At 59.2% G+C, this 68,174-nt stretch overlaps 2 protein-coding genes and 1 long non-coding RNA gene across 13 annotated transcripts; 2 read left to right on the forward strand and 1 right to left on the reverse strand.

Annotated features, from left to right (window-relative positions):
• The first annotated feature begins 12,086 nt into the window (after nt 1–12,086).
• On the forward strand, nt 12,087–36,275 carry TLE3 (TLE family member 3, transcriptional corepressor). 11 transcript variants are annotated; one of them, XM_083849666.1, is made up of 21 exons: nt 12,088–12,397; nt 12,848–12,966; nt 13,057–13,157; nt 13,297–13,360; nt 13,959–14,003; nt 20,917–20,979; nt 21,339–21,413; nt 26,838–27,039; nt 27,861–27,877; nt 29,918–30,037; nt 30,224–30,274; nt 30,365–30,520; nt 30,702–30,834; nt 31,015–31,196; nt 31,946–32,022; nt 32,213–32,462; nt 32,578–32,825; nt 33,042–33,189; nt 34,238–34,388; nt 34,790–34,866; nt 35,004–36,275. In XM_083849666.1, exons 2-21 carry the CDS (start codon nt 12,943–12,945, stop codon nt 35,109–35,111), a joined length of 2,292 nt encoding a protein of 763 aa, XP_083705792.1. In that variant the 5' UTR covers nt 12,088–12,397; nt 12,848–12,942; the 3' UTR covers nt 35,112–36,275. The 11 variants fall into 11 exon arrangements, with proteins under 11 accessions (XP_083705795.1, XP_083705793.1, XP_083705794.1 ...); XM_083849672.1 differs by having other exon boundaries at nt 12,089–12,397; nt 21,339–21,443; nt 26,835–27,039; XM_083849674.1 differs by having other exon boundaries at nt 12,089–12,397; nt 26,835–27,039.
• On the forward strand, nt 22,008–25,542 carry LOC310904630 (uncharacterized protein). The gene is made up of 2 exons (XM_083849675.1): nt 22,008–25,131; nt 25,196–25,542. Exon 1 carries the CDS (start codon nt 23,639–23,641, stop codon nt 24,599–24,601), a length of 963 nt encoding a protein of 320 aa, XP_083705801.1. The 5' UTR covers nt 22,008–23,638; the 3' UTR covers nt 24,602–25,131; nt 25,196–25,542.
• Nucleotides 36,276–37,206: 931 nt separating the features above from the next.
• LOC310904631 lies at nt 37,207–50,363 on the reverse strand. The gene is made up of 3 exons (XR_014588484.1): nt 45,570–50,363; nt 43,469–43,566; nt 37,207–39,799 (listed from the first exon to the last, which is right to left on the reverse strand). It is a non-coding gene; the product is annotated as an uncharacterized lncRNA (long non-coding RNA).
• Nucleotides 50,364–68,174: the final 17,811 nt, after the last annotated feature.

Consider the following 68,174-nt stretch of genomic DNA (forward strand, 5'->3'; position numbering starts at 1 on the left):
CACGGGCCTGCTGCAGGAGGCCGGGCAGCTCCCTGCGCCCAGGTCAGAGGCACCCAAAGGTGGGCGAGACCTGGGGGGGGGGGGTGCCGGGAACACCCCACAAGCTTGCCCAGCCCGTGACAGCGAGCACCGTGCTGGTGCAGCCTTGTGAAGCGGCCGTGTCCAGGCTCAGGGCTGCATTTGGCTCCGGGCTCGGCTGCGGCCTCGTCGTGCAAGGCGGGGAAGGCACGTAACCTCCCGCCGCGCTCATTTGACTGGAGGGAGCTGTTAAGTCTCCGAGTGGAAAAGCACCCCTAATGACCCGCGTTATTAATGGCTGCTCGGGGAGTAATAGCAGAGCTGGGCAGATCAGAGGAGCTTCGTGCAAACAGCTCCGTCACCCTGCCTCGCGGCTGCCCTGCACCACCCTTATCTCTCCCAGACTGGGGCAGCTCCCGAGCAGAAGCTGCCCATTGTGCCAAATTGCCCGGCGCAGCAGGCAAACACTCATTAGGGGCTGGGTGGAGCCAACCAAGCCCGTACTCAAGGGCCACCCCGACCACAGCAAAGCCGGGCTGCGGCACCAGCCTGAGCTGTCAGCGCCAAGCAGGACGAGCTTCGCCACCGCAGGTCGCAGCCGGAGCTTGGCCGTGCCTCGGAGAAAATCTCTTGCCGGGGGAAAAGCAAGGAGCTGCCCTCCGGCCGGGCGCGCAGCTCCCACCGTGCCGGTCGTGGTGCTCGGCGATGCTCGCCGGCGAGCCCCGTCTCCTTAAACCCTGCTCCAAAGCAAGCCAGGGAAAGGCAACTGCTGCCCTTTGAGAGCGGGGTGATTTACCGCACCGCCTGCAATGATTCATTCGGGGCTCTCCTGGTCTGTTTGGTCAGGGCCGTTTTGCAGGCTCGGGGCTTGGCTCCTGCTGCACCATCTCAGCGGGGTTTCTCCCGATACGCGTGCGTGGTCCGTGCGGATGGGACCTGCACAGCTCCCATGCCCAAGCCCCCGTGTCCCTGTGTCACCAGCAAGATCAAGGACAGGGCTGAACCCACGCGGTCTCCTGGCCTGCCTGGGTCCCCCTGGACAAGGGAGAGAGGTCAGGGGGAGCGGGAACGATCCCCAGCACAAATTGACCCTGTCCCAAGGCTCTGTCAGCACAGCAAAACCTCCTGGAAGAGATGCTGCAGTGAGCTTCCCCGGCTGGCAGGAAACCCCGAATCACTTTTACGGGCTGGAGAGCCTTTAAAAAACCCAAGCGAGGCCACTTGCATGTGTTTGTCTTCGCTGCCAGCTTGGGCTTTAGCGCAGGAAATGTGGCCAAGGAGATTTCTTTAAACAGAGGGAGACCCTGCCCGGGGGGTGCAAGCATCTGGGGCCAGATCCTGCTCGGTGCAGGCTGCCGATGGCTGGGGGCCCTGCCTGCGTCCCAGCGGCGATCCTGGCGGCGCCCCCCCGGGGGCCACGAGCAGCACCTGCCCTCCTCGCGCTGCTTTGCCGACGCGCCCGGCCCTGGCCGCATCCTGCGGCAGCTGTGGGGGCTCTGCCCAGCTCTGGGGGTTGGAAACGCCGGCAGCAGCCACAACAGCTCGGGGAGGCTGGGGGGGGGCGACCCACTGCTTGCTGAAACCGCTCCCCGGGGGCCTTCCTGGCCAGGCTGCTGCTCCCTCGGGACGCCGCAGCAATGCTGCTTGTTATTCACCGAGCCCACGCGGCTGCGTTTCTGCCTGGGCTCCAAGCAGTGCCCTGGCTGTCTCGAACGAGCGCGAAGCCTTTCTAAAACTTTCCGGCGAGCTGACAAAGTCCTCCGTGATGTAGCGGTCCCAAGTATTTGCTTGATCTGCTGTTGCCACACATTCTTCCGAGAACAAACACGCAGAGCGACGCGCGCACGTCATTCTCCTCCGGAGAGCTGGCTCCTTTTCTCTGGTTATAAACCAAAGCTGACAAGTGTCAGCCCTCCTGCCAAATTTGCACTGACTGGCATTCTCATGAGTGTTGGTCAAACAGTGAAATCCATTCATTTGTCTAAAAGCAAACCAACAGCATTCTCCTTGTCTCAGGCTGGAACAAAGCCTGTGCCTGTCTGCTCCCAGCGCCCTTCCCGCGCGTTGGGGCGCCGGGCGCTGCCCCCCCCGGCCCCGTGGGGCAGCACGGCCACAGCCCCGGCCCCTCCAGCGCTGCCCGGTGGGGAGCTTTAAGGGAGACCTTTGGGCAAAACCAGAAACCTGAAATTTCGGTGTATTTCAAGGTAGGGAGGTGGCAAGGCTGATGCTCTAGGTGGGCTCTGCGAGGTCACTGTGCCTGGCTGCTCCCCTCCAACCCTGGCGGAGCAGCCCCTCGGCAGCCCAGCACCACGTCCCCGTCCCCATGACCCACATCGGCCCCGGTGCACCCCAGGGATTCTCTCTGCAGCCGGTGGGGGCTCGGCGCTGCTCGCTGCGCTGTGGGGCTGCCCCGCTGTGCTCCCAGCTGAGAGCAGCATCAGCGCCTGCTGCTAGGGCTGCCGGCTGGGCGTGCATGCTTCGTGTTTGGTGAAGTGCTTCTGAGTGCGATGCTTCAGCTCCAGACCAGCAACAGATTGAGCAACAGAAGCATCTTTCTCTGTTGTGGAGCCTTCAGGAAGCTGTGGGTTGTTTTCTATTTTCTTTCTTTTTTTTTTTTTTCTGTTTTTAAAGACGTTGGAGATGTGCTGGGAGGAGAGCAGAAAGCAGGGTGAGCGCGGTGCGGGCCCGGCAGCTCCTGCGAGCAGCCTGGCGCTCAGCTGAGACAAGTGACAGCTCTGAAGGCCGGGCAGTGAGTGCTGCTGCTCCTGCAGCCCTTTGGAGCCGGGTCCTGGCTGCCGGGGCTGGGCAGTGCCCCCGCGGTGAGCGCTGCAGGAGGGGACACCCGGGCGGCATCGACCTCCAAACCAGCACCGATCCCGCCGGGGGAGGTGGTGGCGGTGGTGAGGACGGGAGGCGACGGGGGGGTCTCTCCGTCTTCCGTTTCCCTCTTGCTTTGATGCAAGTCCTCCCATTTTCTCGCAGGCAGCACGGAATTGTTTGTGGCTTCGCCGAGAGCCCAGCGCCGTGGGTTGCCGGGGCAAAGCAAACCCTTTGTCTCAGCCCCGCGCTCCAGCTGGCGTTCGCATGAGGCTGGCGAGCGTAACTCAGCCCAAACAATGCTGGAGCCCCGCCAGCGCGCCGGGGCATCCTGAACCCCCCCGGTGGCTCCTTGCACGCCCTGTGTGTGGTACGGGGCTGGGCAGGGGCGTGCTGGGGGGCTGGGGGTCCTGCTGACAGCTCCCCCCCCCCCCCGCCAGGGCTCTGCCCCCCTGCACGGAGCCCAGCATGCTGCAGGCTGGGGGGGAGCGGGTACCCGGCTGTGCGTGGCCCTTTGGAGAGCCACCCGTCAAGCTGTGCCCCGTGCTGGGCACTGCCTCCCGTTTTGGTGACGGAAATGTGGTTTTTTGGTTGCTGGAAAGCGGTGGCAGGGCCTGGGTTCGTGTGGGATAGGCAGAGCCCGGCCAGGGCCGGCCCTGAGCCTGCCCCTCACCTGGGCACGGGCTCGGGCTCCCTCTGCTCTGCTCAGGGGGGTGAAGAAGAAAACGGAAAATCTTTGTCACTGCTCAGCAGCCGCACGAGGCTGGCCCTGCGTGGAGATGGGCCGGGTGGTGTGAGGTCAGAGCTGTCCTCTTCTGCAGCTTTTCTGCAGCTTTTCTGCAGCCACCAGCCCGCCCTGCCCCACCGGGGCTCCGTGGGTGCTGCACCCGTGGGGAACCCAAAGCTGCCTCGTGCCTCTCGCAGCGGCTCCAGGCGTGCCGGGCAGCTCCGAGTGAGCGCCGAAAGCTCCCTGCTTTGCTCCTAAAGCACACGATTCAGGGTCGGGCTGGGAAGCGGGGGTTATTGAGCCGAGGACTGGGGTGTGCTGGGGCGGAGGGGGGCTGCCCACCCGCGGGGCAGCGACCCCGGCCCAGCCGTGGGAGCGGAGAGCCACGGCCCCGCGAGAGGCGGCAGCAGTGGCTCGGGGCGAGCGGTGGGATGGCTGCCGCGGCCTTCAATGGTCATTATTCCTCCGAAGGGAGACCACGGCACGGCCCCTGCCCGAGAGCTACTCGCTGCGACCGAAACCGGCGCTGAGCTGTCGCCGAAACCCGTCCCGGGCTTAGCCCCAGACGAACGCGCGCGGCTCTCGTGTATCGGTGGTAAAAGGCTTCCTGTTTCAAAGCTCCCCAAAGCACGGGGGCAGCTTGTTTTGACGTTTGATTAGCCACAGAGAGCGGCTCGAGAGGGCTCGACCGAGGGAGCGAGCACTCGGCGGCAGCCGCGGTGCTGAGCGCTGGGGGCGGCCGGGGCCGGGCGGGCAGCGCTGCGGGGCAGGGCACGGCACGGGCTCCCCCCGGCCCCTCTCGCCACCCCCCCCCCGGGCCCCTCTCCGCTCCCCCCGGCCCCTCCGGCCCTCCTGGCCCCACGCGGAGCCCCCCGGGGCTGCGGGAGGGGGGTCCGGGCACCGCCGGCTGCGGGGGTCGGCATCGCCCCAGTGCCGGGAGGGGGGCTCCGGGCACCGGGAGGGGGGCACCGGACACCGGACACCGGGCGGGGGGCTCCGGGCACCGGGTGGGGGGCTCCGGGCACCGGACACCGGGAGGGGGGCACCGGGCACCGGACACCGGGCGGGGGACAAGGGGCAGGGGGCACCGGGCATCGGGTGGGGGGCTCCGGGCATCGGGTGGGGGGCTCCGGGCACCGAGAGGGGGGCTCCGGGCACCGGACACCGGGAGGGGGGCACCGGGCACCGGACACCGGGCGGGGGACAAGGGGCAGGGGGCACCGGGCATCGGGTGGGGGGCTCCGGGCATCGGGTGGGGGGCTCCGGGCACCGAGAGGGGGGCTCCGGGCACCGGGAGGGGGGCACCGGGCACCGGGTGGGGGGCACGGGGCGGGGGGCAGCGGGGGCGGCAGCGCTGCCCGGAGCCGGCGGAGCCCAGCAGCGGCAGCCCCCCCGCAGCGGCAGCGGGGCCCGGGCCGTGCTGAACTCTCCGGGCTCTGCTTTGCTTTGCTTCGCTTCCTTTCTTTTTTTTTTTTTTTTTTTTTTTTTTTTTCCCTTTCCCCAGACCTAAAGCATGTTGTGTCAGGTCGGTCGTGACACTGCAGGGCTGTTTTCCTTTCTCTTGCTATCGCTGCTATCAAGTAGGAGTTAACAGCTCTTGTTTATACAATGACTATCTGGCCAGAGGCTGATTTAATACCTCCCACTTCTTTTAAGTGCAAATAGACTCTAATGTGTGTATTAGGCTACTTGAATGGCTGTTCTGGTGAAATACTCGCTTTCCAAATAACTTATCTGCAGTCAGCGCTGGGGAGAGGGGAGAGCAAACTTCTTTAGAGTTTAGCAATAATAAAAAGAAAACAATCCGCTTAATATTCCCCTATTTGCTTGGCTGAGCCTTCAGCCACGCCGAGCCTCGGAGGCTTCCAGCCGCCGGAGCCTTCTGACGGCTTTGCGGGCCCCCCCCCGCAGCCCCCCGCAGCCCCCCGGCCGGGCCGGGGCCGCAGCCGCCTGCAGCCGCTGCTGGCAGGAGGAGAGCAGCGGTAATCCCATCCCACCCCAATCCCATCCCAATCCCATCCCATCCCAATCCCGCCCCATCCCAATCCCATCGCATCCCGGAGCGAAACTGCCGGGTTTCTGCTGAGTCACAGCCACCGGGGAACGGGGAGAGCAATTACAGCCGAAAACTGGGAAGGCATCCCAAACAAATTGGTTATAATTAACAAGTAGAAGAATAACACCAGTAATACCATTAGCAGGCCCAAAAGCCATTTGCAATATAATATCTATAATTAGACAGCGCACAGCAAAGCCGGGGCTGAGCTGCTGCCCCGGCAGGGGAGGGCAGGTGGGCGCTGGGGAGCTGGGGGGCTCGGGAGGAGGTGAGCACCCCCCGCACCCTCCAGCACCCCCCGGCACCCTGCAGAACCCCCCAGCACCCACCAGCACCTCGTCCATCCCCTGCACGAGCCCTGGCTCCGTGCATCCAAGGGTCCCGGGGCTGGATGCGGTGGGCGCGGGGAGGCCGGCGGGGCCGGGGCACCACTGCCCTGCCTGCAGCGGGTCGCTGCTGCTGCATTTCCCCACCTGGGTTTGTTGCAGGGCAGCGTCTGATGGAGCTGCTGGGCTTGGGTCTGAGCTGTGGCTGAGCCCCGTTAGGGAGCCCCGGGCCTGAGTGAGCCCCGGGTCTCCTCCTCGTGTCAGTCCCGAGCTCGCGGCCAGATCGATGCAACGAGCGTGGGCCGGGGCTGTCCTGGCAGGGGGACCCGGCTCCGAGCCTGAGCTCAGCTCCCCTGAGCTGCCCCTGCTGCCACGGGGCTGTCCCGAGGCTTGCCCTGCTGTGGGCACCTGGGCACATCTGCGAGCTCAGAGGTTATGGGATTTTCTGTGGGAAACCTGCCTGGGACCTCGAGGGAAGTCCACGGCCCCTTCCCATGCCAAACCAACCTTGCCTCTGCTGCCGGCCGTACCCGTTACCCCTCTCACCCCTCCTGTCCCAAGTTCGGGGGGATGGAGGAGAAAGGCTTGGCTTTTGAGGCTCAGGCCCATGTTCCGTGCCAGCACGAGGTCGCGGCACATCCCCAGCAGCTTCCCACCCGCCGGGCGCCTCTGCCTGGGCAGCCCCCGGCCACGGCGGCGCAGCCCAGAGCCTGGGCTGGGCGGCACGGGTATTGCCCAAGCAGGTCCCGCGGACGAGGGTGAGGTCAACGGGAGCTTTGCTTGTGAAAGGACCGGGTAATCGGGGCCTGTCGTGACAGCACCGGCTCCCGACGCGCTCCTCCGGCCGCCGGGCGAGGCCGTGGCCCCTCGCAGGGCGCTGAGCGTCCGCCCCGAATTTAGGCGCAGGGGCTGCAGGGGGGTGCAGGGGGGGGGGAGGGATGCCCCTGGCTGCCAGGCACAGCCCTGCCCACGCTTGTACACACTCCTTGGAGGGTGTCCGTGTCCTGCCACCACTTCCCTTGGTTTTATTTTTGGTTCTTTTTCGGTTTTCGTTTCTGCGGGAAGGTCACAGCTCAAAAGTTCTGCTGAAGGATTTGGTAAAGAGCGCCGCATTTACAGGCTGGGGTGAGACGAAGTGTCTGAGTGCATCAGCAGCCAAAGCTCGCCCCAGCCACCGGGGCCGATGGGCCCGCGTGGTTTCGCAGGTTGCTGCGTGCGCATTTCCCTGCGAGGGGCCCCGATGCCTGCTCTGAAGAGGGCAGAAGAGAAAGTGGCCCAGCCCGGCAAGTGCTGGGGGGCCCGCAGGAGGCTGGCGGTGCCCCCGCTGGGTTCGAGGGTTCAAAACACCCCAAAGGGAAGGCCCCAAATGCCCCAGGCAGCTCCCGGTGCTCCCGGTGCCAGGAGCGGCCGCGGGACCCAGCCCGCTCGCGCTGGGGGGGGGCTGCGAAACCTCACTGCCAAGAGCAGATAAAACCCGCGGAGCTTCCCCACAAAGCCAAATAAACTTGCTGATAGCTCTCCTCGCTCTCCTTGCTCGGTCATTAGTATGCGTTTCAGTGCCTTTCCAGCTCTGAAATCCTTGTTTAGATAAACTTGAAAGCTAAAGGAAATTTGGCAGGCAGGGTCCTGCCCTGCGCGGAGGGCAGATAGTGTCACCTTAAATGTAAACACGCGCTATTGACTGGGGCCGGGACCGGCTTGTCAGCGATAAAGCCACCTCGCGGGGTGGCTGCCTTCACACAGCCGCGCACAATGAGCGCCGCTTTCATGTTTGGCGAGTTAATCTATTAATGTCGTCCAGGAAATGAGATGGGAACAGAAGCGACTCAGTTACCGGCGGGGCGTGCGTGTGTGTGTGTGTGTGCGCGCAGGTTTCTCCTCTTTTCCCCCCCGCCGCCTCCTCTGCATCCTAATGGCAAACCAACGTGGTCTGATGGAGCCGCAGTAAAGCCTCGCTCAGCCTCTCCCAGGATTAACGGGTACACGGGGAAGCACGAGGGGAAGGTTAAAAAAAAAATATGGGAGAAAAGCCCCGCGTTTTGGTTCAGGGCCCGTGTCCCGCAGGGAGGCACCGCGGCCCCGTGCGGGACCCTGAGCCCCGCAGCGGTGCCGGGGGCAGCCTGCGGGCGGCCGGGTGCTGGGGATTTGGGGCAGGGCGAGCAGCAGGCGCAGCGGGGACCGGCGTGGGATGGGGCACGGCGGCTCCTTCCCCGCGGAGGCCGATTGCACAGGGGAAGAGCGGCTCAGTTTCCCCGAAAGGGCGGCGGCGCGGCGGGTCTGCTCGGTGTCACAACACCCCGCGCTCAGGAGCCGTGCCCGAGCTTTCCCCCTGAGCCGGGCGGGTGAGGACATCTCCGCTTCCCTTCCCGCGGCCGCGAGACCTCGCGGGGTGCCGTGGCCTCAAGCGTGCAGCACGTCTCGGCCAAGCCGTGCGTGGGACCAGCGGCCTCCTTCAGGGGGACCTTGCATCGCCCCGGGGACCCCAAAGCCTCCTGCGCTTGGGCCCATCTCTGGCGTGCTCGGCCCTACAACCCTCGGGGCACGTGGAGGACGAGGGGCGGGAGTGGGCTGGGGCTCCCCTGCCGCCCCCAGGGGAGGGACGCGGCTCCTGGTGGCCCCGCGCCTCGAGCTCCAGCGCGGCCCGTCGGGCTGCGAGAGGAGGCAGCCACTTCTCCCGCCAAGGCTTTCCTCTGAGATCGTTACGACAAAATCTCAGGGAAAGAAAAAAAAAAAAAAAAAAACTTATGGGAAAAGATCATGGTTTCTAATTGGGATGTGCAAATATCAGTTTAAGTAGATTTTAAATCAATATGAACCAGAACATTTCCTTTCACCCCTAATTGTTCTTTCCTTTTTTTTTTTTTTTTTTCCTTTTCAACCAGGTGAGCTTTAATAACCTAAAATAAAACATCTGCTATTTCAGTGCAGTCCTAGCGTGAGGAATATCAATTAACGAGAGGCATTCTTGGTCGTCTGAGTTCACCACAACAGCGCTGGCTGGATGGAAATGTGAAGAAAATTACAACCTTTTCGGGGAAACCATTAAATAAAAATCAGAATTTGTCCGTAAATACCGCTGGGGGAGGGAAGCAGCTCGTCTAGTGCCTTCTATTTTCAGCAGCGGAACCGAATTTCCAGCGTCGAGCGCGGTCCCTTTCCTGTCCCCTTTGCCCACCGCCCCGTCGGGGCCCAGGAAGCCGGTGGCACGGGGCGTCCCAGCACCTGGTGACGCACGGTGTGGGGTGGCCGTGGGTCACCGCACCGGGATGGGGACCCTGCGGGTGGGTGCCCAGCACCCATGGGAGATCGGCCCTGGATGCTCCACCAGCTGCTCCTCTCCCCAGCCTGCAGGGGACGGGGCCGTCCCCAGCGTCTGGGGGCATTTTGGGGGGGCTTTTCTCCTCTTTGGGGGCCGGAGGCATGACAGCGAGAGCCACACTGTGCCCCCAGGACAGGGCCGGCCCCGTGGGAGCCCCGTAACGCCGCCGTGGTTTATCGCGATCTGTCCGGCACAGGGCAAGGAGCGACGGACGACCGAGCGCCCAGCAGGCAGCGTGGGCTCGCAGGGCTCAGCACCGCACAGCATCGGGCCCCCCGGTCCGCTCGGGCCTGCTGGGGGGCTCGGTTTGCCTTCCCCAGCCACGCCAAAGTAACCCCCACGTGCGAACCCACGGCAGGCACCGGGGCCAAAGGGGCAGCGCCGGGGCTCAGCCCTGCGCCCTCGGCCAGCCCGCGGGGAGCCCGGGCAGCCTGGGGATGGGGTGGCCACGGGGGCTGCCGGGGGGCTGAGGGGGGGCCGAGGGGGGGCTGCTGGGGCTTTCTCCTCCCCGGGGCCTTCCCCGCGGGGCGGACGTGGCCGTGGGACTGCCGGGGCTTCGCAGCCCCCTGGGAGCAGAGGGAGCGTGCGGCCCAGCTGAGCACCGGCCGCGTTCCCCAGCGAACGGCCGTGGCCTTGGGCGGACCTAGGGGCGCAGGCTGCCGGGGAGGGCCTTGCGGGGTGGGCACTGGGCTCACCGCCCGGGGCCCCCGAGGCCGCCAGCACCCCGAGGAGCAGCGCAGGACCGCGGGCGGGCGGCTCCAAGCAGCGCGGGCAGGGGGTGCGCCAAGGTTCGCCGCGGGTGCTGGGTGCTGGGGGAAGGCAGGGCTGAGTCCTGGCGCACCGAGCCCTGCCCGCATAGGCTGCCAGCCGCCTTCCGCTCCCGGCGGTGAAAAAATAGCAACGTTTAAAAATGAAATAAAATAAAATAAAACAAAATAAAATAAAACAAAATAAATCAAAAATAAAATAAAATAAAATAAATGAAAAATAAAATAAAATAAATTAAAAATAAAAAATAAAATAAAATAAAATAAATAAAAAATAAAAATGTTAAATTAGAATAACATAAAATTTAAAAAATAATAATTAAAAAATAAAATAAAAAATTAAAATTAGAATAAAATAAAATTAAATAAAATTTAAAAATAAATTAAATTAAATAAATAAATAAAATTAAAAAAATAAATTAATTTAAAAAAATAAAAGGGGGGGGACTATAAAGGTAGCAGGAAAGAGGAAGGCGAGGAGCCGCTGGCATCTGCACAGGGGAGGCCTCTGGGGGGGGGGTGCGGAGGGGGGGGGGCAGAGGCGCGGAGCCTCCGGCTCCGCTTTGTGAATCCGGCCCGGGTTTTGCGGCGCGCCCCCTGGCCCCACGTGGGGCACGGCGGCCCCGGGCGCGGCGGCCAATGGGAAGGGGGCGCGCGGGCAGCGCCCGGCCCCGCCACGGGGCGCGCAGCAACCGGCGGGGGGGGGGCAAGGGGCGGCCCCCGGCCCCCTGGGACCCCCTCGGGACCCCCCCGGGGACCCCCCCCGACCCCCCCGGGGCCGCACCGCCAGGGGGTCCCCGGCCCTCCGCAGCCCCCCGGTACCGGCCCGGGAGGGGGGGGGGCAGAGGAGCCGCTGGGTGCTGGCGGGGGGCAGGCCGGCGGTGGGCTTCGGCTGGGGGATTTTTCTTATTTATTTATTTTTTTTTTACTCGCCCCCCCCCCCGCCTTTTCTTATTTAAATCGCTCCGTTTCATTACGAGGGAGGAAAAAATAAAAAATAAAATAAAATATTCCTTTGATACACAAAATCAAATTGATATTTAGCCTCTGCTTACTTTTTTATGCATGGCTCCCTTCGCCGCGCGGTAGTGACAGATTGTTTGAGCTGGGAGGAAAAGCCATTCAGAGCTAATTAAGCAGCCATTCCGGGCACTATTTGCAAGCGGGAGGCTGAAAAGCAGAGGCATTTGTCAGCGCCGCGGCCCGCGTGGCTTTGATCGACAGCTCCGCCGCCCGAGTGGCAGCCGGGGCCGCGCCCGCCAATGGCGTCGCAGGAGCCGGCCGCGCGCCCTTCTGATTGGTCGGAGCGCGTTTTGACGGACGGCGGCCCCACGTGGGGCGGGGAGGCTCCGGGTGACGCGAGGCGCGGGAGCCATTTTGTGCCGCCGGGACGGGGCCGCGGGGCTCGGCCGGGGACGGGCAGCGGGACGGGGACGGGGACGGGACCGGGGCTTCCCGGGCACTGCGGGGCTGGGGCCGGCGGTGGAGCCCGGGGCCGGGCGGTGGGGGCTGGGGTCCCCCATAGCGGGCTGTGCGCGGCCTGGGGGAGCCGGGGGGGGGGGGGGGGCGCGGCGCGGGGCCGATCCTCGCCGGGCCGGCGGCGGGGCGGGCAGCCGTTCCCAGCCGTTCCCAGCCGTTCCCAGCCGTTCCCCGGCCGCAGCAGGGGCTCCTTCCCCGTCCCCCCTCCGCCTTTGTGCCGTTTTACCCCCGTTAAACCTTTGGGCAGCGTCAAAAACAATTAAAAAAATAAAAATTAAAAGGGGGGGAGGGGGGAACAACACAACGCAGCAGCCCCAGGGCCGCCCGCTCGGTGCCGTCCCGGTGCGGTGCCGGGGCCCGGCCCGCTGCCGCCTCCGCCCCCCGCGGCGGGGCTGCCCCGCGCCCAGCCCGCACCCCGCCGCCATTGTGACGTCCCCCCTCGGCGGCGCCCAATCGGCGGCCGCGCTCGCCGGCCCCACGTGGGCTCCCCGCGCCGCCATTGGCCGCCGCCGCCGAGGCCGCCCGGGTTCGGGTCCGTCCGTCCCGCCCCCTCTCCCCGGTTCCCCCCCCCCCCCCCCCCCCGCCCCTCGCGGAGCGCTCTGGCGGCGGCGCGGGCCGCGTGCTCCGGCGCTGCCCCAGTCCGCGCGCGGCGGCGGCACCGAGCACCGGGAGCCGGCACCGAGCACCCAGCAGCGGGACCCCAGCGCCCAGCAAAGCGGCGGCGGCGGCCCCCAGCCCGGCCCCGGACCCCCCCCCCGCCCAAGAAGCAGCAGCAGCAGCAGCATGGCCCGAGGAGTCCCGACGCTGCCGCCGGTCCGGAGCTGAGCCGAGGCGGAGCGGCCGGCGGAGGCACCGCTCGCCCGTCGCATGCCCGCGGCAGTCGGATGTGTACGGCCTTCTCCCCCCTCCTCCTCTCCTCCATGGCCGTCGTGCTCCGGCGTTAGTTCCTGGCTTTGCTTCCCCCCTTTTCTCGCACAGGAATACCTCGGGGATTCTCCTTCCTCACCGCTTTGTTTTGAATTTTTTTTTTATTATTATTATCGTTTTGGGCGATTTTTCCTTTTTTTTTTTTATTTTTTTTTTTTCCTGGTTTCGGTGTCTTGGGGGGGGGGGGAAGCCCGGCGGCTCGGGCGGCGGCGGCGGCAGCAAGCGGCGGTGCCGGCCGGGCTCCGCGGGTGCGCAGCGCCTTCCCCGGCCGAGCCGCGCGGTGCGGAGGCTGCGCGGGGGGCGAGCCGGGCGGCCGGGCCCCGCTGCTTCCCCCCCCCCCTTTACCCCTCCCGTCCCCCCCCCCCCTCCTCCGCCCCCCGCACGGACTTTCCTCTCGTCTCTTTGTTCCAGTTCTCGGCCTCTCCGGGAGCGCTCCGTGGCCGGCGGGCAGCAGCGCACGTCGCGATCGCCGCGGCTGGCTCCAGTGACCGCGCCCCAGCCCGGCCATGTACCCCCAGGGCCGGCACCCGGTGAGTCCCGGCTCCCCCCCCCCGCCCCTTCCCCTTCCCCTTACCCCCCCCCCCAGCCGCTGAGCGCCCCCCCCCCGCCGCTCCCCGCAGGCTCCGCACCAGCCGGGCCAGCCGGGCTTCAAATTCACCGTGGCCGAATCCTGCGACCGGATCAAGGACGAGTTCCAGTTCCTGCAAGCCCAGTACCACAGGTGAGCTGGGAGCGGGGGGAGGAGGAGGGGGGGGACACACGGGACCGGGGGGGGTTGTTCCGTGGCGAGCCGCTCCCCGCGGCGGCTGACGGCCCCCCCCCGGCCGCTGTGCTCTGCTCCCCCCCCCCCCCCCCGACAGCCTGAAAGTGGAGTACGACAAGCTGGCGAACGAGAAGACGGAGATGCAGCGCCATTACGTGATGGTGAGCGGCGGGCGGGCGGGGGGGGGCCGGGGGGGGGGGGGCGGCCCCGCCGAGGAGCCCCCGGCCGAGGGAGGGGGGAGAAATTAGAGGGGGGGGGGTCCGCCACCGCCCCCCCCCCCATCCCGCCCTGCGGCAGCCGAGGCTCGGGGCGGCAGCGCTGAGCCCCCCCCTCCCCGCCCCGGTCCCAACCGCGGGGGGGGGGGCGTGGGAACACCGGGGTCCCCCCCCCCTGCAGCACCCCCCTCGACCCCCGGTGCTGCCCCCGGGTCCAGCCCGGAGCGTGCCCCCCCCTCCACCCCGGCTGGGGGCTGCTATCCCCCCCCCACCCCAGGCCCTCCAGCCCCCGGCTCTGCGCCGCTTCGTGCCCGGGGGGGGACACACGGGGGGGCCTCGGGGTGTCGGGCAGAGCCTGCAACATCTGCTGGCTGCGAGGTGTCGTTTCCTCGGCTGCCCGCGCTCCGAGCGCGGCCCCGACCAGGATGCTTTCTGGTAATGACCTTATGCAAACGCCGGACGGTAAATTCATTCAAATTCACCTTGGCTCCTTTTTCTTTTTTTTTTTCTTTTTTTCCTCCTCTCCCTTCCTCCCCACCCCCAGTACTATGAGATGTCGTACGGTTTGAATATTGAAATGCACAAGCAGGTGAGTAACTGGAAGGGGGGGGAGGTGGGACGGAGGCTCTCCCGGCGCCCTTCTCCCAGCGCGGGGGGGACCAGGGCAAAGCCGGGGACATGGCTCCGGGGGAGGTCTCGGGGCCCGGCAGCTCCTGTTTTGAAGGGCGGGTTTCTGGCAGGCCGGCGGGATTGTGTGCGTGTACTCGGGAGAAACTCGGGTTTTTGCAAATCCGTTTTGTGCGGGGAGGTGGAAGCGGCCCCGGTGCCGGGCGGCGCGTACCTGGAGCCGTGCGTGCCGGGCGCCCGGGAAGTGCTGCCGTCGCCTGCGTTCGCCTCCGGTTTTATTGCCGGCACAAAGCGCCTCGCTCTGAGGCCGAACCCCGACCCTCGCAGCGCCGTGGCGTGAGGCTTGCAGGGAATTATCTTCGGGACACCGATAGCTAGTGGCGTGTTGCTCAATGGCACGGATTTGTCTTTGCATCTGGAAAATGAAGCAACGTTTGGTGCTTTTTTTTTTTTTCCTTGGGTCTCCTCTAATATGTAACTTGCCTGAAGGAAAAATATGGAAGGCCAGAGCGGAATGCGGTGTGCTGCCTTGATAAGATTATAGTTAAAGAGCCTAAAGGCTGGGCACATGATGGTAAAACTTAAAGGAATAAAGTTATTATTGAGATTAGACCTGATTATTTGTGCTGCTGCTGCTTACTGGTTTTAGAAGCAGCTCTAATTAAGAACCGAAGGCAGATACAAGTTGACATCAACTTCGCAACTCACAGATCAGCCCGTTCAGCTCCAAAGTGGTTTTGCTTAATAGCAGCATCGCGGTCCTGCCTATGGAAGTGTCGTTAGCAGATGATTAAATTCAAAGCAGCGTGTCTGTGAGTCTGCCTCTCCTTCACACACGGTTCCCTTCGGCTTTTTGGTGTGTAGTCACAGAGTAGCACAAATAATTACTGCTTAGCCGTCAGGGCTTTTTGTTGTGCTTTTGTTTGGCTTGGGTTTTTTGGTTGTTGTTGGGTGTTGGTTTTTTTTTAATGTCTTCTTCCACGCAGATTATCCCAACTCCCTTTTCTCTGTCGCTCCTGCCCGGCCAGAGGTGTCCGTGCGAGGCCGCGCCGCCTCGGGTGCCTTGGGTCGCGGTGCGGCCCGGGATGCCCCCGCGTGCAGGATCGGTGCCTGCTGCCCTTGGAGAGCTCTGCCAGCCTTGCTCTGGAGGGGCGGTGCGTTTTGTCGCCTGCTCGCTTGGTGCCGTGATGGCTCGGCCCCACGCAGGTGTTGAAACATCGCTCTTTTTGCTGATGGGAGCTTTGGAAAGCAGCTGCCGCTCTCTGAGACGCGCGGGGTGTCTTGCGCCGGGGATGGCTGCCTACAAAGCCCTGCTCCGGGAGGGGTTGCGCTGCCGGACGGGGGCTGGTCGCTGGCCTTGGCTTCGTGGTGCGTTGATGGGATGCTCCGCTCCTTCCGTGCCATGACGTGTAGCCGTGCGTCGCGCCTTCCCCGTTGGCCTCAGGTCTGGGGCGGTTTCGGAGGTAACGGAGGAGCCCCGCTGCACCCACGGGTGCTTTTTGGCAGGGAGGCAGGGGTTGCCCTCTCCATCTCCCGCCTGGGTGCTGCAGGATGGCAGCGAGGGCCGGCGTCAGCACCCTGGCGCTGGGGACCCCGAGACGTGCCGGGGGCTCCCCCGTCGGCGCGAACCGCAGCGGGCGAGCGTTCCCGGGGTGCCCCCAGCCCGCGCCGCGCATCCCCGCCCGCGCGCGTTGCTCCCGGTGCCATATGCTGCGCGCCTCGCGCTCGCTGAGTGTTTTTGGGGAGGCAAAGGCGTCTCCTGCTTCGATTGACAGCGGCGTGCGTGGTGCCGGAGGAAAACAAAGCGGCGAGCCCGGCGCGCTTCCAGGCCAAAACGGGGTGGGAACGGGCACGGGGATGGGGCCGGGAGCCAGGACCCCGGAGGGGCTGAGCCCCTCCTGGGCTGCCGCGTGCCCACGGCGGGCAGCCCGTGCCCACCCGAGCCCGGCGTGGCCATGGCGGGTCGGAGCAAACAAGTTTTATCGGCTGACCTGTTTAGCGGTTGACTCGTGTTTATCCGCGCACAATCAAGTAGGCTGAAGTGCCTGAATTATTCATGCGGTGTCCTGCCCTCCAGACTTGACTGCTTGTGATTACATCTGCTTGAGACAAACATTGATGGATACTTCATCTTTAAGCAAAAGGGGATTGTCTGTCTGTGGGCTTATATAACAGATTATCTCTTCTACGCTGAATATTAAGCACGTGCATATGCGCCCGGGTGTGCGTTTTTTGTTTTTTTTTTTTTGTTTCCCCCCTTTCTTCTCGTTTTGTTTCTTGTTAGGAGAAAAATGCAGTTTCATAAACAACTCCATATGCAAGGAAATATTTAGGAAGTGACTACCCACTTTGTTGCATGTCAGGCAGTCAATCGCTCCTTACATCGGTCTCGCGGTGAATGAAGCGCTCTGTTACCCCGCTCGGCTTCCCCAACGTGAGGCTGCTCAGGGCTTCCCTTCCTAAACCCCAGCGAAACTCTCTTTAAGGTTAATTGATCTTCACAAAGAGCCCTTCTTTCCCGTGTTGTTTCTGCATTGTTTTTGTTCAGATCTCTGCAGATAATCGCCAGATGCCATCTGAGGGAGTAACGATTCCAAAAGAAAAACTAATTTTGCGTTGGGAAACAGGACACCTCCGAGGGGGAACCTTTGTGCCGCGTGCTTTTTTTTTTTTTTTTTTTTTTTATGGCTGAGAACTCTCCACATAAGCACTTCTTGTTTTCGTGCTTAAACACTTAATGCTTTGGAACAAACCTAAACCCTCCTGACACTTCCCTGGGAAGAGAGGCTTACTTTTTTTTTTTCCCCTTCTCTAGAATATTCCAGGAACACAATATACTTTCTGTCGTGCTCGTTAGCGAGGAGTGCCAGGTAATAATTTGCTAAATTCTTCGGAAGCCAAGTAATTTGCTAGGGTGATGCTTTCAGGTCTCAAGGTAGGAGCGGGCCCGTGCCAGCCCGTTGGAGCTGCGGGTGCCCCCGGCCGGGCGCTCCCCGGTGCTGGGGGCTCTGCCCCCCACCCCAGCCCGGCCTCTGGCAATGCCGTAATGAGGGGGGGGGTGCCCGCCCCGCCGCGCCCCCTCCCCGAATTTAATTCTCATCAGCGAAGCTCTCCACTTTGCTAATAACGATAGCAGCCACAAATAGCTTTCAACATGCCATTGACAGCCTGGTTGGAGAGAGCACTTGAAATAGTGGTAGACAGCTGAAAGTACCCATAATTGTGTGCCGGAGTGAGAACCACACTGCTCAAGGGCCTGATTTTCATGTGCTTAAAGAGACAATATCCTGGCTTCAACAAACGCTTCTGGTGCTTCACGGCTGGTGTGATTTACTCCTCGTCCTCCTCCCGCGCCGGGCTGGGGCAGCGCCGGGTGCGGAGCTGGGGCGAGCCCGGGGGGGCTGCGGGGGGCTCCTCGCCCTGTCCCCCGTGAGCCGGGGTGCTGGGGGCTCGCAGCGGGGCTCTTAAAGCTGTTGTGGGGCGCTTTGTGGAGGGGACGGAGGGCTGGGGCCGCCTTGTGCCTCGTGCTTGGCCCTTCCTCTCCGGCGCTGTCCCGCCTGGTTAAGTCGGCACGCCGGGGCGGGTTGGGGCTCAGCCTGGTGCGGCCCGAAATCCCTTCGGAAGTGGCACTGGGGGCACGAGGCTCGCTCCGCTGTGCTCGCCTGCCTGCCTCTGTCCTGGCGTAATGCTGCTCCATTCAAGGCTCGAGGCCGCTCCTCGCAGCTCTCTGCTGCGTGCCCTGCGGCCAGCGGCGCAATGTTTAAGGTCCCCCCCCCTGCCGTGCCCAGGTGTAATGGCAGAGGACGAGGGGCCGGGGGGCCACCCGCAGCTATTTAACAGCAGGCTGGTGCCCACTGATGTCCCTTGACGTGGCTGTCCCTGCCCTTATCCCTGCCCTTAAGCGCTCTGGGCGCTGGGGCTGATGCGGGCACCGCAGGCGTCTGATCAAAAAATGACAAAAATCACAAAAAACGCTCACAGAACGCCGAGCCAGGAGCATTTCTGGCGCAGCAGCAGGTCGGATTCCTGGCAGGGCTGGGGGCAGAGCGGGATTAATCGGGATTTGGGGTTTTCCTCGCCCTTTTTATCTGCCGTGGGCATCCCTGCCGGGGCTGAGCATCCCTCGGGGTGCTCCGGTGGGTGTCAGTGCTGCCACCGCCCCCCTCCCCGGGCACGGCTCCCGGCTCTCCATCCTCTGCCGTGGACAAAGCACACGGTGCGTGCCGCGGGGATGCGGGGCCAGCCATCGCCATGGCAACCCCGTGCCACAAATAGGGATTTTTCACGGCTGGAGCTGCCCGCTGGGGCTGGGGGGGCTCCGCAGGGCACAACGAACGGGCCCTGGCATGGGGAAGGTGTCGGGTGTTGATCCGGCCCTGTTCCCGCAGTGCCACAGCGTCCCTTTGTGCTGCCAGTTAAACTTCTGCCTCCTCTCAACTGGAGTGTGACGTGCTGGGGAATTGGAAAAATTAAAGTGATCAAACATTTATAGATTATCGAGTCTCCTGCTAACAGGAAACGTGGCAGTTGTAGGATTTTGGACATTAATACATTCTTGCTTGCTGAATCCCACGTAGGAGGCCTTTTTGTAGGGGACGAAGCTTTTCTTCAAATCTTTGTTGGAAATGTGGGCAAAGCTGGGCTTGAGTGGCTGTTCTCGGTGCAGTTTGTGTGTCTGGGTGGTGTCAGTGCTCGGCAGCGCCCAGGGAAGACCCAGCTTCTCCCTGGGCTCCCCGCAGCCTGTTGGGCTGCAGGATTCTTCCCTCTGCACCCAAACGACCTGCCCGACGCTCAGCCCGAGGGGCTGCTCTTGCTGGCACCGGGGTTCTCCGTTCGAATTAGGGCCGAAATTGTTCTGGAACCTGTCAGGAGCCAGCAGGAAGGGGCTCACGCATCTCCTCACGGAGAGCAGTCGCGCTGGAGGAGCGGTACAGAGCGCTCGTGGCATCCAGAATCCAATCGGCTTCATCAGAAGGAATAAATATTTAACGGGGCTGCAGTTTATATAGAACCCAATCGATCTGTCAGTGCCGAAAAGGCCTTGGGAGAGGTTTACCTATCGCCGAGCAGCGGGTGGTGCGGGCCCCGGGGTGCTTTGCCGTGGCACTGCCGCTCCGAAGCAGCCCCGCGCGGGGCTCGGTGGGGTTTTTGGGGCTTTATCTCGCGTGGATTTGGCGTGAGGACGAAGGTGCTGCTGCCTGGGAGGCACTGGACGCTGGCAGGCCCTGAGAGGCTCCCGCTGGCCGCAGCCCTGCTGGGAGGAAGGAGCATCCTAAGTGCTCCGAGCGCGAGGCGAGCGCCTTCGCCCCTGCTTTCAGGTCCATTATGGTGCCGCGGCGCTCGCGTAGCTGCGGCTAATGCACCTGGGTCTCCAAGGCAGGAGCTCGGAGATGCCTCCTGCTTGAAACAGAGCACCAGCCGATTCCCATGACCTCCGAAAGGGCTAATAAAAGCATCAGGTGTCATCCGATCGCCGCGGTGCTTTCTGAAAAGCCGGCCTCCAGAAATACCGCCGTCGCTTTGAAGTCGGAGCGGGCAGTGCCCGGTGCAGGTGCCGCCTCGCCGCTGGGTGTTTGCGAGGGTTTATCAGGAGGGTTTGGGGTCCTCCTTGCGCATTGCCGCCCCTTGGTTTTCCTGTTGGTTGTTCCCCTGCCTCTGCTCCGTTCCTCAAAGCGGTGTTGAGATTCTGTTGTGTTTTTTTTTCCCTCCCCTGTAAACGATCACGTTTGGATTTCTCGCTTTTAGCGCAGTGTTTGGGGAGCGGGTGGGGGTGAGCCCCTCTCCGGGCGGCACCCACGAGGGCTGTGGCTGCAGCTGGGCACAGCGGGGGGCTCTGGGGGGCACGCGGGGCGGGGGGCTCTGAGCTGGTGCCGGCCGATGGGAGCGAGACCAGGTAACCGCTCCTGCCCTGCTGGTAACTGAGCTGCTCGGGGCCGGCGGGAGGAATTCCTCGGCGTTTGATTGTGCTCCAGGGCTCTGCTCCGACCATTGTTGCGGTGCTGAATCCTTACGGCTGCTCAGGAATTGTTTGAGTTGGACCAGAAGCTGTTTTAACAGCTGCCGCGGCCAGCGAAGCGGCCGGCGTTAACTCTTGGGATCCGGGGCATGCTCTGCCCCGGGCCGGCCGCCGCTCTCCGTCCCCTGCTCCCGCAGAGCTCGGACCCTGCTGGGCACCGGGTTCCCCCGTGGAGGTGCCCCCGGTGGGGATGAGGCCCCTCTCCAAGCCTTTATCCGTGTCTCGGGTGCCTTCGCCCTGCGGGGTGGGAGCATCCTCGGGGCGCGCGGTGCGGGCACGGCGGCAGCCCCCGGCACCGGGGTGTGAGACGCAAGCTGCTGGCTCGCCTGAAACGCGCGGCAGGGTTTTTGCTCAAGGAAAACGTTATTCCCGGCTAATGGAGACGTCGCAGAAACCGCAGTTTGACAGCATAGGCTGTTATTATTAAACTCCTAAATAATGTGGCCAAGCCGACAGGTGCGAACGGTTGCGGGTTGAATATCTGGGGTGTGACGTGAGGGTGGCAGAAGTAACTCGAACGGGCTTCGGTTAGGGTGGGGAAGGAGCCCGGCGCAGCTGGGATCAGGGAAAAACCATCGGCTGCGTACGGCACCGGCCAAAATCGCTGTTGGCAAACCGCTCGGTGAGCGGGACCAAGATGTCAGAAGGGGGGGAGCAGCCCCTGCCCCGCGCGGCGGGCACCGTGCGCCCCGCGTGCTCCCGCTGCGCTCCGGGGAGTCGCCTCCTCCTGCACGGCGGGGGGGGGGGGGGACGGGAGGGGAGGGGAGGGGATGCAAATCGCTGCTGCTGGGAAGCCCGGCGCAGTCTGCAGAAGGCAGCTTCGTGCTAACCCGTGCCTTTTCTCCTTCCCTTTTTTCAGACAGAAATTGCTAAAAGGCTGAATACGATTTTAGCGCAGATCATGCCTTTTCTGTCACAAGAGGTAAGGACGTTTCCGCGCCCCGGATGGGGGCTGGACTTCCCTAGGAAACCCGCCCCCGCCAGAGCAGCTTTTTGAGGGGGCTGGGGTTGGTTTGAGGGAAGCGGGGCTCGGCCCCCCTTGGGTGCTGTAAAACCTTTGGTGGGGGAGAGCGGGACCCCGGGAGAGGCTTCGTGGGCTCTGCCCTGCCCTGACCGAGCTGGCAACGCAAAACCAGCCCCCAGTATAAAAAAAAAAAAATTAAAAAAATAATAAATTTAAAAAAAAAAACAGAAGGCGGGGATCAGGGTGGCCCCGGGGCATGGGGGGGGTCCCGGCTCGGTGCCGCGTGTCCTGCCCTGACCCAGCCTTTGTCCCCGCAGCACCAACAGCAAGTTGCACAGGCTGTTGAACGTGCCAAGCAAGTGACAATGACGGAGTTGAATGCTATCATCGGGGTACGTGGACTTCCCAATCTGCCTCTCACCGTGTGTATACCCCTTTTATTCCTATCATTTACCATAACCAGAGGCAATCCTGCGCTCGGGCGGCGTTAGGGAAGGGCAGCTCGCGGCACCGCGGCCGTCCCAGCCCCCCCCAATCCGGCACTGGGCGAGGTGGGGTCACAGCCAAATTACCCCCCCCCGGCACCGGGCAGCACCAGGGGCCCCCGCCGGCCAAATGCTGCTCGTCCCCGAGGCTGGGAGGCGTCTGAGGGGAGCCGAGCAGGGCCCAGGTCCCCCCCAGCCCCCCGAGCCCAGGCTTGCCTCTGCCTGTACTGTTGATGTGAAATGTGCTGTAAGCTTGCCGGAGTTGTTCCATGCATTGACTTACCCGCTTCGGTGTCGCCGGGGTCTGTCGCGTGGATCCTCGAGCGTTTTTAAGACTAACGAGTTTAATTGTCTCTTTAATTGATGTAAAGGTCTCGGTCCTGCAGGAAACCTGCTCCTGTCGGAGCTCCCCCACATGGGGCAGCGCGGTCCCCGAGGAGCGTCCCGGCCCGAGAGCTCTTTTGGGTCTAGCTCTTGGTTTTCTGGAGAACATTTAATTTTTTGGAGCACTGCTTTTGGTTTTTCTATGGAACATTTAATTTTTTGGAGCGCTGTTCGCTCTTCTGCCGTAACGGTACGAGGGAACTCCTCGGCTGTTTGCGTTTCACCCGCTCTCGTTCTCCCGCTGCTGCACGGAAGCAGGGGCAGGGAAGCTTCTTGCTGCTGCAACGGGGGAGCGTGGAGCTCTCCCTGCATCCTGCCCGCCCTGGGAAACGTGCAGGCCGTGGCCGTGGCTTTTCCCTTTTAACGGGCAGCTCCAGGCCAGGCGGCCGGCCCCGCAGCCCGGGCAGGGGCTGGGGAGCCGCTCGGCGCTGCTTCGCCGCTCGTAGCCCTAGCCAGGTGGCAGGCAGCTAGAGGCAGATATTGGAATTCAATTAAGGTAAACGAGCGGGGCCTGTGACCCCCATTTTCAAGGTAATTGCTTCCTCAGAGCAGAGCTAAGGCGAGTGTCGTCCCACCATTAAGCAGCCAGCCATTTAATGGCTTTGCCTGACAGACGTGCACGAGGCAGGAATTACGGGCAGAGGAGAGCACGGGGCCGCCCGGCGTCCCTGGGGAGCGGGCGCTGCTGCCTGGTGCCAGGGGGGCTTTGGTCATCCCGTCCCCAAAACCACAGCTTTTTGTCCTTCGCCAGGGAGAATTTCTCCCCCGTGTGCTCGCACACCGCTTTGTTGTTGTAGGGTTTTGGCGTGGGGCGGGTCGCTCACGCGTGGCCGTGCTTCTGGGCTGGAAGAGAGCAGCCCGTGGGGCGTGCACGGCCCCTGCACCCCGTGTCCCCTGGGGACAGGGTGGGGACAGCGGGGACAGGGTGGCTCCGCTGTCCCTGCGGGGCCTCGCGGCCAGAGGAGGTGGCTCTGTTTGTAACCGCGCCAGCGCCTCGGTGCAGGTGCCCAAAACAAAACCGACCGGCGCAAAAAATGCACCAAACCATTAAAACCTTTTTTCGCCCCTTTTGAGGTCAAGAACTGTTAATTTTATGCATCTAGGCCATTGTCTCACAGTTCCTCTGCTTCAGGCTTCTGTGAAATTGAGCCCTTGATTTGGTTATAGCTCTGGAAATGATTAGACTACTTTACTAAATTTAACGCAAGTGGTGAACTTAAGTGGTGAACCATTAAATCGGTTAACAAAGGCATGAAGCATGATGTACATAATCCAATTAAAAACACTCTACATACGAGATATTCCTTGCCAGCCTTTCTCGTAAACCGTAACCTCTTCATATCTTAACCATATTTGTCTGGCACACGCCGGGTAGACCCCAGGAGGAAAAGGGCTCTGCGCCTGCGCATCCCTCGCCGCCTCCTCTCGCTTGGCCGGGACCCGGGGCGAGGGCTGAGCATGGGATGGTTTTGGGGTGGTGGAGGTGGCCGAAGAGCTCCTGCACCCCGTCAGCCCCCAGCTTGAAGCTTCACCCACGGGGCTGCTTGCCGATGAACCCCCCCCGGTGATGTGGGGTTTGGAAACTGCCTTTTTCTGGGAAGGAATGGAGGTGGGGAGGGGTGGTGCTTTTTGGCAGAGCAGGCACAAAGCGAGGAGCGTCGCTGAACTCCGCTGCATCCCTCTGCTCCGCCGACACCTGGGCAGGGTCCCCCCTGCTGCGGGGTCTCCGGGACGGGATTCCCGGTGGGATGTGTGCCCACAGCTCCGAGGGCTCGCCTGCGTGGATGTGGCAGAGCAAAGCACCCTGGAAGGACGGGAGCTGGGAGCGAAGAGTGGGCACCCTGGGCTCGTCGTCCCTTCGTCACCTTCCTGCCACGCTGGGGGCGAGGGGCTGCAGCCTCCCAGGAGCCAGCGAGGGAGCTCCCAAGGTGCCTTCCTCCTGCTCACCGGTTCCTGCCTGCCAAAGGGAAGGAAAACGACTCCGAAACATCATTTCGAGCTGTGGCGGGACGTTGTGGCTTGGTGCTCATTTCCACACCTTCGCTGGGTGGCTCGTACCCCATGGGGCCGGTCCCACGCAGCTCAGCGAACCGTTGGATGGACGTGTTTGCCAGCAGCTTAAAAAAAAGAAAAGAAGAAAAGAAAAAAAGGAAGAAAACACCGTTTTTCTGCTCCACTGGAGGGAGAGGCTCAGGGGGCCGAGCCGTCCTGCCTGCCTCGCTCTGCCCCGCCTGGGTGCTGCTGGGCCCGGTGGGGCTGTGCCGCGTCCCTGGGCCGTGCCAAGGCTGCGCCCTCAGCACCACGCAGGATCTGCCCGTGCAGCAGGGCGCCCAGGGCACCGTCCCCTTCCTCCAGGGCTGCTGCTGCTGCCACGTGGAGTTGGCTTCTGCCCACCGTGGAGAGACGAGGAGAAAGCATTGGATTTTGGGGCTGGAAAAGTGTCCGGGGAACGCTGCGGTCCCACGGCCAGCCCTGCCTCAGCCCTGCTGAAACGGGTGGAAATCACGTGGGGCTGGGACTGCGAAGGGCGCATTGATTTCCGCACGAGGCCAGGCTCTGTTCCTCTCCCTTGGAGATGGGAAGGATCGATCTCGGGATGCTGGCACCGCTGGCGGAGCCGTGGGGCTGGGGACCCCCTCGGGAGCCGTGGTGGCCCCCCGGTCCTGCCAGCGTGGGCTCCTTGCGCTGCTGCCTCGTGCACGCTGGACTGAGGATGTCTGTGGGCTTTCGGAGGGCCTGAGGATGCCTCCCCCTCTCTGCACCATGGATGGAGCAGCCCAGCAGAAGTCCAGAGCTCCTGCTTTTGAGGATGAAACGATTCGTGCTTTTTCTCCACCGGCGCTGCAGATGCCTGATTGCCTTCTGGATTTGGCTCCTGCCACAGCCGAGACCTTTGCACTGCCCGGAAGAAGCTGCGCTTGGAGATAACGCATCTCCTCTGCCTGAAACTGCAACTGCTTACTTTCCAATCTGACCCCGGGTCGTGTGCTGGGTGGGGATTTCCCTCTTGCCTCGCATGAGGTTTAGAAACCCGGGCCAGCTGCGAGGTGCGGGCAGACGTGGGCTGCCCACCCCGGCTCTGCCCGGGCAGGGGGGGGCAGCTCCGTCCCCGCGGGCACGTGGCAGCTCAGGGGGCAGGTGGATCCGCTGCTTTCCCCCAGGAATTCTTGGGGCCCTGTCCCAAAAAGTGGGACTGCAGGGGCTGCTGGGCGTTCGCGGCGTGCCCCGAGGGGTGTGCAAGGTGCCGGGTGTGCAAGGTGCCGGGTGTGCAAGGTGCCGGGTGTGCAAGGTGCCGGGTGTGCAAGGTGCCGGGTGTGCAAGGTGCCGGGTGTGCGTGGCCGTGCAGCTGCTCTGCTTCTGTGCCATGGCCACGTGGAGGCTGCGGGCTGGAGGGAGGGCTCCGTCAGTGCCCAAGGCTGGGAGCCCCGTGGTGGGGAGGAAAACATTACAACCTCAGCAGCTGCGGCCGCCCTTCTCTTTGGGAGCCCTTTCCCCCCGCTGCTGACACAGCGGGTTCAAAAGGCTCCTTTGGAGCTGTCGGGGCTCAAAGCGCTGCTATCTGGGGTACTTCCAGGCGCCTTTTACACGCGTGACCTGGACCCAGTGCCCTGAACACAGACCCCAACACCTCTCGGGCTGATCCCCCCACTCTGTGCTTTCCCGGTACCTTTTGTGAGCTTTGGGCTGCGACCTCTGTGCTGCCCCATGGGGCTGCAGAGCGCGTGCTGGCGTGGGGCGCATCCCCTTGCAGCGCTGGGGAGATGAGCTGGGTGCTGGAAGCGCCCCTGCTGGAAGCGTAGGATCCCCCTGAAGGGCCCTGTGTGGTGTTTGTGCCTTGTTCCCGTGGATTAAACCGAACCATGCCGTGATGGTGCTGGCGGGAGCCCCGTGCTCCCTGGGCATCGCGGTGCACAGAGGCCCTGGTGTCGGGATGCGGGATGGCCCCTGCCTGCTGCCACCCCCTCGCTCCGTGCTGCGGCCAAAGCCCCTCTGGAGCTTGCACGAAGGACCCCTGCCCGCTCTGTGCGTGCCCCCATCAGGGTGCACATGCGGGTGCGCAGGCTGGTGGTGCGGCTGCTCGCCGTGCCGCGGGCCCTGCATCCCCAGCTTGCCCCCTCGGCGACCGTTTGTGCCGCGTTTGGTGGCACCGGGGAGGGAGACGACGTGGCTGGTGCCAGCGCAGGCTGGCAGGGGAGAGGTGGGGGCTCTGCTGGTCCCCCCCAGCCCTTCGTTCCTGTGGTTGGTGCAGCAGAGACAGGAGGGGTGGAAATGCCAGCACCGGAGGGCATCCTGGCCAGCCTGCGGCGTGGGGAGCTGGAGCAGGAGCTGTGGCAATGAAACGTGGCGCTTGGAAACGAGCGCTCTGAGCCAGGCTTGGAGCAGTAACCCGCTAACTCAGGTCTCAGCACGCTTTCTCCAAGCGAGTTTGTGTCTGACCCAGAGGCGTGAGGAACGCGGCTCCTTCTGCACCTTCCTCTCCCCAGAGCTGCAGCTCGGCTGGCCCCGGGCACGCCATGGGGTGGCCGGGCCCGTGGGTGCTGGCCGGGTTGCGGTGGGGCAGAAGGGTCACCTGCAGCTCAGCCGGCCCCTGGGCGCTCTGGTTTTGTCCCTCTGGCCTGGCTGAGCGGCGGCTGCTCCGTCCAGAGCTGCTCTCTGCAGCCTGCGTTACGCTGATGCTTTTGCTTACGGCTGTCGGAGAGCAAAACCAGGTCTGCGGCGACGACGCAGGTCGCCTCGCGTTAAGGATGCGTCCCGTGCCGTGGCTGGGACCACCCCCGGGGTCCCCGTCCCGTCCCCCCCCCGGGGGTCCCTCCTGCTAACGGGGCTTCTCCTTGCAGCCGGCCGCTCGCGCGCCTCCAGATCCTGCCGGGCGGCCCAAAACCGCCCCCGTCCCGCTGCCCCCTCCCTCCGTCCCTCCCCGGCTCACTGGTGGTCTCATTGCAGCAGCAGCAGCTCCAGGCTCAGCACCTCTCCCACGCCGCCCACGGGCCCCCGGTCCAGCTGCCGCCGCACCCCTCGGGCTTGCAGCCCCCCGGCATCCCGCCCGTCACCGGCAGCAGCTCGGGGCTGCTGGCGCTCGGCGCCCTGGGCAGCCAGGCCCACCTGGCCGTCAAGGACGAGAAGAACCACCACGACCTGGACCACAGAGGTATGAGAGCCCAGCCTGGCGCTGCTTGGGGTGCGGGGTGGTCCCCGAGCGGCGCCGGGAGCCCCCGGCGTGGGGTGTCGCTGCCTCCAGGCCGCCCCAGAGCTGCTCCTGCTTTGTGCGCCCGCTGGGGCGCCCGGTGGGTCAGAGCAGCCTGGGGCTGGTGGGGTTTGGGAGGTGTCATCGGGAAACAGGGGGGGCTGGCTCCAGATTGCTCCTTTTTTTGCCCGTTTAGGACAGGGAATGCAAATTGCCCGGGAATTGGCACCGGCAGGTTGACCTCTGTCGGGCTGATTTGCTCCTGTGGCCCTGAGCTCGCCCGCGGGGCTGAGTCCCTGCAGGCACCGATGGGGCCTGGACGCGAGTCCTGCGGCCCCGTTGAGCCGTGCAGCGATGGCTGAGCACCCCTCCTCCTCCTCATCCTCCTCCTCCTCCTCCTGCATCCTCCGTCACCCTCAGAGCTCTGCTCAGAGGCTTTGATGGCCTGGAAACCAGTGATGTTCGCTATCATGCATGGTTTTGTTTTTTTTTTTATTATTAGCAATAAATCAGTCTTTTTGGGAGAAAAAAACAGCGCACGGGTTCAGCCGCGAACCACAAGCAGTGAAGGTTTTCCCCGCAGCCCCGCGCTGCCACACAAGGCCTGGCCTTTCCCCCGTCACGGCCGTTTGCAGGGTGGATTTGAGTTCAGGCAGGGGACTGCAGCGAGGAGCTTCTGGGTTTGTTTTCTCTGTTCTGAGCCTTATTCTAACCGCTGCCGGTTTTGTGTCTTCTTTTTTTTGTTTGGCTGCGACCTCGCCTCTGACTCCGGCTTCTCCTAAAAGAGCGCGACTCGAGCGCGGTGAGTCCAGTCCCCCCCCCTTTGTCTCCCCACTCTGGCTTTCCGATGGCTGCGCGGTTTTGCTCCACCTCTCGCTTTAAAGAGCGGGCTCCCGGGCGTCAGCTCGGGGGACGCCTTTCCGATGGGTCTTACGAAAAAGAAAAGGGAAAAAACCAGGCAAAATCCCCGCCCCGTTAAGGGATGCGGTCGCTCCGTTGGGCTCGGACCCCCCTGGCGGCGCGCTCCCCAGTGCCGGAGCTCCGCGAGCGAGCGCGGTCAGGTCCGCGCGGATACAAAAAAAAAAATCCTTGGGCGATTAGGAAAGCTATTTTATTCCTGATCACTCTCCTATTATCTTGGGTCATCTAGTCTGCCGGGCTGGTTGGGGCTATTACGCCGTGTTAAGTAGGACTTGGGAGGTCAAGCAGTTAACTAACCAGCTAAATAACCGCGGTCGAGGGCAACTGCCACCTCCAGCGCTGATTTTGTTTTTATTTTTTTTATTTTTTATTTTTGGCCCTGATGCGGCTGCGTTAATGGCAGCGGGGTTTGGCTCTCGCTACGGCCGGGCGCTGCTTTGCGGCACAAGGGGGGCTCAAACAGGCAGGGGGGGACCCTCTGGAGGAGGGGGGGGTTGTTTCAACCCGTGCCCCCCACCCTGGGTGCCTGCTGCCTGCGTCCCGCAGCCGAGCTTGCCAGCACAAAGCCCGGCTGAGCCGCGGCTTTGCAGCGATTTCCTGCCATCCATGCACGCCCCGGCCCCTCGCTGCGGAGGGGCCCTTGGAGAGCCGAGGGCGGATGGGAAGAAAAGTGCTATTTAAGGGGGGGAGAGGGGAATCGGGCATCATTAACCTGCCTGCTCGCAGGGGCGGGGAGGGGGCCGTGAAAGATGGGAATGTTCCCGATCTATAAAATAAAACACGGGGCATTCCCCGGGGAGGTTTAATGCGCACGATAATCAGAGTTAGTCATTCATATTTTCCTAGCCTTGCCTGAGCAATAAAAAATATTTAGTTTCTTGGCGGCGCGCCAGCAGAAGGCTGAATGGATCGATGCCTCTAAATGCTTGACATGATTCTCTGGTAGCTCCGAGGTTTTTCAGCATGACTGCCTGAGAAGAAAGACCCCGGTGTTATCCAAAGCTGCTTATTGGGTACCGAGGAGAAACATGAACTGCTTTAGTTCTCCCTTTCAGAAGGAAAAGAAAGGCAGGCGGAGGGGCTTAGAAACATTTCTGCTTAGCAGGGGTGGCGGGCTCTGCTACGAGACACGAAATGCCGGCGATTTCTCCTGCAGCTCGGAGAAACCTAATTGAATCCCATCTGCGCGGGGCCATCGCTGTGCCGTGGGGCCGGGCTGCCGGGGTTTTGCCAGCCCCGGCATCGCTTCCCCGCTGCTGTTTCTGCTCCAAACCCAGAACTGGTGGGCGAGGAAGGTCCCGGGGGGGCCACGGGCTCGGATGCACCCGGGGCTCCTGCACAAAAGCCCGGCGAGCTTGGCTTCGCCGCCTCCAGGCTCCTGTTGCCGGGTGTTTTTCCAAACATTTTTTCAACGCCCTTTGGCTTGGCGGAGCTCGGCTGCTGCTGCGGCTTAGCCGGGGCTGAGATAAAGCAGCTCCCCGGCCGCCGGGCCCCGCTCTGCCCTTTGCTCCCCTAATAAAAGCCGGGGACGAGGTCCTGGCTCTGCTGCCACCGAGGAGAAAGTGGCCGCGGGCTCCCCTGGGGCCGGGCTCTCGAGGGCGCCTGCCCTTGTGCCGAGCCTGGCCCAGGGCTGTGGTTTGGTGTCCCTATTTACCTCCCGGGAAGGTAACACCAAACAGCTCCTCCCTTCTCCCTGCTTTTGTGGCAGGCGGGCTCGGGTGCCCAGGAGCGGCCGCGAGGGGCTGGAGGCGATGCCGGAGCCAGGAGGCGCGCGGGGGGGGGCCCTGGGATTTTGGGCTCTGGGGCTGGGTTCTGGGCTCGGTGCTGGCCGGAGGCTGCGTGCTGTGCCCTTCGGGCTGCCGCTCATGAAACCCCGTCTCTTTGTGCTCGCGACTCAGCCGTGCCTGCTGTTTTTTTGCAGAATAACTCCGTCTCGCCCTCGGAAAGCCTGAGAGCCAGCGAGAAGCACCGGAGCTCCACAGACTACAGCATCGACTCCAAGAAGCGGAAAGCGGAGGAGAAGGACAGCATGAGCCGATATGTGAGTCGGATAGCAGCAGGGGCGGGCAGCGCTCATTCGGGCAGGGCTTCGGGTAAAAGAAAGCTGGGTTTGGGCAAAACGTGGCGAACGCGGGGTGGATGCGCCCTGCCTGGTGCTGCCGGGGGGGGTTTGGCTCTGCGGGGGCTGCTCCGGCGTTTCGGGGCGCTGACTCCCGCTGTGTTGCAGGACAGCGATGGTGACAAGAGCGACGACCTGGTCGTCGACGTCTCCAACGAGGTGAGTGGAGGGGTGTTCGGCAGGTCTGCCTGCTGGGCCGGGGTCCGAGGGGGCGATGCTGGGGTGCGAGCGCTGTCTCCCGTCCTGCAGGACCCCGCCACCCCCCGGGTCAGCCCGGCCCACTCCCCCCCGGAGAACGGCATCGACAAAGCCCGTGGGCTGAAGAAGGGGGACGCGCCGAACAGCCCGGCCTCGGTCGCCTCCTCCAGCAGCACTCCCTCCTCCAAGACTAAGGACCTGGGCCACGTACGTGCCGTGCCCTGCCCCCTGCCCTGTCCCCTGCCCCCTGCCCTGTCCCCTGCCCTGCCCTGCCCTGCCTGCAGGGTCCTGGGCTTCCCGAGCAGGGGATGCTCTCCCATGGGTGCTGGTGGTTGAACCTCATCCTTTATATGATTTTTTTTTTTTTTTTGGTCCCTTCTCCATCCAGAATGATAAATCATCAACGCCCGGGCTCAAGTCGAACACTCCGACGCCGAGGAACGACGCTCCCACCCCGGGGACGAGCAGCACCCCGGGGCTGCGGCCGATGCCCGGCAAGCCGAGCGGCATGGACCCGCTGGGTGGGTACCACCGGGGCTCCCCTGGGGCCGCAGCAGCCTTGGGGAGGTGGGGGGGGGGTTATCGGGGACCCAACCCAGCTCGGCACAAGCTGCGAGCAGTTTGCGTGGGGATGGGGGCCAGCAGGGGGTGGCGCACCCATCGCGCCACATCCCCCTGACCGTATCCCTGACCCCCCCCAGCCTCAGCCCTGCGGACGCCCATCTCCATCGCGGGCTCGTACGCGGCTCCCTTCGCCATGATGGGGCACCACGAGATGAACGGCTCGCTCACCAGCCCCGGCGCCTACGCCGGCCTGCACAACATCCCCCCGCAGATGAGCGCCGCTGCCGCCGCCGCCGCCGCCTATGGCCGGTCGCCAATGGTGAGCTTTGGAGCTGTACGTAGCACTTTTAGCTCCTTTTCTCGCTCACGGTGGGCGCGGGAGGGGCTGGGGATGTGGGGGGGGGCTCCCCTGTGTTGGATGGGGGAGTGGGGGCACCTTGCTAGTCGTGGTTTGGGTTGGCTGCTGGCGAGGGGCGCTGGGCATGGAGTTCGGGGTGCGCATCTTTGGGTGCTGTGTGTCCCTCTGCAATGGGATATCCTGACCTCTGTCCATGGGAAAACCCGCTGCACAGCCACCTTCCCCTTCATTCAGACCCTCGTGGTCTGAATTTTTGGGTAGACCCGTGTGGAGCCAGGAGCTGATGATCCTTATGGGTCCCTTCCACCTCGGGATGTTCTATGATTCTATGACTAATACTGCTAAAGCCTCATTGTGTGTTTTAAGGCCCAAACACAGTCAGAATGAGAATTAAACCACTGCCATTAATGCAGAGTTTGGGGTTTCTGCAGCACCGGGGCACAGCTTGCCTGCTCCCATCCCCAGGGACTTGGGAATGGCTTGGAGAGGGTGGGAAAGTCCCATGCTGCTCCTTGAGGGCCTAAAATCTTTGGTTAACTCCCCAAATCCTTCCCCTTTCTGGTGGCCTGGGGGGTAAAATTGCAATAAGGTGCTTAGCAAAGGGGGAGCCACGGGGCTGCGTGTCCGTGTGCCGGGCGCGGGGATGGGGCTGGGAGGCTGACGTGCACCGTGCCCGGCTCGTGCCCGCCTCACCGCGCGTCTCTCGGCAGGTCGGCTTCGATCCACACCCGCCCATGCGAGCCCCCGGCCTGCCCACGAGCCTGGCGTCCATCCCCGGCGGGAAGCCGTAAGCACCTCTGGGTTCGCCGCGGGGTCGGGTGCGGGGTTTCGCCGCGGGGGGACCGCAGCGTGCCGCTTGGGCTGGGTCAAGCGCCGGTGGCACCCCACTCGGTGGTGCCCCTAGAAAGGCTGTGCTGCGTTTCGGCAAGCCTATTTCCTGGGGCTGACCCCGCGTGTGTCCCCCCCAATTTCTTCAGAGCCTACTCGTTCCACGTCAGCGCCGACGGGCAGATGCAGCCGGTCCCCTTTCCCCACGACGCCCTGGCCGGCCCCGGCATCCCGCGGCATGCCCGGCAGATCAACACGCTGAGCCACGGGGAGGTGGTGTGCGCCGTCACCATCAGCAACCCCACCCGGCACGTCTACACCGGCGGCAAGGGCTGCGTGAAGATCTGGGACATCAGCCAGCCGGGCAGCAAGAGCCCTATCTCCCAGCTCGACTGCCTGGTAAGGGGCCGGGGGTCCTCCCCGGGAGCGTCCCCCCGCCTCCCCGCGCCGCCGGCGCGGCGCGCGGTCCCCCACCCTCGTGCTAACAGCAGCTCCGCGCCTCTGCCTCCTCCAGAACAGAGATAACTACATCCGCTCCTGCAAGCTGCTCCCCGACGGCCGCACGCTGATCGTGGGCGGGGAGGCCAGCACGCTCACCATCTGGGACCTGGCCTCCCCCACGCCCCGCATCAAGGCCGAGCTCACCTCCTCCGCCCCCGCCTGCTACGCGCTGGCCATCAGCCCCGACGCCAAAGTCTGCTTCTCCTGCTGCAGCGACGGCAACATCGCCGTGTGGGACCTGCACAACCAGACGCTCGTCAGGTGAGCCAAGCCCTGCCGCGGGCCCCCTGCGTGGGTTTCCAGCGCGTTCAGTGCGGGGACGGCCCTGGAGGTGCAGCCCAGGTGTCGGTGCGCACGGCGATGCTCCCCTGCCGCGAGCAAACCCGCATCCCGCAGCTTCCCCAGCTCCCTTGAAGCGACCTCCGTGGGTTGTGCCATGCGTTCCCCCTTCAAGGCTTGATTTTTTTTTTCTCCCAGGCAATTCCAAGGCCACACGGACGGCGCCAGCTGCATAGACATCTCGCATGACGGTACGAAGTTGTGGACGGGGGGGCTGGACAACACGGTGCGCTCCTGGGACCTGCGGGAAGGGCGGCAGCTCCAGCAGCACGACTTCACCTCCCAGGTGAGCCGGGGAGCCCTTGGGCTACAGAGGGGGAAGGTCCTGGCCCCGTGGAGCCCTCGCGCAGGGGTTTTCTGTCCGTGAAAACTGGGCCTGCCTGCTCTGGATGGCCCCAGAAGTGGCTGGTGCCTCCGTGGCGATGGAAGGAAGCTCTTCCTGCTGGGCACGTGCTCTGCGCAGCCCTGGCTCGCTGGGTGCCTGCGTGTCCTGGGTGTAATGCGGGAGCGTTCGAGGCAGTGAGAGCTGTAGGGCTACCCTGGCTCTCATTATATTCCCTTTTTTGTTGCTTTTTCACTTGCTGCAAGACTGAGCTGTCGTAAAGAAAGCAGTGCTTGCCCCGGGATGCTGGCAGGCCTTGCAGGACGGCTGGAGGAGCCCAGTGCGTGGGGTGGGAGCAGGGCACGGGCACCTGTGTCCTCCTGGAGACCCTCCCAGAGCCCTTCTCCAAAAATAAAAATAAAAAAATACCTGGGACCTCACGTCCCCTTAGCAAACGTGTCCATCCCATGGGGCTGGCACCCCCAGAGCTTTGCATGCCTCCAGACCCCTGAATGCGCATCTGTGCTTCTCCGAACCCTGGGAGCCAGGACTCGCAGCTGACGTGGCCGTGCTGCCGTCCACGCTGAGGCTTTCTGTTCTGGACATGCCAGACAGACACTTTTTGTCCAAAGACATCAGGGCCCTGGCGGGAGCGCTGTACCTGCAGGATGCTGCTGGGTGCCTCGTCCAGACCCGCAGCAGGGCCCGCGCTCGCGCTGCCTTCCTGCAGCTCCCGGCTTTGCCAAGCCCCGTTCCAGCTCTGGGGCGCGTGGTGATTTAGGAGGACGGGGCTCCGTCCCTTCCAGCCCGTTTCTCTTCTGAACCGCTGGCCTTGCTGTCAGCTCTGTGAGCAAAACCATGCTAAAATCGACCAGAGAAGAAGAAAGAACAGAGCGGGGCGGGCAGAACCGGGGGAGCTGCGGCGCGGCGCGCCTGGTGCTGTCCCCCCGGCGTCTCCGGCGAAAGCCGGAGGGACGCAAACCCCGCTGAGAGCACCCGTCTGCCCCCACAGATCTTCTCGCTGGGGTACTGCCCCACGGGCGAGTGGCTGGCGGTGGGCATGGAGAGCAGCAACGTGGAGGTGCTGCACCACACCAAGCCCGACAAGTACCAGCTGCACCTCCACGAGAGCTGCGTCCTCTCCCTCAAGTTCGCCTACTGCGGTGAGTCGCGGGGCAGCGGGCGCCGCGCTCCCGTGGGTGCCTCGGGGAGGGCTGGGGCCGTGCACGAGTTTTTGGTGCTGGGCGGGCCGAGCTTGGAGGCCGCAGGCAGGATGCATCCCGGTGAGGGTGCCGCGGAACAATCCTGCTGCTCCACCCGCTCGTGGTCCTGAGCCGCCACGACGCGGGGAGGGCGAGCCGCAGGCTGGCGGCGTGTGAAGGTGACGCAGTGCTGGGGTGGGCGTCCAAAAACTCCCCCATTTTCCAATTTTTCCCAAACCTTCCCTTTCCCAAGAGTGACCTGTTGGGGGGCCGGGAGAGGGGCGGCCAACCGGGTCTGGCCGGTGGCTTTGGGGCCGGGGTGGGCAGCTCGCCCCCGCTGACGCCGTCCTGTCCGGCCGCAGGTAAATGGTTCGTGAGCACGGGGAAGGACAACCTGCTCAACGCCTGGAGGACGCCCTACGGAGCGAGCATCTTCCAGGTACGTGGATGCTTTTTGGGGAGGGCACGGGGGGGTGGACAGCACCTGGACTGTCCTGGGGGCTTCCAGGTTCAGTGCCGCCACGCTGACCCATTTTCTGGTTTTTGTTTTTTTTTCCCATTCCCCGCTCCTTCCAGTCCAAGGAATCCTCGTCTGTCTTAAGTTGCGACATTTCAGCGGATGACAAGTACATCGTAACGGGCTCTGGTGACAAGAAGGCCACGGTCTACGAGGTCATCTACTAGCCGCGGAGCGGAGCGGGGCTGGCGGCGCCGCGAGCCGTGCTGCAGCCGGGCGGTGGCAGGGCTCGGCGCACGGAGGCAGCGGCCGGGGGCTCGGCCACCGACGGGCGGCCTGGGATTACACACGGATTTATTTGGAGGTCTGCAAATATGGCACACATTGAAGCCCTAAACGAATTTTTTGGTTTGGTTTTAGGGTTTTTTTTTTCTCTTTTTTTTCCTTTTTTTTTTTTTTTTTTTGGTTTTCTGGTTCTTTCCGTCTGCGCTTTGGTGGCACTATACAGGACTTATTTTTTATTGTGACTTTTTTTTTTTGTGCATCCTGCATAAGACTTGTGAAAAATGTAAATACCGGACTAGTAAATAGCATTGGAAGGGTGGGGGACCCCTCCCGGTACACTAGGTGTGTATTTTTCGTCTGCTGTAATTGTATTCCACTGATGGTTTTGGTGGTGGCAATTTTTTTTTTTTTCCTTACCCCCTCCCCGCCCCCCCCGGAGCGTCCGTTTGGGACGCGACCTGGACATGCAGCGTGTAACCAGACTGAGCAAAGATGTCCACTGGTGAAAGTTGTTCCTACTGTCGTACACGTGCGTTGTTCGGTGTGTTAGTCGTGTTCGGACGCTGTACGGACTGCGGTGAAGTCGGTCGGATCCTCAGCTACTGACGGGACATCAGCAAAACAATCACGTTTTTATATGGATTTTTGTGCTCGTTATGTTTGAAGAAAAGGGGAAGCCCATGATCCGGGAATCATCTGCTCAAGCCCTTCTTGGTCTTCGGACATAAGCAATGAGGAGTGATTTCAAAGAAAGCATAGTAAATTCAGCTCAGGGAGCCATGAAAGATAATAGCAACTTATGTGTTTTGTATTCAAATGAAAGTAAAGAATTAGAATTGATAACCTTTAAAATACAGTTTTTTAAAGCAAAGTTTACTAACAAGTAGGGTTTGTGTGTGGTGGGGGGAAGGGGCTGGCTTTGGTAGGGTCCTGTGGCTATATGGTCTTGTGTCTTCTGGTATATAGGTTCCGATGAAGCAAAACCCATCCCCGCACAGGCCTGCATTTCAGCATTTTGTACTAAAGGGTAAAAAAAAAAAAAAAAAGAAAAGAAAAAAAAAAAGAAATAACGGGAAATAAAAGTATTTGTGTAGCAGAAGTGCTCACCCTGTATTGTAGCATATGGAAGAGAATTTTTATACTACGTTTTTATGGATTATTTTTTAGTTTTTTGATCTTAACCTGGTCAAAGCCCACTTAGGGTCGAGGTGAGAGCTGCCCGTTGGGGACGGGTGGCCCGTGGGTGCCGTAGAGCGGCCGGCGGCCGGCCGTGAGCTTCGGATGCGCCTCCAGCATCGCCTCCCTCCGGCCATCGTGGCTGCTCTGGGGGGAGAGGAGTTGGGGTGGAAAGGAGATTTCGTGGAAAATGGATCTTTTCCCCTTCAGGACGGCGTTTCTGAGATTTTTGCCCTTTTTTCTGTTCCAAACCGAGGGAGACGTCCCAGGCAGCGCGTGCCCGCCCCGCGCGGCTCATTAGTGCTCGCTGCGCCCGGCCACAGGAGATGGGATTGATCTCGTGCGCTAATTACCCGGCAAGGAACGGAGGAAAAAAAAGCTCTTTAAAACTGCATTTAAGGAAGGTGGCTCTAAGGGCGGTTTGGCCGAGAAAAAGGACTGAAAAAGCCCCTTCCCACCAGCCCCGTGCGCTCTCGGGCTCGGTGATGCTGTGGGGCTCCACCAGCTGCGTCCCCCCGCCTGTGCCCCCAGCCCTGGTACAGCCTCCGGGAGCATCCCCTGGTCTGCAGCCTCGGGAAAAGGGTCAGTGGCTCCGGAAAAACCTCGATAGCAGCTGCCCCCTGCCCTGAGGGCACTGCCGGCTGCCCTCCTGCCTGCTCGCCGCGTGCAATCGACGCTTCGTTCCCCCCCACGAGCCCCCCGCCAGCGAGGAACTGCGCATGGTGGAGGGCGGCCGAGTCAGACTTCTCAGCGTCACACCAAAGGATGTAGCAGGATGTGTACAGCTGTTAATAACTACAACTGGTCTTTTTGTGAAAAAAAAAAGGGGGAGAAAAAAGAATAAAAAGTAAATGTAATGAAGCTCAAAGGGAGGCAAAGTGTCTATAAACGGTTCGACCTCTGAAAACCCGCACTGAGTTGGTAATAAACGCAAGCAAGCACGGGGAGAGGCTGTTGTTCCTGCATGGGGGGGCCAGGGTGCAGAACCCCCCCCTCGCCAGGAGGGCCCTACCCCTCTCGGCAGCCTCGGGGTGCTGCGGGACGCGACCGCCCGTGGAAGTGGGCTGGGACCGCGAGCTGCGCTGCGTGGGAGCGGCTGGACTCCGGCCCCGGCGCTCGACTCCTCTTTTTCCTCCTGTGGATGCTTTCGGTTGCCGCCGTGCCCCAAGGATGCTGCGTGGGGGCTCCGCTGCCTCCTGTGCGGGCGTCCCCACCTCTCCGGGGGGACCACAAAGCTCACCCCGACCCCGTCCTTGCTTTTTTCTTCTCAAAACGAGCCTGAAGCCATCGCCTGCTGCTTTGTTTTCGCCGTCAGGAGCCCGCAGCAAGGACCCGCGGCCCGATGGGGATTCTCCCTGGGGACGGTGCCACTGCTGCTGTGTGGGGCCGGGGGCTCCCGCGTGCTCCGAAATTGCCCGACGCCAACGTCCTGCATTCCTCTGCTGCCAGCCCGGGTGCCCCGGCAGACAAAGCGCTTTCCTTGAGCAAGGACACACGCACGGTCCTGCAGGGCTCTGCCCCGTGATGTATTGAACATGACAGAGCCTGCTGCGAGGGAGAAATAAAAAGCAGGAGCAGCACTCTAACTGCTCGGGCTTCCGATAATGTACGGCGGTAAATGGTTATGAGTGCATTTAAAGCTGATTTTAAGCTGGATGGAATGAGGGGCTTGCACAGGGGACCATTAAAAGATAAAAATTGCAAGAACTCCTTTGTTGTCAGGTTTTGGAGAGCCCAGCGCACGGCACTGGAAGGGTTTGGCCCGGCCTGGGGGCACCCGGTGCTGCCCCTTCGGGCGACTGAGCGGCTCTCAGCAGTTCCCGGCAAACCGTTGCCCTTTGCAGTTAATTTGGTTTGACTGCAACCTTTCCAAAAGTGCTGACGGAGAAGGTGTTGAAGCCAGGCACAGTCTCTCCGATTTCCATTTACGTTATCAGCCAGGCGCCGAACGTGTGGACTTTGAAGTATTCCGAGCCCTGCACACTACTTTTTTATTATTATTATACGTTCTTAAGGCCTTTTTTTTTTTTTTTTTTTTTGGCGTTTAATGCTTTCAGTGGCCGAGGCTGCTGTGACCCTTGTGCAAACCTCGGGTGTCAGGCTCCTGGATCCCATGGGCATCGCAGTGGGCACCCGGAGCTGCCCACGCCATGCTGCGGGTGCGCTGCATCCGTCCCCAGCACGCAGCACCCATTGGGTTGTGTTACCTGCTTTTTTGTCAACGTCTGCCTTCTGTGAGCACCGTAGCAGCACTCTCACTCAAGGATGGGCTCTCACGCAGGAGGCACATGGGGTGTTTGGTCCCGGCAGCTGCTGAACCGAGCCGCTACCCTCTGGAGGTAGCCCACACATCGCGCCCGCACCGCTCCTCCTCCCCAGCCCAGTTTTCTGGGGCGGCCATCAGGTGAAATTACGCTTTGAGTAACCGATAATTAGCAAATTACAGTGCTCAGGTCCTGGCGCTGGGGCAGAGGTTGTTAGCTTGCCTCGAAAAATATAATAAAGAAAATAACCGGGGTGGGTGGCTGCCCACGCTGCTGCCCAGACGCACACCCCCCCCCCGGCTCCGGGCTGCTGGAGCGGGCTGAAACCCCGCTGGTCGTGGCTCTTGTGCCACCCCATGGGAACGCTGTCCCCAAGGAGACTTTTGGCCATGTGGCTTTTCCCATGCTGTGCCTCTGGTCCCTACAGGGCAGCACTGGGCGTCGGTGTCAGTGTAGGGAAGCCGTGCTGCGCTGTGCCACCCCGTGCTGCGATGAACTGTGCCAAACCGCGCCGTGCCGTGCCGCACCGTGCCCACCCCGGACACCAAGAAAACCACTCTCGGGCTGGGCTCCCCGGGCGGGCAGCCACCCCCTCCGCACCTCCGGTTACGGGGTGCCCCCTTCATTCACCCCACAACCGCATCTGAGGCTCCGGGGACAAAGCGGGGTGCCCGCAGCGAGCACGCGTTGCGCCTGCAGCCCTCGGGCGCCGTGCGTCGCGCACGCGGTGCCGGGCAGGGCCGAGAGCCCCGTCCCACCCCCTGCACCCCCCCGTGCGCTGCTGCGGCACCCCGTGCCACCCCTCGGCGGCGGCTCTCCGAACAGATGGCAGGAGGAGGCTCTGGGACACCATCAGCTGTTGTTATCGCTAGCTGATGACACGGAGTGTAAATTCTGTTGGCACTACTCCCTTCGTCTGTTCTGCCTCTGCATCCCACCAGTTTTAATTACTGTAATTGAGTTATAATGAATGATTGTGCATTACCATTGTCTGTAATGTGGCAGGGAGTATTCTGTTCGTTACACACTCCATCTAACAACATGCCCCTCCTCGTTGCTTTGTTTATCTGGTTGAAGGGTGTCATCACTTCAAATGGCATAGATAAAACAGTACTCAGAGTGTCTGCGTTTAGATGTTTATCGTTTTTCTGTTCTCAGGCAATGGTGCTTCACTGAATCCCGGTGGAAAACTGCAGAAACAGATAAAAACTAATTTGGCTTAATCCCTCTTTAAAAAAAATAAATAAATAAAGGAAAAAAAAGAAAAGAAAGCAAACCACCACAACAAAAATCCTGCAGGGCTTTGGCCCACTGAAAAAGCCATCGGCACACCAGGATTCCCGGGGTGGAGGGGCTCCCCTGGGGGGGCTTGCCCAGGGCTTGGCTTCCCTGTGCTGGCTGCACTAAGGCACCCAGCGAGCCCAGCCCCGTGCCCGTGGCCACCACCTCAGCGGATTTTGGGGGACGAAGCGGGCACAGGAGAAGCTCCCACATTCAACACCAAGCACTCGAGCAGGGACCCTTTATATCTTCGAGGCAGAGGCCAGGACCATATTAATTTGTAAAGGCAGAGCTGTGTCCCGAGAGCACCCATCGCGCTTCTTGGCCTCCCAGAGGCTAACAACTCGCTCGTGTGCACCTCGTGTGCTTCTAGGCTGCGGCTGGCTTAGGAAAAAAGTGTCGTGTGAGCATTTTTTGTAAAAGACTTGGCCCCATCTGCACGCTGTCAGTAAATGGCTGAGCTAAACAACACCGTGTTATGAATAGTAGCATTTGGTAGTTTTAAACCTTTTTCTTTTTCTTTTCTTCTTTTTTTTTTTTTTTCCCAAGGTAAATTCCAGCGGGATCAACACTACACAGGAATTGCCCCGGAGGAAGCTGGCTGCTCACCAATTCGTCTTGTAAAAAAGATTCATTATTACCGTTGAGCCGAGATGAAACAATTCTCTGGAATTAACTAGCCTAATTTTGACCAGCCGATGTTTTGCTACAATGAAAGTTTGGATTGTTACACATAAAAGCCGACCCCCGGCTCCCCCGGGGGGGGGGAAGATGGGCGCGATGATAACGCCGGCGGCGGGCAGGGTGCACGTGCACGCACGCACGCACCCGAAGGAGCTGCAGCCGGTGCCAAAATCCGTGCCAAAAACACCGGCACAGCACCCGGTGTGGCCACCCCGATGGGCCGGGCTCAGCCACGCTGCTCCCACCCCTCAGCACCACGGGGCTGGGGGCATGGCGGGGGGGGGGGGGCACCGGCACACCTGGGACGCTAACGAGGCTGATGAGGATAACCGCCGCGCCCGGCTGATAATTGGTATTTAGTGCGTGCAGGTCTGATAGCTTCTGCTGAGAGGTTAATTAATGGTTCATTTAGCCATTAGAGGCACTAAACGGGAGGACACGGAAAGGCCTTGCTCGCTTCGTGCTCACCTTTCCCCCTGCGCCCCCCCCAGCCTTGCTCGCACCGGGGAGCAGACCCCTGCCGCGGGAGCAGGGCTGCTGTGGGTCCCCGCATCGCATCCCCTGACCCCCTGGGGGCTCAGCCCCCGCCGTCTGCTCCTCGTGGGGTGGGCACAGACCCAGAGCATCCCCGCGAGGCGCTTGGAGCCCCAGCCACGGCCGCTCTGATCCCCCAGCCAGCCCCCGCCGGGTCCGGGAGCTCTCCTCGAGGCACCCAAGCAAACGGCCCCGCGGTTTCCCAGTGCTTTATGGCGGCGCAGAGCAGCTGTGCTGTTCTCAAGGCATATTGAAGCAGTTTAATTACATTTTGACACTAAGAGCTGTTTTATTATCCCAATTTCTGTTGTGTAACTAGAACATGCAACGGATTGCGGAGGCATAATCCATTAATACTCACTTGTGAGGATTTGTAGCTTTGGACTCGCGGCCTTATACCTTACTCGCAGATAAATATATTATCCCCCTGCGCAGCCTATCTGGGGGAGGCAGCGGGCTCCAGCCCGCTGGCAGATGCGGTGTTTATGGACGCTCATTACTCCAGGCAGGGCACGGTGGGGACGCGTCCTCGGAAGGGGCTCGTGCCTCCACCTCTGGTGCCGAGCGAGGACCGAGCTGGCCGTGGGCTGCCCCGCAGCGGCTGTGCGCAGTGGGTCTGGCCTCCACGGGAGGCTGCTCGTCCTCGTGAGGCTTCAGCCTCCCATCAGGGTGGGTGAGGAGATGGGTGGACATGGCTCAGGAGCACAGGGGTGGAAAGCAAGTCTTGTGTTGGCTACCCAAGCCCATGAAAGGGACGGCGTCTTCCCCAGATGCCACTAAATTCATACATGTTACTCTTTCCTGGTGGTTTGGCTATTAAAAAACCCATGAAAAGGTGCAAAACTTCCAGGCGGGGCTGAGTCCATCTTCTTCAAGGTGCGGAGCAGGCCAGCTCCCCACCGAGGCACTGGCAGTGGGGCTGTGAGCCCCTGCCTGGCCCTGGGGGGGGCAGTGGGAGCCAGAAAGGGCAAAGCACGAAATGCAAAATCACCGCCCGGACAGGTACCCAGAGCACGCCGGCATCTCCCAGCCTGGCTCATGCCATAGTGGGAGGGCGGCCGTCCTCCACGGTACACGAAAGAGGCAGAAAACGGCAAATCTGGGGTTTGGAGGTGCAGTCAGTAACAGGGAATTATTGCCTCTGCACCTGCAGAAGGGGCAGCTGGCCCTCGCCCAGCAGCTGGGCCCTGCTCACACTGCCAGCACCCACCGAGCTCACCCGGAGCTGGGGGGAGAGCTGCCTTTCCCAAATCTGACCCCCCCCCCGGGCTGCCAGCAGCGAGGCTCACGGACGCTCCCTGCCCGCTGCTTCTGCGGGCCTGGGGGCCCTGGGGCTCCTTCCTCGGTTCTTCTTTGGTTATCCCAGGTTTGGCTGTGCTGCCCCAGGCTGGAGGTCGCTGCTCCCCCCATCACCCCGAGCACCTCGCTGCCAGCACCGAGGGGCTGCCCGCACCCCTCCACCCAGCTGCAGGGAGACTTCGCACTCTCGTGATAAATAACGTGCAGGGAACAGGAGCCATCTGAACAGAAAAGCAATCATCCCGGCTAATAAACCGCTCAGGAGCTCTCCTGAGCCGTAAAACCCTGCCTGCTGCTTTCTGAGGGCGGGGAGCGAACGCGAGAGCAGCCCAAGGCTGCACACGCTTCGTCTGTGCGGGTCTTCATCCATCCTGCTGCGCCCCTGCTGAGTCCCGGCGCAAAATTCGGGTGGGACAGGCCCCCGGTGCTGCTCCGCAAGTTTACGCCATTTCTCCCTCTGCAGCTCTTCCCTGCAGCCCCCAGCGTCTCAGTAATCCCCGAAAGCAACCAGAAAATTCCCCAGCACAGGAGCACGGCTCCACACGCTAGCGGCCGGGATTATCCCAGCCCTGCCCCGGGGACCCCGTGGGCGCCCGGGCCGGTGCGAGGACCTCTCCCTGCTTCGCCTGCTGCTCTCTGAAATAAGTTACTTTTCTCCTCCCCTTTTCCAACACTTAACCTCATGATCCTCTCTCTTTGAACACACAATTTTGGCACGCAGCTCTGCGGACCACCCTCAAAAGCAAATCTCTTTAATTTATGGAGAGACTCAGCTTAAAACACGAGGATTTCTCCCTCCCCCCCCCCCCCCCCCATCCTTTGCATTTTGTCCTGACTGTAAATTTTTAACGACAGTTTAGAAAACACGAGCAAATCATCGGTGACGTTTTTATAACCTGCCTAATACTTTAAATAAAAGGTTCCCCAGAAGTGCGTGTCGGGAGCTGGTGAGGGTGATCTGCGGGGACAAACGTGCCGAGCACCGGGGGCTCATGGCCCGGCCGCAGAGCCTGGAGCAGCCCAGCCCCACAGACCCCAAATCCACATTTCCAAGCCCCCACCTGTGCCGTGTGCCAGGAGCAGCCCAGCTGCAGGTCCGGGACAGGAAGGGCGTCAGAAACCCCAGGGATCTGGTACAAAACCAGCCGGTCACATCTGCCTGAAAATAAAAACAAATATGGATTTTCTTTTGAAGATGCTCGTGTGTTTTGTTTCTAAACATGGTAGTTTAAAAATGAAATTTAGCCTTTGCATTTACATTTTTTCCCCAATTTTTAAAATTAAAAACTGTACGAGATTTCAGAGGTTAATGGGAGGGTTAAATAAAGCACTGTGCTTGCTTCCTCCCAGCTGGGCACTACGCTCAGCAGCCCAGCCGTGCTGTTCAAACAGGCCAGCCTCCTGGAGAGGTGCTTTGACCTGCCCCGGTCCCGATCCCCCTGACCCGCCTCTGGTCCTGCAGGCAGGGTTCGCTTTTCCATTTTTTTGGTGGAAATGCACACGGCCTGCGCTGAGACTCGCCCACCCCTTCCCTCCCCGTGTGCCATCCCCTTCACCCTGCGTGTCGCCCGCCAGCGCCAGGAGCGATGCCCGTCGATCCTCCAGGTCCCTGGTGGCCTCGTCCCACGCCCCCAGCACCCACGAGTGGGGGTCCCGCTGGAAACCCCGGCGTTCCCTGGGGGAGCAGCCCTGCAGCAGCCCCTCCACGTGCCGCTGGGCCTTGCACTGCTCTGCGCCCTCGCGTGGGGTGACATTGAGGAACGCGTTGCCTCGACGTTTATGATTAGTCACCAAATTCGTAATCTCATCAAAGAGATATCACAAGAGCTTGACAGGGGCTGTTTCCCATAAATCCACGCTGATTGGCATTAATTGCACTGTCCTCTTCTGATTCTCTATTAATTGAGTCCCGTATCAGCTGCTCCATTATTTTTCCCGGGATCGATGTCAGGCTGACAGGCCTGTAATTACCTGGGTCATCTTGTTTGCCCTTTTAAAATACCAGCACAACATTAGCTTTCTCCCAGCCCTCTGGAACCACCCCGGTGTTCAAAGACTTATTGAAAATCAACATTAACGGCCCAACCACTCTCCTTGACCAGATGTTTTAAAACTCCTTGGAGCAGCTTAACCAGACCCGCCGGTTTCCAAACACCCGCATTTAGCAAGCGCCCAACGTCCGTGCGAGCTGCGGTGGGTGCAGGAGCTCTTTCATCACCAACCACCGCTCCCAGGCCTCGCTTCCCCCTCACCGCAAAGCAGGAGTACATCGCCACCACGTCCTGCTCCAAACAGCTCTTCTCAGCCTTACTCTGCTGGCCTCCACTATTCCTTTAGTTTGGGTTCCCCGGCTCCTTCCCCGGCTCCCGGTGCTGTCTGAGAGCAGCCCTGAGCTGCTGTCCTCTGGGCAAGGACCAAGCTGCTCTCCTACACCTGCAGACACTTGCAGCAGCGACTCGTAAGAGCTTACAGCAAAGCCAGCAGTGGGACCAAAAGAGCAGCTCACAGGGAACAAAGGACAAGCCCCGTGCACAGCACGGAGAGCAGCCAGCCCCAGGATCTCTCAGGACACCACCGACACCCTCGCAGGGACACCCAGCGCAGCAGTGAGAGCAGCACAACAAGCTAAGGGGTTACTGCCTGTCCTCCAAGCACCCAGCCAGGGCCTGGGGAGGGGGAATTTCTCTGCCACGCTGCGATAACATTCACCCGATAACATCCATCTGTCTTTGTTAGCCGCAGGAAGCGCAGGGAAGGAGCGCCGGTGCGGCCCAACACGGGCCCTTTTCAAGGATCATTGTGCCCTTCCTGCAGGTAATAGAGATGAATGCAAATCACCCTTAATGCCTGTAAGGCATCCCCACCGCACGCCTTACCGACTGCTTTCCACCAGAAGAGCACCCGGGGGTGAGCGTGGGCAGCCCCCGGGGCCGGCTGTTCCCCCACAGGGTTTCATCGGCACCCACCACGCAGGATGGGTGCTGGGGCCAGAGGGTGCTGAGCTCTGTCCTGGCACTGCCAGACTCACCGTGTGCTCCTCAGCAGATGTTTGCTCATGCCACCAGGCCACGGTGACCCCATAAATCACAGCCAGCCCAGCAAACACAATGCACAATTGTTATTTAAGAGCACCGATGGCGTTTGAACCATCACCCAACCCACCTCGGCAGGAGGCCAGGGTTGTGACCATGTTCTCTTCCAGGGACATCAACTTCCTGCAGCCCAGGCTGGTGGTAATTATACCTAGGTACAGCTCTTCTTAATTGACTGCTAATGGCTAGCCACCTGAGGACAGCGTTATATTAAGGTTAATCAGGTTAGGCTAGGTACACACTTTGGGGGATGCATAGCTCTGAGGGACTTGCCTGGTCCCTGTGTGCCTCACTGGGACTTGTTTCTCTAGGCTTCCCCAAATTCATTAAAAATAAATCAATATGTGCCCTTTGACATGAACCTGATGAAAACGTGCTTGCTGTTTGGCAAAGGGGGAACTCACTCAGGGTGTCTCTCTTGCTGCTGTGACGGCACCAGCACCCCCGGGGCGCAGCGCTCACCTGCAGCTCCTGACGGCTGAGTCAGGGACTGGGGCAGAGGATGCCACACCAGGTGCTCCTGGGTTTGTATGGAGAAGGAATGGCTTTTTTGGGAGAAGATTTGGAAAAGCACCAAAAAAAAAAAAAAAAAGTACCAGAAGCCAGGGCGTGGGAAGCCCTCTTCAGGCTTCCCCCCTCTTCAGAAACAGGGGACCTCTTCCAGCTTCACCGGGGAGGGAAGTCTCCAAGGGATGGATGGTGCCAGCAGCCCCCAACCCAAGCCTCACCCACCATGGCTTTGAAAGGGATGTCACAGCTCTTGCACCACGTTGTCCCCAGCGCGGAGGTCTCTGATGGGCAATGCCCTGGCTGACGGGGTCTAAAGGTACCGAGCTGTTGGCATAGCCGTCCCCTGTCCACCACCGCGGAGTAACCAGCAGCATCTAAAAAACCAGATGTGTCACTGAGACCGACGGACAAATCAGTGTTTGCGCCCAAGGCGAGACAAAGGGCAATCTGTTGGGCTCCCGAGCTGACAGACGAGGGCTGTGTTCTCCCCGCTCGCATTTTATCTCCGCGCACCAGCTCTTCTAACTGCTGGGAAAAGAACAAAAGTGTGCACGGCAAAGGAAAGAAAATATTTATGCAGCGAAGCGCAGCATCACCGCTGCTGGGAGGAAGAAGGGGAAGGAAAAATGCGAGCGCGCTGCTGTGCACGGCTCAGCCTCGTGTGCTCGCAGCCCCAGCACCGCACCAATGGTGCTGGGACGGGGCCGGCGTCCCCCTTGCTCCCTCCCGGAGCAGCGGCGTGAAAGGAGCAGCGGGGCCTGAATGCGCGTCCACGGCCATGTGAAAATGGATTCCAGCAATACTTGGAGACCGAGCCCATTATTCCTGAAAGCGGCTGGGTTACAGCAGGGTTTGATGCGAGGCTGCCGCAGAGAGGTTATCTCCTCCCTGTGGGATTTTTTATTTATTTTTTTATTTTTTTGGTAAAAGGCGAGCCATTTTGTAGCCTCACCTTGGGTGTTTTATTCTCCAAAGAAAGCTTGAACTGCAGGAATGTCAAACGAGGCTAAGTAGTTGCCCTAGCATCACCGTCAGACAAAAGCCGACACTTTCTGGCATTAAATTGCTAAGAGACAGTCAAGGACTCTTCAATGCGGCTGCAAATTGTGTGACCAAGCTGGAAAACACAAGCCACAAGATATTCTTGGCCTGAACGCACCCATAATCAGATGAAACCATAATGGTGCGCAGACACCAGGCCCTTGTTTTCAGCGTGGCGAAATGCCTGCCAAAACGCTCGGCTCAGGCCCATGGGCTGGCTTCCATGGCTCGCTGCTGGCTTGAGGTGGGGTGCCCGGAGGTGCTGGGGTGCTCAGCTGGTGCTGGGGTGCTCAGCAGGTGCTGGGTGTTGGGGTGCCCACAGTGCCAGGGTGCTATGCAGGCGGTAGGGTGCCCGGGGTGCCCGGTAGGCGGTGGGGTGCCCTCAGTGCCGGGGTGCCCAGCAGGTTTCGGGGTGCTCAGCAGGCGTTGGGGTGCTCATAGTGCCGGGGCGCCCATCGGGGAGCGGGCAGGGTGGGTACAGGCACCCCGAGCAGCTCCGCCGGGGTGGCTGCGCGGCGGTGCCCGGCCGCCCCTTGTCGGCGCCGAAATGTTTCGGAATCAGGCATTTAATGAGAACAAAAGAAATTAATTGGTGGTTTAGGCCTAATGAGACTGCTGTGCAAATTAACAGTCCTCATCAGCAGAAACAAACAGAGTCCTTAAATGAATTGCTGCGGAGCATTACCCTGAGTAAGCTTTTGCCGGGATGATAAATAGCGGGTCAGGAGGGACCATCTGTGCTCCCCCTCCCCGGCGCAGGCAGGGAGCGGGGAACGAGGCTTAGGGAGAAAAATAGATCTCAATAAAGCATAAATTCTCCGTTTTATTCATCCCGGCCCAGCTTGACACCACCATCTTACTAGCGAGATAAAGAAGAAAACCACTTGCATTTGCATCTGAAAAGAGCAAGAGCGCGGCCCCTCCGCTCGGCGAGCCGCGGAGCTGTGGTTTGGGGATATTCAGCCCCTATTCAGGCGGGCACAAAAGCCGGGCCCCCGGCACGGCAGAGCAGGGCCGGCTGATTGCGCCGCGGACAGAAGCCCTGTATATCCGTCACACAACCCATTTGTTCCCTCTGTTTACTTAAGACGTTCTTCAATTCCCAGCGAGGATTTGTGTTTCTGGGTTGGTTTACTTACGCTCATGCGCTGCAAAAAAAAAAAAAAAAAAAATCTGTCTGATCTTTAATAATCAAAGTAATTAGAATAATCCTTTCAGGGCTGAATGAGGGATTATTTCTTCGTGTCATTTTAGTTTCATCCTCATTTGGGCTCATAAAATGTGGAAAAAGCACTTCAAAAGCCCCACTGTAGTCCCCGGCCCTTGATGCTCTTGCAAATTCCCAGCCAGCCGCCTGCCAAGCCCCGCGTTCTCAGGGAAATTTCCAGGCCCTTGCGTGTTTGTCTAAAGCAAATTTATTTATTTCGGCGGTGGTCAAATAAACACTGGGTCCGCCGAGATTTGTGGATCGTTTGTTGTTTCGCTGTCTTGGGCAGATAAGGAAACCTTTGATGAAGTGAAGGGACTTTGTGTGTCTAATCTGGGCCCAGCAGCTACACGCAGCGATTGTAAAATGCTGCGGTGTCTGCAGGGAACAGTAATTACATAGGAGGATTAAAAGGTCCTAAACCTCACCTATATTTCACTTTTGTAAACTAGCGAGGAACAAAGAATTCTTGGCTTGCCAAGAGGAAAGAATAATTGACACAATTCGCAGACGCTGGATTATTATAATGTAAATAAACGAATGGAAGAGGACAAAACTAATTTAGGCCTTAAACTTTTCATCTGGCGTTTAACAAGGGGGATAAACACAGCTTTTAAAAGCAGTGTCACAAACCCCAGAGCCCCCCCTCCCCGTCTCACCCGTGCTCCTGCTCGGGGGGCGCAGCCCCAAAAGAGGGGCTGGGGCAGAGCTGGGGGGCTGGGAGGGGGGAGCGCTGCCCCGTGCCACTTGATGCTGATTTTATGCCTTGGGGGGCTGCCCTCCAGCCTCAGCCTTGTGCCCCCCGCTGCAGCCGTGGCCCCTGCTGCGTGCACCACGGAGGCTGCGGGGACGAGCCCCATGGAGGCTGCGGGGACAGGCAGAACGGAGGCTGTGGGGACGAGCCTCATGGAGGCTACGAGGCCGAGCCCCGTGGCGTGCAGAGGCAGGGAGCTGCTGGTTTTCCTCCTGCCCCATGACCTTGGGCCCTCACCTACTCGTGCACGCATCCAGAGGAGCCGCGTGGGAAAAACCGAGCACGCAGCCGACCTTGTTTTTGCGCTCAGCTGGCAGCGCCTTCCTGCTTTTGAAAAGCAGAAGCTGAGTTTTAACAAATGTTAGCCTTCTCATCAAAGAAATACTCTCTTCCCCCCCCCCCACCGCCCCCATCTATTTTCCAATTGCCACATGAAACATAATAAATCGATGTTTATAAAATGCTAAGTGGCACAGGAGTGCAAATAGCCAGCAAGCAGCCACGGCGCTACTCCTGCTTTAAGACAACAGATACCTACGCATAATGTGCACCAGAATTATACAAAAAGAGGGCCAAAAAAAAGAAAAAAAAGCCACGTTCTTTCTTGCCAGCTTGACTCCTGATTTCGGCTAATGAAAAGCACGCAGGCTCCGTCCGAGGGTGCTCAGGCCAAACCCCAGAAGCCGTTTGCAGCAGGAGGAACGAGCGCGGCTCCTCGCCTCCTGCCAGCCAGCCCGGGGCACCAAAAACAGGGCTGGAAAACCAAGAAGAGCACAAATCTGCACAGCGTGTGTGCGAGAGCAGCGTGCACGCGCGTGTGCATGTGAGCGTGAGCGTGCACATCCATCCAAGCGCTCCCCAGAGCCGCTCTCCGGCTCCTTCGCCCGGGTGCTCGGGGTTGCTACGGGCAGGGGGAAACACTCCGGGCTCGGGGCGTTAAATTATGAACAATTATCAGCGGGAAAATGACAAGAATGAGAAAATTAACAAAGAGCTCAATACATTCGGCTAAATGACTAACATAAATGCATTCCTATTAGGCAGTCAATATTGGGCTGGCAGCTCCTGTCTGTGCCTATTTCTCATTAGACAAAGCCTTGACCTTGACCTCATTGTCCTGTTTGCTGGGAGACAGAATCCCATAACAACTCGTTTGGCGAATGTATTGGACCAGTAATCCATAAATATTGATTCATTGTTTGCAGTGTAATTTAAATGTCAGTTATAAGCCCAGGGCAGATAAAGATCTGTATCAACAATAAAACTGGATAGAGGCTATAAATCCCCCGGGGCAGCCTGGGTTAAAATGGATATGCAACGCATGCATCCTCTAAAAGAAAAGTGAAAATGAAATGAAGAAGAAGAAAAAAAAAAGCAAGCCACATTTCCTGTACATTAAAAGGAAGGAAGATATTGATTATCTGGGCAACCAGCGTGGTTTTGCAAACCCCAGATTGCTTGGAACTGACCCTGCAAGCGCACCCCTGTGGCCCCTTTGCCCCTTGCACGCTCCCTGCAGGATTTTCCAGTCCTCCTCCGCACCAGCCGTGTTCCCAAACTCTGCTGCATCCCTGCAGCCCCCTCCTCTTCCTCACCCCGTGCCTGGAGGCTGTGCAGGGGTGCCCAAGGTGTGCGACTGCAGTCTGGGGGTCCCCAGCACCCCATAAGCAGCTCAGCACCACTGCAGCTCGGGTGTGCAGCATCACCCAAGGGTGCGAGGCACCTGCTCAGCGCCGCTCCCTGCCGCCGGGCAAACAGCCTGGGTGCAGGGCTACTCCCCGTTAAGGCTGCACGCTGTGTTCTCCACCTCCCCGAAGCCTGTCCAGCTCTGCCTTCTGATCCCAAATTGGCTCCAACCCAGGGGCCCACCAGCTCAGCCCCGCTGCCCACCCCTGAGTCTCTCCCGGTGCTGGGGGGTTTGCAGGTTTGTCAGGAGATGAAAAACCTTTCATAGGCTGCTCCCAGCCATAAATTCAGCAGCTTTCCCCCGTGGAGGTTGTGATTTTGGTTGGGAACCATGCTTGGCAGCAAAGGAAGGGGAAGGTGGCTGCTGCTCGTCTGCCAGGCCCTGGAGGTTGCTTGCAGGGCTCGGGTGCCACAGCCGGTGCCAGGACCAGGCTGGGACCCCCGGGGTGCTGTGTCTGCTCCCGGTGCTGCCCCTTGCCCTGCCCAGCTCTGTTTGGCTCCAGGAGGGTGCTCTGGGAGGATGCGAGCACCCAAACCAGGGATGGGGACTCAAGGAAAGCCGAGCAAGGAAGGGAGAGCTGCAGAGGAGCGATCATATGGGGCTATGTTTGCTTAAGAATTACTCTCTGGCCACATAACCGCTTTGCAGCCGCTCGCTTTGCAGCTTTACCTTCCACATTTGTAATTTTCTCCAAGAAAGAATCCAGCTCTCACCATGCACCGGTTAAAATGCCCCTTTTGTACTCGCTGTGTTTGCATGACTCTCATAACAAGAATAGCTGGGTTTCATCTTTTTATATTGGGCCCATTGGCAAGTCACAGGCGATGCATAAAAACATTTTTGCAGCTTTCTTTTTGTCTCCTGGAAATGAGACACAAATTCTTGGCTCTCCCTTTCAATACAGTCTTCTTTCTGCAAATGTATGTAAACTTGCAGCTCAAAACCATTATGTATTCAGGTATGAATAGATAGCAATTTGAAATGTTTCTTCTTGCTGTAGACAGAACTTCACATTTTCTCCCACCGGTATTGTTTTTATGCAATACACTACAGTTTTTTTATTTATTTATTTTACTTTAAGTAACAGCCATTTAAATTTTTTTATAGTCTAATATCTCTGTGAAGCAGCCTCAGACACCGAGCTCATTATTTATTGAGATCTATCAGTGACTTTAAAAGAAATCTTTTATATCACATTTGCAGCGTGGTAATCTCCTTAGTCTGTTTGACAGGAAGAGAAACCACAGTGCATAAACTCCGGTGCTGCCTCTGAATACGGGTTAAATGAAATACACTTTTTGTGGGCTGGAGGGGAAAGTCCCAGAGATTAACCAGCCCCGTGGGATCCGCGCTCACCTGGATGGATGCCGGCGGCAGCGGGGATGCTAACGGGGTTTAAATCTCCTACCTCTGATAACCAAAACACGGAGCCTGTTCCTTTCCATCTCCCAGACAACAAAACCAAGTCTTTCTTCACCTTCCTCCCCAGCTTTCTCTGACAGAAGTGGCAAAACTTTATATCTGAAGACACGGAGTCAACGTGGGATGAAGGGAAGATGTTTGGGCACAGCAGTCCTGTCTCCATCCACCCAGCCGGCTGGCAAAGCCACCCCGAAAAAATCGGAGAATGAAGGAGCTGGACCACGAACAAAGCCCCTTGACCTCACGGCCACAGGCTTGGCCTAACCCTGAGCTGGAGCACCAACTCTGTGCTGCAAAGGATTTCCCCCCAGATGGGCTTTTCTGCCTCCTAGCGAGTCCCTCCGGCACTAGGCTGTGCTCCTGGCAGCAGAAACCCACTGATAATAGCAAAAAGCTGCGAACAGCCCTGCGTAAAGGGAAGGCGCAGGGCTCGGGCCCTGCTCGGAGGTGTGCCTCGCAGTTCCTCCTCTGGAATTAATATAAACGTCCCCTGCAAGTTTCATTAGCATCCAGTTTAATACAACGCCACCGGAGGCTGGAGCAGGACGGCACCGAGCGCGCTGCCGAAGGGCGCGGGCAGCGGACGCGACCTTTTAATGTGGCATTGAGGTATGCGCGCTCTAATCTTATTAGGCTTAGGGGCTTGAAGTTTAGAAGTTTAATTCAAACCCACATTATTATGACTTACCCTTTATGCTCCCCTTACGATGATTAATCCATGAAAATAAAATTAAAAAAAAAAAAAAAGTCCCTCCCCCTCTTAAGTTTGCAGGACACAAAAGAAGCGGTAATCCGTCTTCTGGAATAATTTAAAGTGGGGCTGCAGGGAGACTTTGCTCGGCTGCTGGGGCAGACCAGAAGGACGCGGGGGAACCGTGGCTGGCTGTAACCTTTGAATTCAGGGAGTTACATTTTAATCCCGTATTTGAATAATGTGACCGAAAGGCCTTTTCTGTTAAAAAAATATAGAGCAACAAAACACCAAACCCAACCTGGAGCTGGTTAGGCAGGTGGCCAAAACGGTTCAGGGTTTAATGGAGAGTTCTCACAGATGGGAGCCAAATTTAGCACGATTCGGGGCCCTGACCCGCGCAGGAACGCGTGCTCCTCCAGCTCCCCGTGCACAGCACCACTGCACCGCGGCGTGCAGGATTAGGCTGGTTTGGGAAGCCTGGGGCTCTGCAGAAAGCCAGCGGCAGGAGGTCGGTGGGGGAGGCTCTTGGTGCCTTTCAGACCAGATCCAGCGCGGAGAAGAGCAGGAGGAACTGAAGCCCCGGGGGAGCGAGAGCAGCCGCTGGAGGAGCAGCTCCCTGCATCCCTGCTAGGTGTGCTGAACAGCACAGAAATGGGGGTACCTGGAAAGGGAAGGCATGAAGGCTACGGGGCGGCTGGTTTTTGTGAAAGCGAGCAGACAGCGCCCGCGGCAATCAGCAGTCGGGAAAATGAGCAAAGCCCTCCGTCCCTTCTCCTGTTGCAGCCGCTGCACCTTGGCTCCAGCCCCTGTAAATCCTATTAGTGGTGTGTTAATTACTGTGTGGAGCTACCAGCGGCGAGCAGCACACCGCACCCTGGGACTGGAAGTGCCACATCCTCAGTGATGACCCCCCCGGTCCCAACGCTGCTCTCCCCTCCTCTGGGGTGCCAATGCCCTGGTCTGGGACACTGGGGAGCAGCGTGGGGCTCCCGTGCACCATCTGGGGAAAAAAAAAAAAAATAAAAGAGATTTTCTCATCCTAAGCATTAATATACCCTGGCTTTGGGATGATGAAATTGCAGACATTACGGAAACTCCAGGAGAAATGCCAGGCGACTGCTGAGCACCACGCTCCAGTACCTGAGAACAGCAGTTCCCCCGCATCTTAATCCAGTATTATTTACCTAGTGTCAGCTTCTCAAACATGCTCTGGAGGATGCTGAAGGTGTACAGCTCGCAGGGCTGCTCTCCCTGAAAACTACCAGCTCCCGTATTGAGTCTTAGGGATGCTTAAGTCACGCTAACCGGAGGAGACACTCCGCATAAATGCATCCCGATGCTTCAGCTCCGCTCTGCACAGCCGGGGGCCCGGCAGAGCCGCCCTGAGTTTTCCTGAGCTATGTATCAGACCAGCTGTGGAAGCCCATCCCAAAAGCTTGCTTCTCCATGCACAAATCCAGCAGACAGTTCCCAGGGAGTGGAGGCCATCGCTCGGAGCCCAAGAGGCTCGGGAAGCCAATGGGGCCACTGGAGAAGAGGATTTTCCCCCCAGGCTGGGTGTCACTTCTGTGAGTTTGAAGCAGGTCACTGCCCTCATTCCTTCTCCGCTTTTACCCGAAATACAGCTGGCCCCTCTGGCACAAGGGAAGGGCCCTCGTGGGGTGGGAGATGCCCTGGAAAATGGGAAAAGCTGAGGTCAGTGGCGAGCTGATGGCAGCTACGTGAGCCCCCTGCAGAAGATGTCCCCTCCTGTGCTGCTGAACACCGGGGAGCCTGGTCTTGGGGGGGGTCTCCCTCGGGCAAAACTCCCCCCGTGTCTCCAGCCCCAGCCCTGCTCCCCACCCCGTGCAGCCTCCGCCAGAGCCGGCCCCGCCGCGGGTGCAGCTCCCCTTGATGTCGGAGCCAGCGGGCCGGGTGCCCGCCTATGGAGCGGCAGGATTTGGCCCCATATGTTTTTCCTCTGCCTTAATTTACATTCCAGGAACGGATCAAAAAACCAAATAAAACGGCAAGGCGATGCCAGCTCATACATCTGCCTTTGGAAACCCTCAGCTGTGGCCGCTGATGTTGCCTAATCCTGGCCAGACAGCGCAGCTGAGGAGCTCGGCAGCGGCCGTGGGCAGCGGTCCCTGCCCAGCGCTCGCGGGACGAGGTCTCGTAACGCGTCTGCAGAAAACCTCCCCTCTCCGGTAACATCGAAGGCAACCACACGTGGGTACCGGGCTCACATCTGGAACATGCAAAGGGGAGAAGCTCGGAACATGCTCACGCTTCCCCGCTGCTCTAACTGCCGTGAGGTGATGGCGCCGGGTCTCACTGAGGGCCAGCATCATCCAGAGCCCACCCCAGCCGCCGCTCAGCCCCGAGCCGGGTCATTTTTGCAGCGAGTTCACGGGGAGGTCGTGTTCCCCCTGTGTTTTGGAAGCGCTTCAATGTCGGCCAACGTGTTCTGCTTTGATCAACAAACTGCACAGGCACCGGAGCTGATGGTAATAGAAAACAAATTGAGCCGGGCTGGAAATGTTTAAAAGGAAACAAGGAGCGCGCGGGAGCCAAGAAGCAGAGCCCGGCGCGCCCCGTGCTACACGCAGCAGCGTTTCGCCCCACACCTCGGGACATCAAACACCGGCGGAGCCGCCGAGAGCAGCCCTGCCACCCGCACCCGCTGCCAGCGCTGGCGTGGTGCAAACGGGGAGACTGAGCTTTGGTTTGGGGCTGCTGCTTCTGCCCTGCCTGCCTGCTCTCCCTTTGAAGAATCCCCTAAAACGGGGCTGACCCGACTGGCAGGGCAAAGCAGGGACCAGGTTTGGGGCTGCTTTCTGTGCGCACACCGAAAAGCAGCTCCCAGGACACCTGCACCCATGGCACCACCGGCTGCTGCTGGGACCACCCAGATCTTTTCCCAGCACACGAACGTGTGGTTCCTGGGGTCGAGCTGCTCACTGGGACCCCACAAACCAAGGGAAGGGTCCCCCCATCTGGCTCTGATCTCCCCATAGCTCTCTAAAATCCAGCACAATGAAACACCTGGCTGCCTTGCAGCGTGAGGGGGTTGTTCCCAGGGGACCTGGGTCGCAGCAACCCCCACGACGTCCCAAGAAACCCCTCAGAAAAGCCCTCACACCCCAGACCAGCGTGAATCTCGCCGAGAGCTCCAACGGGACGGCCTCGACTCCCAGCCCCAAACCGGGAACCGTTTTCCAAGTGGCGAGGAGCCAGCAGAACACGGAGTTCATGAGCTGCGATCCCGGGCTTTAAAAAGAAAACAGAAAATAATGAAGCCTAATGAACATGAGAACGTCAAAAGGGGTTAATGATCAGTCAGAGATTTGAGTGATTCCCAGGCCGCCGCCGCGAAAGGCTAAATCTCCGCCTGAATAGAGGAGCGCACAAAGGGTGCTAGCTGCGGGACGAGGCCCGTGGGGAAACGCCGGCCTCCAGCGAGCGCTGCCTCTGCTCCCTGTTGCCTCCATGCCACAGCGATGCCCGGTGCCAAACCTCCCCTCGTCATCAGGTTTCCCACCTCCCCTTATTCTACTCACCATTTCCTGGGTCAACGCAAGCACACCCTGAGCAATGTCTCGCACCCAGCTTGCCCAGCACCTCCGAGACCCCCACAGGAGCCGTACCCTGGCTAACGCTGCCTTGCGCCTGGGGCCGCTTTGCTTTCGAGGCCGGGCACGTGTGTGTCTGCCGCAATTCTGCCCCTAACCAAGCGCTTTGGGGTCCCCCCAGCACGCACCACGGCTCTGCCACGTCTGCCTGCCAAGCCCCGCAGAGACTCCTAACTGGCCAAAACGTATTTTCCATGACAAATTCCTTTGAGTCATGGAAAGACTCCGATTTATCTTTATTTATGTTGCTCCTCGGAGGTTTGGTGCAGGCTTTCTCCCCCGGTCTGCCTGCTCTTCTCGTCCCCACCACCATTGTGCCTGACCCAGCGGTGTCCCCGCGGGGGCTGACGGGCTGCCCCGTAACCTTTCAAGTCAACAACAAAGCCACTTTCATTTCTGTTTGCTTTGCTGCACCCACCTGCGGGTGCGTGGCCAGGGCGGGTTTCTGCACACGCAGGGGGAGCGTGGTGGGCGCTTGGTGCTGCGCCCGGGCTAATTGTCGTGGAAAGAATACAGAGCACCTGAAAACGAGATCGGTTTGCGGGGGATTACAAAACGGGGAGCTGCGGGGACTGTTAATGCCTTCCGTCCTCAAATCCATCACTCAATATGTCATTGCCCGGCTATGGAACAAAAGAGATTAGAAAGGCATAAAGTAACCCAATGTGCAACTCCAGCAGATCCCTGGGCGCAGAGCTCGGGAAATTTAGCAGATTTACATCTCCGTCCGCGCCCGCAGCAGCCCGGGTGTAAGGAGCAGTTGTCAGGAGCACTAATCTGCTAAAAGCCCCAACGCCGACTGATCTGCGGGCCAGATATAATGAAAGCCCTGAGCCGCCGCATGCATAATGCGGGGTGGGAGCGGGCAGGCAGAGACATTTCAGGCTGGGGGTTTGCTGGCTGGGGTTTGCTCCCAGGAAATTTCAGGAAGATTAGCCCACCAGCGGGAAGGGGTACAAAAGCTGTAAGGCTCCACGCAAAGTAGCAGAGGGGTATTTTCGGTGTGGTTAAACACCCGACCTGGAAACGCCGAAGAATCACCTGTGGCTTGAGATCTCACATTCCCCGATTCATTCGGAAAGTGTACCTGCTAGGCCAGGCAAGGAAAAGTTTAGTTTCCAGTATTTTAACCCTAATCTCTGACAGAAAATCTGATTTGGGATGTAATTTGCATAGCATGTCTCATGATTTCATTTAATCTGCCCAATCCTCTTACGGAGCAGAACAGCATAAGTTATCACAGACAACGCGGTCTGCTTAGGAACTGCAAATCCACCCGCCCATCCACCCTGGCAAACCCCTAACTCTTGAGTTAATCCCACTCCCGAGAGGACAGGGCACCTGCCAGCACACCGCTGTGCTGGAGGAATGGGAAGGGGACGGGGACGGGGAGATGAGCCCCTCTGGCTGGTTCCCCTGGCCCCATGTCCCCCCAGCAGCTCCTCTTTGGGGGCAGCAGCGACGTCCCCATAGAAGACCTGGGGCCAAGTCCCGTCCTTTTGGGGGGCTGGAGGTGCCGGGAGGTGCCGACGTCCCTGCCCTGCCAGTCCCAAGGCACGCAGCGCCGTGGCCTCTGGGTCAGCCTGCAGCCCCAAAATAGCTTGATGGGTATTTCAGGGCTTTGAGTCACTTCTTTTCTTTCAACCAATTTGCCTATCCCCAGATCTTATTAGTAACTTAAATACCGCTGTGATTGACGTGCTAAAGATACGCGTTCAACTGCATCTGCCTTCCAGAATTAACTTAACCCCAAATTTCCTGCCATTGGGAAACCCACGCAGGGCTCAGCTTGAGAACATTGCTGCAGTTCAGCTTCTTCAGTGAACAGAGCATCTGAAAAAGCCTTTAGGCTTCATCTTTAATTTGTCCGTATAATTGCAGAGCAAATGTATGCCTTATAGCAATCAGATTCCAGATCGATACCGCGATCAGAGCCACGTCCTATTTTTCAATTAACTCTTCATAATCGGTCCTGCTCCCCCACACTCAGAAAACCAACCAGTTGCATAAAAAAAAAAAAAAAAAAAAAAAAAACGAACAAAATACTTTTTAAATGATTTGTTGTGATCGAATAACTCCCCCAAATACCACAAAGTATTAAAATCCCTACTTCAATATCCTTTATCCTTTAAGGTTCTTTATAATTCAATAAACAGGATTTCAAATCCTCCCCAGCCCAGGGTGGACTTGTTCTGCACCGCCGTTCCAGGCCACTCTTCTAATGCATACTCTTATTAAGCTGTGCAAGCTTACAGCTCTTTAATCTTTTTGAACACATGTTGAGAAGAATAAAAGCAATTTTGTTTGGGAAACTGAAGGCCATGTTCAGCTGGAAATAAGCTTTTTCTATAATCTCACCTCTTGCTTTACAGAGCCGGCTCCGGGGCCGTTACCCAGTAACCCTGAAAGGCACCACCTCACTCCATTCATTTTCTCTCTCTTTTTTAATCGTGGGAGGGGAGCATTAAGAAAAATCCTAATTTTGGCTCTTTTTCCCTGGGTTGGTACAATTTTATCATTTCTGTCCTCAAAATAATCTCAGATCTGGGCTTCTTTTGGCTCAGAGCTAATCTGGAAGTAATTCCCCTACCTCTGCCTCTGCCCTTGGCAACACATAAATACAGATTAGAGGGTTATATAAATGTAATTTTCTAATTAATCATTTCGGAGCCAGCCACTGCATTTTTAGTATACCAACAAATGCACATGAAATTCAACTGTTAGCAAGGGGAGGATTTATGTAACAGCCAGGTTTCAGCCCTGGAAGACAAACCACCGCGGCGCCCCGTGATGGCTCCAGCGTCCCGATGCCAAAACCCACCAGGTTTCACCCCAAACCCATCCCGTGGTGCCAGGTTGCTCCCGTGCCCTCCGGCAATGCCTTGAACCTGAAACTCTTCATGGAGGCCAGTATAAAATAGGGTTTTGTCTTCTGTCTAAACATTGCAAGGAAAAATACTTGCATGGCCTCTTTAAAAATAAACTGAAGTGTTCATTAGTTGGCCTATTTTTTCAGGTGTATTCTAATAGCACTAATTAACTCTAAGGTAGATTTTAGCACTTCAGCCTCCCTTTCTGCCTTCAAATGCCAAAACAAATCTTGCCATAATTACCAGCAATCCTTTTCATTACCGGCTGCCTAATTATCCTATTAATAGCACATCCTAAGAGACTATATTTGCTTGGCAGGCAAATATTTGTTTTTAAATTAGCAAACACAAAGACAAACTGCTCTGTTTGCTGAAGGATTTTGAAATGCAAAATGGTTTATATTCATGGAAAAAAAAAATAATCCAAGTAAAACCAAATGCTTAATCCATTTGAAGCATTTGAATCTTTCCAGTGTGTTCAACAACGGGGAGGAGAACTGTGCCAGGAGAGGTGTCTTTGAATACCTTTGTAATAACTCGCCTGGGTCTGTGCGGGAGTTGTGTTGGCTTTACCATGCGGGGAAAGATGGGGTGGCTGCAAATATCTAGAGGAACAGGAGTGTGCCTGGGAGGCCGTGGCCCTGCAGAGGACAGGGGAAGTGGATTTTCCCCATGCAGCATCCCTGCATGCCCAGGGGGCTCAGCCCAAGCTCCCAGCTCCAGCTTGGTGCTGCAGTGGGGCTGCCCCATCGCCTCCCCTTCTGAAATTGTACTACAGGCTGATTTTTTTTTTTTTCCTGTGCACGGAAAAAATAATTTTTTCAGCATGCCCAGCTGCCTTCTCCCAAATTCCTCGTTTGGATGGAAACACGTGGGAAGGGAGCGGTGGCTCCCCACGGAGCACGTGCCAGAGGTGACATCTGGCACGGGTGCGTTTGGGGTACGAGGCTGCAGCAAAAAGCTGACCATGGGGATGTGGCAGGCACACATCTCCCCTTCTGCATGGGGGCGATGCCCCAGCCGGTGCAGGAAGCTCCGTCTCCAGGACTGAAAATAAACAGGGATCAATAGATTTATCTGCAGCGGAGGAACTCCTCTGACGTGCCTGCAGTCTATTTCAGAACAGCTGAATTATTTATGGCCCTAGAGGGGCTTTTTCCCTGTAGGCTTGCAGAGCATCTACCTTCACAGATACAATTACAGGCAGCTCTCTTCAGAAAACCAACGCCTCTCTTTTTTTTTTTTTTTTTTTAAAAAAAATAGCTACTTCTTTCCCAGGTTATAAAAAGAGAAATACAACCCCATCCTGTGAACCGCTGCGATGAAGGAGATAAACGGGCGGCGCTTTGCAGCTGCCTGCTGCCGCGAGCCCGAGGGGTGAGAGCAGGCCGGGGGGCTGAGGGCAGGCGGTGCGGGGCCTGCGGGCTGTGGGGTGTGCTCGCAGCGTGGGTTCGTCCCCGGTACGCCTCTGGTAACCCCACCGGGGGCTGTCTGCCCCCCTCCGCTCCCCCCAGCCCGCCCCAGCCTGCAATGGGGGGGCCGTTTGGGATGAAAGGCCGCAGCAATGGTGCTCACTGTTAAGCACCCCAAAATGAGGGCAGCGTCAGCCCTGGAGCAGCTCTGCGTCGTGGCGGTGGCCCCTTCCCAGGCCTGCCGGGCAGAGCAGGGGCCAGGCAGGGCTCGGGGTGCGGGGCCACGCTGCGAGGGAAAATGAGCCGGCTCCTGGGGAATAAAAGGTTAATCAGCCCGCACAGAGCACTGCCCGGGCTTTACTTGAATGACTCAAGTCTAAAATATAGCGGCGGCCACACCGAGCATACAAAGGAGGCTTTGCAATCCATTATGCCGCATCAGAGACCTGGCCGAGACCACACATGCGAGAGCAGCAGTAAATAATGCATCGCCGCCCCGGCCAGCCTCGCTCCCTCGCTCTTTTTCCCTTTCATTTTACCCTGTCAACCTCCTTTTCAGATCCCGGTGCCAGGCTGCCCGTCTGAATGATCGCCGCGGGAGAACAAATATCACCCCCCCCCCTTCCAGCAGGACAGAAGAGGCACCGTCCTGCCCCGCTCCTTGTGGGGAAGGGGGTGGGATGAAGCTCTCCCCCCCCCACCAAAGCTGCACCCCACGGGGTGCGCATCGGTGGGGTTTTGTGGCCTCCGGGTGGCTCAGGCCATGGGGCAGGGCGTTTGAAATCTTCCCCGCAGCCAGAGGAGATGGAAACGTGCCTTTGCACAGCCATGTGCAAAAAATCAACTCTTGCCCACCGAGGGACGAAACGCCAGCCCTGGCCGTTTGCACAGGGTTTTATTTCTTCTGCAGGGCTTTGATGCTGCAAGGTGCAGCCCCCAGGAAGCTCTGGGAGCGGTGGCAGAGGGCTCTGCACCCCCCCTGCCCCTCCGGGGCGCATCCAAGTGATGCTTCCCGAAGCAGCAGCGCCTCGGCCTCCCTTCCTTACCTTATTCCTCACCACTCTTCTCCCGGCCCCTCTCAGCTGAGCGCACCCAGAGGCGTCCTCCTCCGGTAAGCATGGTCACTGAATCACCTCGCTTGGAGCAAACCGGACTTAAATTCATCCCAGCGGGGCAGCCCATGCCTGCACCCTCTCCTACCCAAGCCCCATGCTGCAGGAGAGCCCCCCCCGAAGTCATCACACCTCCTGCTCCGGCTGCTGACCCCCGCCCTGGGCATCCAGGGGCTGAGCCTCCACCAGAGGCTCCGATTACCTGGAGCCCCAGGCTCTGCTGGCTGACTACTCCAGTTCCCAGCAGAAAGATTTTGGGTCTCTCCTCTCATGGCACCAAGAAACCCAACTGGGTTTCCAGCCGCAAAGCGTCAGCAAGCAGTGACAGCACCCACTATACCTGAGCACCCCCAAAAAGGGCACAAAACCCCACAGCCAACAACCCTGAGAGTTTAGACATGCAGGAAAAGCCCAGCTTGTGCATGACACCACGTTGTCCCCGAGCCAGCAGTGCCACGGCCCTGCCACCAGCAGAGGCGAGGTGCCAAGTGCAGCGAGGGCCCTGTGCTATCTCCCATGAGTCAGGGCCACGAGACAAGATCTGGGTGCGAATCAATAAAACGGCTAATGGCTGAAAACAATAAATCAACTAGTAAAACTCAGCAATAAATCAATGAAACAGCCTGCCAGCTGGATTTTTGCATGACAACTCATTTGGTCCTACATCAACTAGTGCCTGGGGGAGAGCCGAAGGCTTTTGCAGCCTCGGAAAGTCGTTGCTGGTTTGCAGAGCGCAGCTCAGACAGAGATGTGGACACACACACAGGGCATGGGGAAGGTGCAGGGGGAGCAGTGATGCTCCAAGGGGTGCGAGGGCCTCATCCAAGGCAAGCGGCTTCCCCGCAGAGCCGGGCCCCCACTCGCTTTTCCCAGCAGAAAAGCAGCGTGCGCAGTGCTGCAAAAGCAAGCAAGCGGCGCAGCCAGCTGACAGCTCCCCACCTCCCTGAAATCTGGTGAAAATTGGGTCAAGTGCATAGATCAATGCAGCAACAAGATGTTCACCCAGAAAACGTGCCTAGGAAGGCCCCTTCGTAGGGCAAACAGGGTGGATTTCTGAGTTCCTCGTAACCCCCGCTGTAATTAGATGCGGAGCAAATCGCAAGCTTTTTTATCGGGCATCCCAAACTCATCACAGTTCTGGGAGAACTGTCGAATCCCTGCTTTGAAGCAGAGATTTCCTCTATCTGCTCTCACATTTCCCCCACGGACCGAGAGGATTAGCAGACCCCGGGCTCAGGGGGCTTAATGCAGCCATGCAGGGGGAGGACGGCTCTCCTCTGCCTCCACCCGCTGCCTCGGGGCCCTTCCCAGCTCCGGGGTCTCGCAGGGACCTGCAGCACCGCTGCTGCTGGGGCTGTCGGTGCCCGGAGCCTCCCCGGCTCTGCCTGCGGCTGCGATGGGGCTGCCTGAGGTTCTCCAGGCGCAGCGTGTTCGCTCTCAGGCGCTCAATTACGATTCCCCTTCTCCTCGTGTCCTTTCAGGTCAAAATCACACGTCTAATTGTTTCGGTGATGAGAGCCGTTCCAGCCGCTCCTCAGCACCTTAATTACCTTGTAGCACGTGTCCTGCTCTGCATCTCCTGCATGCACTGTGCTCGGAGCAGCTAAAGCAGGGGGCGAGGGACCATGAGACATGGCCAGCCAAAAAAACGGGGGCTTTCTGGGCTGGGAGAGCAGCTCTCATCCCCTTGGGGATGGATGAGGCTCGTGTGGGGTGAGCACCCCATACACCCCCAGGAGCTCCAGAGCCTGCAAGCCGTGCAGACGGGGCAGGAACTCCGAAGCGAGAAGAACCCCAAACAGTGCATGCACCAGCAGCAGGAGAGCAGCGGTGGCTCCCCCAGCTCTGCAGGCTGCTCTCACCTGGGGCCAGGGAGCAGGTGGTGCCGGGGTGGGCGCTGAGCACCGCGGTGCTGAGCGGGGCGCACGTGGAGCCCCAACATCTGCAGCGCCATGTGGCGCCTGCACCGAGCGCACAGCCGCCCGCAGCCTCCAAACAACACCGAGCTAAACACGATAAATTATTCATGACCGAGTTATTTGCGGTGCAAAGGGTCCATCAGCGACTTTGATTAAAAATCCAATGAGTAATGAATATGCAAAAGCAAGTGACTGCTCGGAGGAACAGATTTGTCAAATTGTCCATACTTCATCCAGATAAAGAAAAATCTCAAGAGGTCCCGAAATTGAAAAACTTGCCATCAAATCACAGCATTATCTTAATGATTAAATCCCCTCTGCCACACAGACACTTTGCATGACTCTGAATAGGAAAATATTTGTATCTTAAATTCGGAGTAAGGGCAGCAAGAAGAGTGGCGCGCACACAAGAGGAAATGTGATTTTAATTCACATTGTGACTCCACAGCCATTTAATTATTTTAATTAGGCTTAATTAGTGGTAAATTTACAATGATATGCTTGATACCTGGCATTAAATCTTTCATGCATAAATGTTTTGTTAAAATGAGAAAATAGGCACGTGGCGTTTTGCCAGCAATTAGTGCTGAATGCTCTAATGAAAGATTACTGCTCTGCCGTGATTCATGATGACAGGCAGAGCAGGAGCGGTGCTCGTGCTCCGCCGGGCAGCCGATAACCCCGCCGCCGTTACCTGCACCCCGGGCCTTCAGAGCACGGCTGCTGCCAGGCTGGAGGCATCCCCGCACCTCGGGGAGCTGCGTCCTGGTGGCAGGGGGACGTTGGGTGGCCCAGGGCCTGCGGGTGACACGGGGAGGGGACCGGCCGGTGCTGCTCCCACAGCAGAGACCTCGGGGACATCCCAGAGCTGCTCTCGGGAAATGAGGGCAGCAGGAGGAGGTACTGGCCCGCAGTGGAAGGTGCCCACGGTGCCCGCAGCGCCCGTGCTGTTCGCAGTGCCTGCGGTGCCCGCTCCCCGCAGCCGGTGCGCAGGCGGGGTTCGGTGCGCCGCCTTTCCATGAGCAAACCTTATGTTTGCATTATAAATGTGCCCTTTGGGGTGTGCAGCCGTTGGGATGCAAATCAAGCAGCTGATGCTCGAGTGAGAGAAATGAAGCCGAAGATGATGAGAGGTGTTAGAAATCGGTGTGGGATGGGGACAGCAGTTTTGGTGCAACCTGCCGGCACGGCTCCGAGCCGGGCATGCCCGTATCCGGAGCCACAAGGGTAACCCAACAGGCAGACTTTATGGTGCAAAGCAGGGCCTCTGCAGTGAGCAGCCGATCGATATGCATGCTTTTCAGCTTGTGAAGTGACGGGAAATCATTTCACTAATCTGGGCATTAAAGGTCATAAATTGCAAATTGCAAAAAAAAAAATAAAAAAATCCTGTTTATAGCGCAGGAAGCTGCAGCATCCCGCGGTACGGCAGGCTGAAGGGGCGCTGAGTTCACGGCGTGTGGGGAAAGGTGGTGAGCTGGGTGAGCATGAAGAGGAGGGGAGAGGAGCAGCGAGGCTCCGAGACCCTCCCAGCAACCTCAAACCGGTGAGCTATGCGAATTAAACGGAGAACGAATGCTTGCTTGCGGATGATGGTGCACGATTTCCTCATTACTCAGCAGCTACAACACAACCCCTTGTTACTGAGCAAATGCAGCGGCCAGGCAAGAAGTTGGTTTGGAGAATGAGGGAGAAGGGAGATGAGACCCAAAGACACCGCTTGTTCCGGGGGAACATTTGGGTTGTCCCTTTTCTCACACGCTGCCTCATCCCACCTCTTCCCGATTGTATTCGTGGGGGAATGCTTTAGTGAGAAAACAGTCCTAAACCCTAATCTTAATCCTAATCTTTTAGTCTGAAAGAAATGACTGCTTTATACCGAAACCAACGCACAGAGCAGGCCACAATACAGGCACCTAACATTTCAATTACAAAGCTGCTAAAAATCGCAGGAAGATGAATTCCAGTATTTTCTAACTACAGTTAAGCACACCGTGAGGATATTAACTATCTCCCCGGCCCTATTGATCTTCCTGTCTTCTGCTACTACTGGAAACAATTAGAGGTCAATAAGCAACATGAGATGAAATTTACAGCTGTCAGATAAACCATTTGGAAATATTTCCTTGCCCTTTTACATCAGTAGTTCTGTCAATACTGCAATCAAATATTTTTTATGGAAAAGAAAGTATCTTAAAAAATATATCTGTTCTGTCCCGTGGACTGGGAGCACAGCGTGTAAATACACAGCCAACGGCTGGCCGCGAGCAGCCCTCAGAGCAAAATCCAGTGGACAAATAGCAGGAAGACTTTGTTTTAACAGCACCATCCGTCCAGGAGTAGCATTAATGCATTTACCCTCTCGGTGACCCTGCGAGTAGAAAGAAGAAATCTTCCTTCTGGACTAGCAAAGGAAGAAATCAGGGCATGAAAAGGTTGTGGGTGCAGCTTCCACGTGCAGTGAGCCAGGTGCCCCTGCATGAGGATGTGGAAATGGCTGCACGGCCTCGCTGCAGAGCCCCAGGCTGGGGGCAGGAGCTGGGCACGGTGCTGGATGCACGCATTGGGTGCTCGTGCTGGTTGTGCGGGGGGGGATGCACGCGTTGGATGCACGTGTCAGACATGGGTGGGATACAGATGCTGGACGTGCACTGCCTGCACGTGTTGGATGCATGCATTGGACACATTTGTTGTACACACACGTTAGACGCATGTGCTGGACTCCGCGTTGGATACACACATTGGCCGCGTGCTGGATGCGCGCAGACACCTGCAGACTCACCACCTGCAGCCACACCCCGTGCCCATCGCATCTGGGGCAAAATCACAGCACCTGAGGCAAGCACAGAGATGCCCCAGGAATGCAGGCCCCTCTGCCCTAGCCCCCAGCACGAATACCAGGGATTCAGGATGGTGCACTGGAATCTAATCTTGCTCATGGCAAGAGACATTCAACCTGAAGAGATGCACAGTTCTTACATTAAAAAAAGCCATAAAGTCTACGCGTACATGACAGATTTACTGAAGAAGCAATTCACTGCAGTGCCATCAAGCAAGTGTACATACATCTCAATTTTGCAAGGAATCATTCATGGTACATTTAGTAAGGCTCCAGGATGAATGGGCTGAAGCATTCTTTTGCTATTTATCTCCTATTTTCCTTGCTTGTTAACTCCTCCTCCCCAAACTCAGCTGTCATGGCCTTCCTTCCCTGCCGAACCGAGCAGTGTGGGGGCTGGCAGGAGGGACATCCCTGGAAGGGAAGGACCAGCCCATGCTGGACCCTGTTTTTAGGGTCGTTAGGGCACACACACTGCTCCACCAAGTCCCACCGAGTCCTCGAAAACAGGGGAGCCCACCTCCTCCACCCCCAAGGGCCAGCTGCTGTGGGGTTCCTGCTGCCTGAGCACAGACCTGGATGGAGGCAGATGCTTGGTCAAGGTTTTCCAGCTCAAAATGAAGCTGCAATTCCTGCCTTCACCCTCCTGATCCGCCGAGTTTCGACAGGGAGAGAGACGTGCATCTGTGCCTACGTGCCACTGGGAACAATTTTGTCAACAGCACTTTAACATCCAAGTGATTCTCACAGCAGCTGGTAGTCGGAGAGCTGGGAACCGCAATAAATATAGTTTTATAAAACAAATTACCTGGCATTTGCATACGCTGTGCATGAAAGCACACACTTGGATGCTGACACCAAGCACTCCACTGGTCCAGGTCTGGTCTGAAAACAGCAAGTAGAATAATAAAGAGTGGGGAAACAAAACAAAACAAAACAAAACAAACAAAAAAAACCCCATGCTTTCTCTGTGCTATACCAGATGGCAAACAAGGGCTGGAGTGGAAAACTTCACACTTCTTAATCAAATACCACCTCAGCTCAGAGTCCTGCTCTGGGTGCAGGGAGCAAAACATCAGCTTTCTCTTGGGGGCGAGGGCAAAGCCGGCAGGCACAGATCGCAGTGCTGGCAGAGCAGCAGCAGGTTTTTTTCAAGCCTGCAGGCTACAGTGAGCATCTCACGGGCTGAGAAACACACGTGCAGCGGCTATAAGTGCATGACACGGCATCCCAACCTGCCCATCTATGCTGGATATGGAAACCTCCCCTGAAGCCGGTAATCCTCAAGTCCTTGGTAGCTGCTCTGGGCAGATTTCCATCGAAGTTGTGAGACCCGAGTAAACCACGAATGTGGCAATGTTTAAATCAGTCATTAGAAAGCCCAGGGATGCAGCCCCAAGGCACAGAGCCCCGCTGGCCTCAACAGCCTCACCGCTGGGGTGACCTCAGTTTGTTCATTTAATCTGGAGTTTATTTGCACACAGGCACTCTCTGCCTGTCTCCGTGATGCTCTGAGCTCCCCCCCCCCTACACGGCCATGCCACCCATTAATAAATAAAATTACAAGCGTTCGCACCCGGCACCTGCACTGCTC

This window comes from Anser anser, assembly GCF_964211835.1.
Source record: "Anser anser genome assembly, chromosome: 10".
Taxonomy (NCBI): Eukaryota; Metazoa; Chordata; class Aves; order Anseriformes; family Anatidae; genus Anser; species Anser anser.

Excerpts from the sequence above, each read along its gene's own strand:
- TLE3 (XM_083849667.1), top strand. The coding sequence starts at position 12,943 with ATGTACCCCCAGGGCCGGCACCCG. Across the intron at positions 14,004-20,916 it reads ATATTGAAATGCACAAGCAG|ACAGAAATTGCTAAAAGGCT; the intron begins GTGAGTAACTGG and ends CCCTTTTTTCAG. Across the intron at positions 31,212-31,945 it reads CAATGGTGAGCTTTGGAGCT|GTCGGCTTCGATCCACACCC; the intron begins GTACGTAGCACT and ends GTCTCTCGGCAG.
- LOC310904630 (XM_083849675.1), top strand. The coding sequence starts at position 23,639 with ATGTGTGCCCACAGCTCCGAGGGCTCGCCTGCGTGGATGTGGCAGAGC.